The 72,089-nt window shown below is 38.4% G+C and overlaps 1 protein-coding gene across 9 annotated transcripts; it reads left to right on the forward strand.

The window, feature by feature from the left end:
• Positions 1-11,842: 11,842 nt before the first annotated feature.
• LOC106627087 (uncharacterized) lies at positions 11,843-53,625 on the forward strand. 9 transcript variants are annotated; one of them, XR_011396362.1, is made up of 4 exons: positions 11,843-12,205; positions 18,694-19,790; positions 53,073-53,339; positions 53,396-53,625. XR_011396362.1 is itself a non-coding variant. In XM_070109505.1 (4 exons), the coding sequence occupies exon 4, from the start codon at positions 22,065-22,067 to the stop codon at positions 23,346-23,348; it is 1,284 nt and encodes a 427-aa protein (XP_069965606.1). In that variant the 5' UTR covers positions 11,843-11,976; positions 12,035-12,205; positions 18,694-19,790; positions 19,874-22,064; the 3' UTR covers positions 23,349-24,025. The 9 variants fall into 9 exon arrangements, 3 of the variants coding, with proteins under 3 accessions (XP_069965606.1, XP_069965605.1, XP_069965607.1); XR_011396360.1 differs by having other exon boundaries at positions 53,414-53,625; XM_070109505.1 differs by lacking the exons at positions 53,073-53,339; positions 53,396-53,625 and adding an exon at positions 19,874-24,025 and having other exon boundaries at positions 11,843-11,976; positions 12,035-12,205.
• The last annotated feature ends 18,464 nt before the right edge of the window (positions 53,626-72,089 follow it).

Raw genomic sequence — 72,089 nt, forward strand, 5'->3', positions numbered from 1 at the left:
TACGCATAATGAGAGATTATTACCCTTTCGTCTAAAACTGAAAACCAAATGAAAATTGAATTTATATGATCGAATTCCACTAGTTAGTACTCAAAGACGACTTAACTATTTACTTCTCCAAAGTGTAATTTTTGTGAAGATTCTTACCACTGACACAACTGAGCCATCAGCAACACCATTAGCGTCACCACTTCATCCACTTCAGAGCCTCACGTCTGCTGAATGCCTCTTCTCTACGCCATAAAACCAAAGTCGCGATTATTCTTCCAACCGATTGCCCCAAATGTGTAATGAATTCATTATTGAATTGAATTTTTAATACCCGGCTGACTAGGGTGAATATATATGTGTACATTTTGTTTTCTCAGCGCTTTGCCTTTGGTGACCTCAATTTTCGTTCCCATTGTACACATTAAAAAGGGTAGAAATTCGGAAAAACTTAACAAGTTTTGGAGCTACTGAATGGGTTTCTCTAGCACATACCCTATGTTCTCTTGTAGTTTCCATAGGTTAGCGGTAAGTACGATTTTCTGCTTTGTTGCTGCTTTCTTAGGCATACGCAGTCTGTAAGGCATATTTGCAAATTTAATAAGCCAAGTCGGCGTATTTTGCATTTTCTTTTAATCTTCTGCCAGTATGTGTATCGTCTAGAAGGGCACCCCGCTCTATCATCATTAGTCATATTGAACTTGCATAACACTGCAGCTCTTAGTGGCTTAAAAAACCTCATTTTCGCTCTCCACTGCACATCCTTTTATTTCGGCCACTGAAAGCAGTTATATGCCAAAATGAATTAAGTTTGTGTGGCTTAAAAATTCGGCTGGGCTTGCTTACATAATAGACGGATTCATTTTCGGTTACTTAATGCCAGTTTTTTATGCAATATTCTTCCAAATATAGTGTCCACAGACTTCGCCACTCTGTGAAGTTGTAAAATATGGCAATATTTAAAAACACTTACAATGTAAACAATCAGAAAGCAGCGACTCTGAAAGATCATAATCAATATATCGAGACTGAAAGTGAAACCTGTTAGATTATATTAATGTAAATATGTACAGTGTCAAAGTATAAATCAATATTAATAGTATGCAACAAATATAATAAAGTAACACAACAGAAGCCTTGTTGGTTCCAAATGCCAGTTACTATATACCTAGATCCTATGTGTGTATACTTGTATACGTGTAGCTCAAAATTTTGGATAAAGATGGCAACAAATAATCACACGGAGAGTCATTTAGAAGGTACGGCTGAAGTGAACAATGCAAATGAATTAAGTAAGTCGTTGAAAGATAATTCTCCCTAGTATTATATCTAATCATAAACGAAAAAAATTATATAAAAGCATCTGACAATTTCACGACCACTTTTTTAAAGAATAAATATCATTGTATGCAGGAAATATTAGTATCTTTGTATCCACTGTGAAATCAAATGAACCGCCGTATATTTTTCTTTCCGCTCTCCACTCAAAACTACTCTACTATTCCTACAACACCAACACATGTGATATTTCACACCCGCAGCAACAACAGCAAAATCTTCCGTTGTGGTCAAAAACAAGTTGTTGGGTGGCATTGACGCAAGAGTGAAGAAAATTTGTTGAAAGCGATGACTGCAGTGCAAATAGAAAAATGCGGCAACATCTATAATTCACAGTACACTCAGACACATACACGCAGAGGTGACTGAATAGTGCGGTAAAACGTGAAATAAAAACCGGAATCATTTGATGACCAGATAACTAGGCCTTGAGGAATAAATTGCCGGAAATGAAAGCACGTTTACAAAAATTTTATTAAGCTATAGTTCACATTATGTTTACACTCTATGTTTGTAGCCTTAAAGGTACTATTATATTGTTGTTATTTACAGCGAATTCGAAAAGAATTGAAGCAAGCTTGTGGGGAACAATCTTTTCCGTCTATTTTACATATACATACATATGTAAGAATATTTATATATTTTCTTTAATATGCCAATTGAGTTTGTTGACTTCTTCACAACTACGCCAAAGATGTTGTGATAAACAACGGAATTCCGTGCCAACCGACGGACAACAGCCAGGTCAAATGAAGCACGAGCAGCCACAGAACTTAATGCCATAATGGTTCATGGCACACCGGTGTCCTATATGAGTGTATTACAATTAACAACAACATTTGCTGTTGTTGTTTCTGTTTTTGAAATTTGCAGCAGGAGCTATTGGCAGGGATTCTTCGTATCAACAACTTAATGCCTTCCTTCGAATACATAATTTTTTGGTCATTTTGAATCACTTCTTTGATTCCTGAATCGAAATAGTTTAACCCGGAGGATGTAAATTGAATGCTCGCAAATCAGTGAAATTGACAAAAACTAATAAAATAGGCAAAACAAAAAAAAAAAAACTTTTGAGTTGATAAGAGGAATAAAATTTTCTTAAGTAAAGTAAACTGGGGAAATAGACAGTTTTCTGAATAAGAAAATCCTTTATGCCATTTAACAAAATATGTGAGGTTAATTCGAATACACTTGCACACATATTGAGAGTAAGTAAAACTATGTAACCCTAAATTGATACTATCTACTGAATGAAAGCCCTTTGAAGTTTCTGCGTTTTCTCGTGTATATTTTTTTGCATTTTGGTCCTTTTATTCTGAAAATTGCTATGCCAGCGTTTGGCCCATTGATGAACATTTTAGACGCGTTAGCTGCGTATTGCAAAATGCAAGCTGACTTTATGAATGGATTAAGGTTAAATGCTTATTTGGCACTTTTCTTTCGTACATTTTGCTTTTTAACACACTTTTTCGTTGGGAATGAAAATGGAAAATTTTTGTTTGAAATATTTAAAGTGAACTTATCTGATAATCATGAACAATAATTGTATATTTCAGGAAAGAAATCAGCTAGTTCTCTTTTGCTATCAGTTTCAGTTGTTATCATTTAGACTTAATTGCAAATGATATTAAAATTAATTTTTCAGTTGAGTTCGTCTCTTTCCATATTTCTCAACTGTCCAGTTTTTTATAATAATATACTTATGTTTTCAAAGAAAAAAAAAAACGTTACCGCAGTTCCGACCTGAAGCCATTTTTGCTTTATCGTTGGTAGGAAATTTGCTGTATTCTGCTATGAGAAACTATGCCCAACTTTGTTTCGTTGAAAAGTCTATGGACACTTTTGCTTAGACATTATTTTATATAAATACTTCCTGTTACTTTTTCGTGCTATCGTTTAAGTGACATTTTTTCAATCCATCAATTTGTATTAATATAATCAAATTTGAAACAAGAATAACATATAATTTAATAGATGGTTGGTATAAATGGTTTGTGGCTGTTAAGGTGGTGGGTAGCATCTGTGATGCCAATCAGATTTGTTTTATTATGATACTTTTGCTTTTCACACATTTTAGTTGATATGCCACAATACGCCTCGCAATCTGACCTGTTGCCTCCACATATGTTTACTTATAACGGTATATTGTTGACACGCACCTCTCTAAGTAATGCTAAAAGTATGTGGTGGATATTTCAAGGTCTCTCAAAGTAACAAAGATCAAATTAATTAAATTTCCGCTTCCTAGTCGATGTGCATGTACCCCTAAAGTACGTGATTGTGTATGTGTTGAAATAACCGAAATTTGAAAAGATATTTTTTTTTTTGGCTTTTTATAGAAATTAAATATAAAAGAAAATGTTGGGGCAAAATGCACTGAATATCTAATCACCGTTCATCCGCAGTTATAGCGCAAACGTACTCTTTGATCTTTTATCTGCTTATTATTGCAACGTTGACAAATTTATAGAAAAACTAAAAGTGTTTATGAGCAAATTTATTTTGAAACAATATCTCACTGTTATATTACTTCGTTAATCATAGGAGTAAAAAATTTCTAGAGCACTACTCCTTCAATGTCATTTCGGTATGAAAATTATTAAATAAACACCCGCTTTTAAGTAAGACTATAGTTTCACAATTATAATCTGATATCATCGCAATTTTTAATAACTCTAGATTCAGCCAACCAAAATTGAATTTCCATTGATTAACTAGTTTTAAGCAGATCATAAAAGCCACATTCCGTCGGTCAGTTGCACTAGATACCATCCATTATCCCTTCCTAGTTGCACAAACCTTTCTTCAAGTGTAACTTTAACAATTTTTAGAAGTGTACCTGGCTATACTGATGCCTGCGGTAAAATGTCAGTGAAAAATTGAAAGCGAAGGGGAAGTGACGGTGTCAAGAGCATTTAATACTGCATTGGCGGCGATGGAGAAATGTCAATCTATCAAAGCTTTGCCATTTTCTGCCTGCCACGCTGCTTCTGCTTTTCTAAAGTGCCAATTATTATTGCCTTGTTGGTGAAGAAAATAACTCAAAGCTTTGGCACTTCCTCGATAGTTTAATGAAGCTCGTGCTTCTTTTCAAAACGCTAAGTTGCAAGTGCTGTACAAGAAAATTTTTGAAGAGATTTCAATGCAGAAATTTGGAATGAATTTCTTAGTTATTTCATACTTGTTTCTCAAGGGAGAGTTGTACTGTTATTGAAGCACAGCTTAATTTAAGCTTAGGGACTAATAAGAGGAAATGTAAATATACTTATTTTCACATTTGTCTCAGAAGTACAAAAAGTTTATTTCTATAAAATGTTGCAAAGTAGAATGCTGTTATAACTACTTTTTTTGATATGCACACTAATTGTGCCGCACCAAACGGATTCAGGCTGGTCATAATTGCATTACGTTGTCACTTCTTGATTATATGCTTCGCTGGTTCACTTGCTCGCTATAAAATACATAATTTCAATAAAAATACTGTAGATAATAAAGTAAATTATGTTTGGTGTGGTAGTTTTACAGCAAGTGTTGTAGTGCAGTGCCTCTACTACTCATTCATTGCATTCCCTGGCAGAACAAAGCAATTTAATTAAAAAAATTCTTTGATTTACGCAACCATTCCTGAATTTACACCTCAATTGGAGATTGCATGCAAATGCTTGCAAACACAATAAGTTACGCATACGCAGTAGCACACATGTTTCTGTGGTACAGAATGGTAAGCCAAATGTCAGGGCTTACCCGTGCAACATAATCAGTTCCAAACAGTGCGTATGAACGTGTCGACATATTTTCGTCAAGAGTGATTACCAATGCGCAAATAATAAACTTTCGACTGATTGGCATAGTTTTAAGCGCATCATCAACTCAGCAAGCAATTACAATATGATTTGTGGCAATTGGCGTTGTCAGCAACAGGCAACTGATTGCATGCAATGATCCATTTTAGTGGCCAGAATGTGTGCATGGTTAATTAGCGATAGCGGCATCATATCAACTCAGCTATATTCAGATAATGGAAATGTCAAGAGAGACAGTACAGTGTTACTATGCTATCTGCAGCAGAACTCAGTGTTTCGGGAGAACCTGAACCCTGAACAGGGTATATTAAGTTTGCCACGTAGTTTATAAAACCCAAAAGGAAACGTCGGAGATCTTATAAAATAAATATATAAATGATGAGCATGTCGAGGTGGGTTGATTTGACCATGTCCGTCTGCCTGTCAGTATATACACGAACTAGTCCCATAGTTTTTGAGATATCGATCTGATATTTTGCACCTGTCCTTTTCTCACTAAGAAGCTGCTGATTTGTCGGAACCACCTTTATCGGACTACTATAGCATATAGCTGTCATACAAACTGAACAATGGGACTCAAGTTTTTATTTGACAAGATATCTTCACGAAATCCAAATTATTCTGCTTCTAAAAGAGAGCGTATTTTACATGGATCCTCTGCTTTTTGGTGATTGAGTGTCTCTTATCACATGATTTATACCTACACAACATGTGAAATTCTAACAAAACTCCGGAAAATGAGGTATAAATTATGCTTCTAAAAGAACGTTAGCATAAAACTTTCAAAAAAGGCTTAAATTACGTTGAGTGACTGCTGCAAAAGCATTGAATTTCATATCTAATTTCTGACAACAGTGATTCTGTTGAAGTTTTTCAGAATTAAGCGTAAAGTTTTGACAGAAAGCCGTCATGGCGACGAAGGCGAGAATAACCTTGGAAACTAGTAATCTTATTAAATCACTATATACTAACACTCCTAAAGGATTAAAATCTTAATATGTGTACCAAAATCCCACATAGACAAAGAGAAGACAAAAACTCTTTTCAATTTAGTTCGGGTAAATTGGACCAATTACATTCAAACAAAAAAGCGTCAACACTCATTATGCCTCATAAGCGCCTTAAAAGCTTTCCGAATTAATGTAAAAAGGTAAAGCAGAAGCCTGCATTGCTTGCTTGGTACATATGTAGGAGTGCACTTGAAAAAAGAAAGAACGCTAACAGCAGTATCGTTGCATTTGGTTGCATGGCTGTAATCTCTTTTACATTGCACATATGCTTTTAATGCACTGCAGAGCCTAAATTATTCAGGGCCATGAATGACACCGACACATAATACTTTTGAATACCCACATGAGGCAAGTATAGAGGTGAACAAGTGAAGGCAGACGAGTGAAAGAACAAAAAAATACAGGCAAGAACAGCAAATAAATTCATATCAAAGAACACCACAACATAAATTATGTAAAATTCTCGACTACATTGAAAATCACTCTAAAAAATACTACTATTTCAGTTATGCAATGCGTGGGTGGTGACACTTGGTGTGAGGCGGTTGTGCCTGCGTTGACACATTGAATAAGCCGCACCGATGAGAGACAAGTGGTAGTTACGAAATCACTGCCGTTGCAACTCGTGTTGCTTGTAATCATAAGGGTTCATATTGTAAGCTAGCAGCGTGCTAGCTTTCTAAATATACTTTTCCTTTAAAATTCATCGTGGAGATGTGTTTGAAAGGATATATGCCCAGGAAGGTGGCGCGCTATGTGGGAATCAGCTTTAGAAAAAATCCAACAGAAGGGCACTAAATTGTATCAGTTCAAATAAAACAACCAACTTATCAGTTTGTAAAATTTATCGAAAATTCACTTTTCTGTACCCCGTTTTGTATTTCCAGTAGTTCCGCTACTTATTGCCGTTTGTTTACTGTGCGCTTTACTACTCCATAGATTAAATAAATTACGCAGTAACTGTGTTGGAATTAACAATTTTTCAACTTTAGGTAGTATTGTCAATATTTACCACTAACCAATTGGTAGTTTATTAAGCTTGTACGCAAAATTATTAATATTAGAAGAGACAACTCTTCTTTGAACACTTACTTGTAAGAGTTGAATATGTAAACAGTAAAAGGTCACTGTAAAACAGCGAATATATGAAGCCACGTGACTGCAATGAAATAAAATATTGACTAGTGTTGCAAAGTAAGAACACAAAATGAGCAAAAATCGAATAAATTCAGTGAATATTGCATTGCTAAGCTGAGAAAAAGTCGTAGGCATTAGGTAGACTAATTATTTGTATAATGAAATATTTTTCTTGGTACACGCAAATGTTTAAAGGTGCTTTTTTCGAGCGTTGAAATTTTGAAAATTCATAACTCCAAAATTTTTCATTTTGAAATGAAATAAAAAAATAAGTCCAATATTTTGCCTCAAAGAACGCAATTAAATGTTTCGCACGAAAGAAAATTGGTGGGCAAAGGATATATATTATATTATTCAAAATTATATCTCTGGGCGGTAACGTCGTGTCAATTAATGTCAAATACAATTTTGAACAAAATTATAATACTCTGTAGCAACTTCTTGCGAAAGTATAAAAATAAGGAAGCAGGAAAAAACGGAGCAAGGTTCAACAGAGAATGAGAAAGTAGTGAAATAAAATGCATTCCATTTAATCTATAATTTAAATTATTTTTCGTTTTGGTGCACAAAAATGCAATGCAATCAAATGCTAATCCAAATATAATGGAAATCACGGTCAAAGGAATAAACTGCATACAAAATAACAAAACCAATGAAACAGATCAATGCTGGCTGCGTGTTGGTGACATTCGTCAAATCTGCAGTTACAAATGGAAATCTCTGGCGGATGGCGGCAGCAGGGAAGCGGTTATATGTTTTAATACCGGCATTAGTTTCAGTTATAATGACATTGTTATTAATGTGAATTTTGTTGCTGTTGTAATAATAATTATGTCAAAATTAAATGAAAATGTCCGCTTTTAAATCGCTATACTAATATATTTATTTGCTATTTCTAACAACATTCAGATAATAATGTTTGTTGATTACTGGCACAGATGAAGCAGAACCGATTCCCGATCACAGGAAATATTTATAATTTCGCGTAATGCTAAAATACACCGAATATTACTATTGTGATGCATATTTAGCATAATTCACATATCAGAATAAATATTTTGAAGGTTTATTAGGAGTGAACAATTTCTGCAATTTTTGTATATGTGAGCACGACTTTTACGTTTTTGTTTCACACAAATTATATATACACTGGTCTACAATTGTTTTTGATATTCTGACATTGCTATTCATGGATCAATGAGTTTAATGGAATTTGCCCACCGGCTGATGGCTTTAGATAACTTTGATGACCCGAGCTTTTTCCTCGATGTCAATTATAAACGTACTTTTGTCCGAAGCGGTGCTGTGATACATCTTCAGTTTGACAATGAGCAGTTTGCAAACTGGGCATTTCATTATTAGTGTTTTACTTCACATTTATTTGTGGTCAATTCAGTTTTTAAAATATAAACTTTAGAATATTTTTTCATTGTGTTTTAAAGAAATCGCTTTTAGACATTCTCTACACCCCCCACTTTACTGCCTGCCCTACAGTACTGGCTTTAAATACATGCTTTAGGATTAATACACCGCCTTCTAACTAAGTTGACCACAACTTTGCTAACTTATTATAGGCGTTCGTTTCACTAGTTACTCAGAGTTTGCCACAAAGTTGTGCTTGTAAACTTGAATACAGAGCCAGTCGAAAAGGAGCTTTAAATGCGAAGGCATTGGAGGTCAAAAGGAACAAGAAATAGTCAGTTACGCAGCGTCTTCGTTCTGCCAACGTCTCCTAGCGTAGCATTATGAAAGCATAGCAAAAGTTGCTTAATACAGGTTTTTGTTTATAAAAGAGTTTATTCTTTGGCAAGGAATGAAGTTCAAACATCAACCATATTTTAACACAAAGTTGAAAATATTTTGTTCTAAATCTTCAGGGTATTTTGCTACGTCAAATGACGCACAAGTTGAGGCATTGAAAATATCTTAGCAATAAATGAGCGAAGCTAGTATCTACAAACACATATAAAATATCTATTGACTTACTCTAGACTTCTCAAGCTTTCGAGAGGAGCTCAGCAAAGGCAATAAAACCATGCACGGCAAAAGCAAATACGAAATACAATCACAAACACAATAGCTGTTTCTCAAGTTTCTTACTCTGATTCCTATACAATCGGCGCTGTGCATGAGCTGCCATTTTCCTTGGTTTGTTTATTAGCTTTTCTTTCTTCAACAAGTATCTGAATAGTGAGTCTTGTGGTGAGCTTAGCTGAGCTCAGTGTAGTGTTGTTTTGTTTTCTTAGTGCATATACTAGAAAACTAACAAAAATACGAAGATATTGCGGTAAAATGTGTTTTTTTTTATTTTATTTTATACTCATTGTTATAGGAATTAAATGCTTAAAAGATTGAAGGGTGATTTAATTGTAATAATGTAAGAATTGTAATACGGTTTCGATAAATTTTTCTATAAAAAAAAGCGTCGAAAAAGTATTAAAACACTTTGCTAGTTTTACTTATAAATTTTCAGTATTTATATTACTAAAGTGATTTAAGCTTCGGATCTGTGATATATAATGATATACAAGTATCAACTTAATAGACGTTAATTAAAAATTATTATTTTTGAAAGATTGACAATTATGTTCCACCGTGTTTGTAAATATTTTAGTACTTAATTAAATTGCATAAAATGTCATTATGATTTAAGAAATCATCTAATTCAAAAAGTTTGTTAAAACTAAAATGTGATTGTCCTTGACAATTAGCATTTACTTTTACGTTAACAGCGTAGAAAGTGTATTATACTAACTAACTGGGGAGAATAATGTATTAAAAAAAAAAAACCAAACAAAGGAGCTAATTAAGTCCGCTGAATGCAAAGCTAATTAAGATAAAGGCAGCCGACTGAAACATTACACTCACAGAAGTACTACAGTATACATAAACTTATGCCCATGTAGTTGTTTAGATAAGCGTGTAGGCATGAATCTTTGCATTTAAATTTGTTTTATTTGATGAAAATAGTTGCAACTCAAATTCTCTGGAAAGGGAGAACAGAAGCGGGGATAAAAAGTGCAATTTGTGTTCAAAATTAATTACATAATATATATATACACACATCCTCAAGCATAAATAAATATTCCCACATGTACGAGTATATTATGTTACGTTGCATTTGATTGTTACTGTTTTTGTGGGCCCCACTGCTATTTCTTATCTCTCTTAAAACTCTTTGCTTTCTCTGCAAATACAGAAAAATGAAATGAAAGTGAAATTCCAAGTTATATGTGTTTGTATGGGGACAACATTTCCGCAATATTCTTTTGCTTATTTCACTTTTGTGACTTTTGCTACAAGTTTTTGCTAAACAATGAATTTAGCTTTGCCGATTTAATTAAATTTTGATATTCATATACGAAGATGAGAGGAGTAAGTGCCCCTCTTGTATTCTTTTGCTATGTCATTGAAAGTGATGAGATTTGATTTAAAAAAATAGCTGGTATGGGTTGAAGTGTTTTTGAAAATATGCTCAAAATTTTAGTCCTTCGATTAAGTTAAGAGCAGGCAGCGATTATATATACAGAGATTATTATATATATTCGAAAGATTCATGTCGTACTTTCGCTTGCCTTGGTCATCTATGCGAGGTCATCCGATTAGAAGGTTATGGGTTTTACTTCAGGGAAGTTAAGTTTACATTTTTTATTGAAAGTCGTGATTTGATTCGTGAGGAAAAAGAGAGGCCGTACTACATATTATACAATATGTACATACTTTTAACGAATCCGAAATATTTTATATAACTTCAGAATTTGTCTCGGCGAGGTTTCTGAAACATGATTCCTTAACGGCTTCCTCGTTACATCCGTATACTAATTCGCTAAGAATTTGCATAAAATTGTTTTCAGCGACGTCAACTGAATGGCATTGCACGAGCTAAAAAAAGTTTCTCACCTTACACTCAGCGTTTTGCTAAGACACGTGATTACCGGCTCTCTGTTTGTTTGTTTACACTTGACGAGTTTGGGAAAGAACCCGTAACCAGTGTGTTACATCACGCTCTAAAATTTTAAATTTAACCAAAAAGAGAAAAAGAGATAAAATAGAGAGTATGAAAGGAACAGTACTGTTAGGGTTACCGCAGTGGTATATAATGCGAATGCATTTGATACTCTCTCTGTTATTTGATTTTGATATTCTCCTAACCATACCCACCATATTTCACAGAATAAAATGTAATTCTTCATTTGCATGACATGAACTCTTGTCCAGCTAAAAGTCTGTAATGGGTCCGCTGACTAAGAAACAGAGTATACTCCCTGCAAATACCTCTGTGAACGTTAACAGCTACAAAGTAACAGTAAAGCAAAGCGCATACAGAGAACGCCGAAAACGACAGCCCTGACAAATGTTACGGCAGCAGCGTCGCTGGCAGCGAGAGGGACCACGTGAATACCAATGCTCAAGGATGCAGTAATAGCAGCGCCAGCATCATAAGCCAGAAACATAAGCAGCGCTGCCCCTTCCGCCTTCCGCCTACGCTCAACTACTCGATTACTCGGCTGGCACTTGGCGTTTTAGCAGTCGCAGCGGAAATTCAGTTTAGTTTAGAATGTGGGCTTGAATAAGCCGGTTCTCTCCTTGTCGACAGCAACGAGCAATGTGGAAATAGAAAAAGATATTAAAGAATTAAAGCAAAAGCCAAGTTGAAGTTGGAAATTTAAAAATAATTATTATAAATAAATACATTTTAGGTGAAGTATTACTATTTGTAGTGAAATAATAAAGTCGAACTAAATTGCGCTTCACCAGAACAATAAGCAGCGAGTTGGCCGCTCTGTCAGTAAATACTCGTATAGTAGACGCGCCGTTAGAAATATGGTAAAAAACTAGTGAAGCAACGAAACTGATGGGAAAGTGGTGGCTAAGTGCAAATAAGCGATAAGTGGAGGACGTGACGCGCCGAGCCAAAATAGCGCCAGTGTAAGTCTGAGTGAAAATCGTGATACTGTTTGGTGTGCAGTGTGTACGACGTGCTTGTGTGTGTTTCTGCAGTTATCAGACCGGCGCGTTTTTATCGCTTTTCGTCTAGACAAAAAATTCCAAACAGCAGGGGCACATAAATTTTAATTAACAACTCTTCGTTCTTTCCGCGCCTAAGCTCAAGGTTTTCGTTTTTGTGAAAAACGGAACAAAGATCTGCCTCTGGGAAAACAGCGAAAGCAACGTTTCCATAAATTTCGAAATGTACGCACCAAAAGTCATTAGTTCTAAAGTATTTAACGCTTATTAAAAATGTAAATGTGCTTACATTTTATTTCACTGCTACTTTTGGTGTTTTGTGAGATTGTGCTTGCTTTTAATTTTTGCGCTTTTGCTTATTAATATTTACTTAAGTTGCGATTGCATTTTGAACTTTACCGTTACATTCCTTTTTACTAAAAATTTAAAGAAAATATAAATTTTCGCTTTACTTGTGTGCGTTTCCTCGGCACGTGCGGGCGCAAATCTTTACTTGTTTATTCTTTCCTCTGCGGCTGCTCATAACAATCGAACTTGTGACCGTGAAAGGGAACAATGTGCAATGTAGCTTTTGAATGTTTTCCTTTCTGCTTCTGATTCACCGGCTCTGTAAGTGCTGATGCTACCGGCATATTCGCTACGGTTTGTTGCATTCCTTTTTCGGCTTTCTTTTCCATTTCTGTGCTAAGCCGCAAGCTGAATGGCTTTTGACGACATGCTCTCATCTCCTCACTTTTGATAGACTTGTCTTTATTGTGTCAGAAGTTTTCTTTAAAACATACTTAAAATTTCAAAAATTTAATTTCTTGTATTTATTGTGCAGTGTCTCCCTCTCAACTGTGTCAAGAAGTTACTCATACGAGGTGTTGATTATTGACAACTTGCTTACTAGGTAAAATGGAGTTCCGATGTTGGTGAAATTTAAAGTCACTTCCGCGCAAATGAACACTTTTTTTAATGATTTGAGATTGTGTTCAAATTTCTTGAAAAAATTTGAAATGGTCACAATCTAATAAAGGTTTTGATTAATTATAAAAGAGTGGTAATTTTGTGTCAAACATTGTAAGTGGAAGATAATTCAACTAAAAAATTATATAATCACAATTAAGTTTATATCGGTGTACTAAACGAAGTTTTGTCAAATTCTTTGTCAAAAAGTGATTTATGTTGTTAATGTAAAATATTAGAATGGATAAATTAATTAGCAACCGGAGTAGTAGGATTTTGAATATCAATTTTAATTTTTAAAATTAAATATTTTAAACTTTTTATTGAGCATTTACAATTATGGAAAACATGACTTCCTTAACCAATCAAATTTAATGTAAAAGCAATAATAACCTTGCAACAATATGGAAAATTTTGCAGAGGTTTTAGCGCGAAAGATTATAACATTGTAGACACGTCACGTCGGTTGGAGCGCAGTAAATCAAAACCATTACTGTAAATGTAACATAAATAACATAACAACAACAACAATTTTCATGTTTACAGAAACAAAAGTAATTTTCTTTCCAAACTGAAATGAGCTCTAAAGTGGAGCGAGATTTTTATCTTAGTCAAAGAACCGGAGGCCGCAGCAAGCAGTTCTGAGTCATAGAAGCAAGCCTGCACCAAAAACGGAGGCAAAACAACAACAAATCATGACAAAATTACAAATTTTTCCCCGTAGTAGAACAAATATGTCATTGCAAATGAAAGAGGAGTGAAAACAACAAACTACAAGCGACAAAGTCTCTGCATTGAGGCCACAAGCGGCTTGTGAGATTTGGCATACATAAGCAACAGAAACAACTGCAGTGATTGCAATTAGAACAGCGACCGAAAGTAAAACAACGGCATAAACATGAAATTCCATTGGCAGTGACTTCAAAATAAAAACCCACTTTACTCATACACACACACAATGAGCGTTGACTTACATACATTCACATACGGACCTTTTTTGGCACACCCAAAACTGTGTGTGCCAAATGTCGCGACATCGCATGTACTCGCGTAAAACCGTTTTTGATGTACGATTACATGCGTAGAGTTTGTTGTTGTGTGGCATTGCGGCAGTAACAAGCAACCAATTGTAGGAGGAAAATAAGACTAAAAGAAAGCAAGGCAAGCAAACGGAAATGCGTACAAATGAACAACAACAACTACGAAAGAACCAAACTCAGCCAAATACACACAGACGTACAGATACTCTGCATCTTCGCAAAAGATGACCAAAGGCCCACAGCCCCAGGATCTTCATTTTCCATTCAATTTCGAACTCTATGTCAGCGGCAGTAGCTCCCGCATCGTTGCGCCCCTCCACACTCTTTTACTTGGACAGGCTAGCAAAGGCTTAAAACTGCGTTGTAATCCCTCTCTACTTAGCAGGTGCTCGGGAAATATTGTCTACAGCAAATATTTTCTTATGTCCTTGACATTTTCCAATTCATTTTGGGAACGTGCAACTTATGAGTCTACATGTTTGTGTGAGTGTTTCATTCTTTTTGTATGGTAAGAGTGTGTGTGATCGAGAAACATTAAAGCGAAAATGCTCATATTTATTAGAGGGTATGTGAGTTTCCCCTCTGGCTTATTTACTTATGTACCCTGTCAGAATCTTACGGTTTATGAACATGTGCATATAAAATTTGTGTAGGTGGAGATTTAGTGCCCACATGCAAGCAATACTCGGATGGTGGTCTGTAGCTTTATTTGGTGACTGCAAACCTCTAAAACGGAAGTAGCACATTGACTTCGCTCGGATCAGCAAAGAACAAAGTAGCAACAGATGATCTGGAAAATTTAGCTAATGTGCAAAGACGTTGTATTGGACAGAGATGAGAACATTTTATTTTTTTTCTTCTACTGAGACTTTTTGAAAATGGCTTGATGCTCAAGCACAATACGTTGCTATGAAAAATTCCTTGAAGAAAATTCTAAAATTTATCAAAACATTATAAAGTCAAGACTCTATATTTTATAATCATATCTGTCCCATCTGAATTTTCTTTTGGTAAGTAGCTGAGGTGACACATGATTACTTACTATTAAAATATTAACTCTGAAATGCAATTTTCTATCAATTTGTTTCAAAACTTTAACATCGTTTATATATTTCGCAAACTCTACTAATATGTAATAATATCCACTACATATGTCTCATTTTTGTTGCTATTGTTGACCAACGTTCATGCGTCAGTAACAATATGTTCACCATCCGCTCTTCCAACCACAGTTAAGTCAAAGGGTTAGGCGTCCCACCTGACAAATTTGTTTGTTATATCCACTCGACTGGAAAAAGGTCATTGCACAGAATTGCCCAACAGAATTTTGAAGGAATAATCAGCAACAAAAAAAAAAAAAATTGCGATGGCCACTAAAAGCAAAGCGTCAAAAGGGCCCAGAAACCTTCCGAAATAAGCTCACCTAACGAACAGACACACATACACAGCCACATAAATATAAATTCTAGAAATAGTAAGGCTAATTTCATCCTAAAAGTAAAAAATTTTTCTAAGATTATGCAGCAACGAGACGCAATAAGGAAATTGTAGTAAAGAAGAAATTGGTAGCAAAGAAAACAGTATGAATTCGCGGTAAACACTGTGCAGCTAATGTGCCATTGTTGTAACGTCGGCATTACAGTGATTGTACTTTTCACCTTTTCTCATTTCCATGCTAATGCTTCTGTGGCACGCGTAACTGTTGTCAGCTCAAAATATCCCACCTTTTTTAGCATGTATTCGCTTGTGTGCCATGTATTCGCTTGTGTTCGTTTTATTCTTCAAACTTCTGCCGAAGCTTTTGTTATTATTGCTACTGGCTATTGCCGCACTTACTAGCCGAGTGCCACAGTTCGCGTTGTCTCTGCTGCAATAATTGGTGCACTTCGTGGTTATTTATGTTGCATTTTAAAATAACGCCACATTTTCTGTGAGTTATTTTCTTTTTATTGTTACCGTTACACTGGAGTGGCATTGGTGTCACAGCCGCAACGGTGGCATAACCGCAAATGGAGCTGCAATAATGGAGGTGTTGAAACAATAAATGTGCTGCCGCAGCACTGCTCCGAAAGTCCATGCCCCAATTTTGAAGAATGGAAGTCAAAACATTTTGCCGGTTTCCTCACTAGTTTAAGTGGCCTGCTCATATACAGCTTTGAACAGATGGTTGTATGTACATATTTCCTGCATTTATTCAAACTCGGACGGCTGAGGCGCCAACATGTTTCCAAAAATTCGAGATTTGGCATAAAATGCAAGAATAGAACCAAATAATTGGGTAACTTTACTGACAATACCCAAGGTAGCGGTAGCGGATTTTAACAAGTGCTCTCGAGTATGCTGCATGGCACCTAGGAGAACACTCTCTCTTGTATGGACGACAACTAAGGTTTACTCAGGTAAGCACCGGTGTTTGGTTTTGCTGTTATTTTTGCTAAGTCAGCACTTGATAGCCAAAGAATTTAATTTTTCGTGCTGCCCGCCTATAGGGAATACTGTTGCCTGAATTAAATTTTGCTTATTTCAATTATTAAATCTGTCATGCTAAATTTTTTGATTTTCCAAAAATTACAAATAAGCTTGAAAGCTGTTCTTCAACCTTTTCGTAAATGCAGATATTAAACTTGTAGTTTTGTGTGTTGGGAAATTATCATTGGACTATGTTTATTGTGGCAGTTTTTAAACTTGGTCTATTTGCTATGTCTGAGCAAAGTTTTAAGTAAAATAAAAACATCATTAAAAGTATTGTGCAACATTTTTTTAAATTAACAGTAACCATTCAAGTGGCAAAACTTCTTATCTTATCTTAACAGAAGGTCTATTTACTTCATACACTGTTTCTGCACATTTTCTTGACAAAAAACTCCGCTTCGTTATGCGACTAAGCGGTATTGTGAATATACTTTGATATATTGAGTTATTTATTGCACAACAAAAATAAAATAATAATAAAAATAGTTGCCTTCATGTCGCCTACTCAGGCATAGCATTGTGATAGATATACAGAATAGTCTTTTTCATCCTCATATTGAAGTGCCAAATCAAAAGCGATAAATTGTTTCCGGCTAAAGGAAATCGCTTGTTTGACTGTAGATAAGACAATCATTTGCCGTGAAAAGTTAGAGGGAAGTGAAGAGCATTTTTTGCATATTTGCTTTTGATATATTTAGTTTTATTGTTTACAAGAGTAATAAGTAGGAATTTGATTTCGCTGATTTTTAGGCGAGAATTAAGTGTTTATTCGCCTTTAAGCTGGTTAATCAATTGATTTGAACTACATTTAAACAGAAAATTAAACAATTTTAGTAATTAAGTCAAATGTAATGAATAATGAAGAAAATGTATTCGCACATAATCGAAATCATAAAAAACGAGATTTTTAACCATCTGATATTCACTTCGCAATACTTACTACCAAGCTTTTATACAAAAGCTTTACTACTTTGAATACCTTCGCTAATTTACTTTTTTTTATATATCATTCCATGTATCATTTCCATGTATCATTTCAACTTATTTTAATAGTTCATATATCCAAATAAAAATTAAAAGGAGCAGACGATGATCCGCCAGGGTTATACTTGTATGTAGAAGGCCAAGCATTTATTGTTTTTATAGCAGCTTTTATTTTTATTAATTTACATATATATATATATTATATATACGTTTAATATATATAGATTCCTGTATATTCAAATCGGCAACAGTCAGAATTCAGTGCTCTTCGGTAACAAACGCCAAATAGTGTAAATATTTAATACCAAATATTCCTATATATGTTTCTTGATACTTTTTATGAGTTCCCATGTTCTTCGGTGACAAAATAAACAAAATATAATAAAGCAACTCAGTTGTTTGTCATCCTTCCACCCACTGTCTAATTTCAGTTTATTTCCTTGTTTCTTACTTAGTTTTACGAAGAAGACTGCCGACTAGTTGCACTTGGCACCATACTTGAACCAATTCATAACTACTTGATTTCACAATAGAGTAGCGGATATGCGCAGACGACTGTTATACTTTTAACTCACCTCTTAGATAAAAGCTCGCCACAACAAAAGCTTACACAAATGCGCATGTGTATGTGCTGAAAGTAATATCTATGTAACATAGCAAAATCTACTTATGCTATAGCTTCATATAGACGCAAAATCTGAATGTAAATTTGTGAAGCAAAAATAAGTCTGAACATGTGTAAATGTTTCAAGTTGTGTTAGTCGTTAACATGTAATTACGCCAATTAAAATATTTTATACAGTAGTTTGACTTTCTTATGAGAGTTGAGATTATTGAGCCAAAGGCTTTTAGATTATTTTATAAACAATGCATTTTCGCTGTTAAACATATTTATCTGCCAATGCGCATTAAGGTGTCTGTCATATACTGTTTAGTAAAGCAAATCAAACAACAAATTGGTAAGGGATTAAGCTCAATAATATTAAATTCCTATTTCCTTTACAGCTATATGAGATGAGTCACAGCGAAATACCCCGACGGTCGCGCTGCTGCCTTCGCCCACATGTAGTTACTACAAGGACGCAGTAATACTTACACGCAAAACGAACAAATACAACAATGGCAACGAAAAACAACAAATATGTTTTTTGATCTCAGGAAGTAAAAGAGTTGTCCGCGTTTAGAAGCAGTTTAGTAAGTAACCACGCACCTGAAAGCCGGCAACACTACGAAGTTTATTGGCACAAAAAATCAAAACAGCAGAAAAACCACAAACACCGTTAAGCGAGGTAAATGCCAAGGAAAAGAGAGTTTAAAAGTGCGAAACCGAAGTGTTAAACAGTCAAAACAGTTGAAAAAGGTTGTAAAAAGACAGAAGCGAAATGTGAACGACCGCAGGCGAAAAGCAAGCATTTGAGAAAAAGCAGACGAAAACACTCCAACCGACGCTTAAGTGCAATAACCGACAAAAGTAACAAAAACACGCCATTGCACGGCAACTAAACTGTAACAGCGCAACTGTAACATCAATAACACAATCAACAACAAAAATAATTGCACGAAGTAATATCGAGCTACAAACAATTCGTCGACTTCTATTCATACATACTAAAACTTATAAACTCCATGATAATCCAAAGCAGAGGGTCCAAACAAGTACAAAAATTGTTTTTAATATCTGAGGACTTTACGGACAATAAAAGCGCATAACATCGAAATAGTTTCAAATGATATAGAATAAATGGTTTTCTGGAAGAAAGATGCAATTGTCGGAGAGAAAAGAAAACAACTGCAACGGTAATTGAAGGATAAACGTCATGCAAGGAAAGCATCTCAGTCTACATTCAAAGTCATCACCACAAAACTTTCTAAATAGACGGGAATCTTCACGACCAACAACGCGTTTTAAAAATAACAAATTAAATAAATCAGCTTATAAAGAGAAGGTGTGTGCCGAGTCGTATAGAAATTAAATTTAAGAAGCAGCAAATGAACTTGTTTGTGGTCACAATGAATTTCCTGAAAGCAAGTAGCAACTACAACAACTCTCTCCGCTGTCAGCTGGTTGCTGCTGGGGCTTGAGTTTATAATTTCGTTAGCAGGTGAGACTTGAGTTTGATAACCGCATTCACCAACGTTATTAAATATATTCAACGAATTTGTTTATACTATTAATTATATACAGTTATTCTAGATATATGTGTGTAGTTGAAGAAGTGATGAGTAAAGTGCATAGTGTGTGTTGGATTATAAAAGTGAGGAATTTATTTCGGTATTCCCGACACTAGTGCCGTGTTGGAAACCCCTTAAGAATCACGAAAAGACCAAGAGGGAAACTAAGCACTTAGTTGCATATGCAACTAATATCTGAACGAGTGTGTAGCAAAATGTTTTGGAAGACCGACAATAGTGTTAATAAACATAATTCACAACTAGGCAGATATATTTACGGAACGTTAAGATATATTCATTATGACTGCGTCTTTCGTGGCCGCTGAGTAGTCTCCTACGGATTCATATATTCTTTACTTGGTAACCAGGGATCGCTTAAGGAAACCGAAACATCCCAAGAAAAATTTAAAGGCAAATTTCATAACAGAACCAACTAAAGATAATGAGGAAAGGTGAAAGCAAAAATATCTTAACAAAATTATGTGGTCTGGGGACAAATTTATTTTCTCTCTTCATCGAATAATTAAATATAAATAATATTATCTACCAAGGACAGCAACGAGGTACTGTTTAAAACTTTTAATTATCTTTTTAATGAAACAAATTAACATGTGACAAAGAATAATTATTATATGTATGTCCGTATTCCTGAGGGCTTACAAGATGTTGGTCTGCACACTGTTTCAAAACTCACAAGTGAGCTAAACATATTAAGTTTTACTCTGCACAGATGTCCAACAACAGTTTGCACTTACAATGAGTTGTGAGAACTAAATGTCCAGAGGGAATTTAGCCCACACAACACATGAAGACGCACCCTGTTAAATAAAATCAACGCAACGAGTATTGGGCTGCAACGGGAAAATCACGCCACTTTTAGCAACACACGCCATCCTAAAGCAACATGTTGCGACACAACAGTTACATCACGCCACTTCTAGCAACACACGCCATCCTAAGGCAACATGTTGCCACACAACAGTTAAATCACGCCACGCAAGCGACACAGCGAGTATTGGTCTGCAACGGGAAAATCACGCCACTTCTAGCAACACACGCCATCCTAAGCATCATGTTGCGAACGGGCGAGCAAGCAACACACGGCTTGGTGGAAAGCAAGCAGGCCGATCAGCAGGCATTCAGGATCGGACTGCGAAGGCGAGCACAACGTTGGCCGGATGATCGACTCAGGACCGTGAAGACGAGCACAACGCTGGACGGATGATTGAGGACAGGACCGTGAAGGCGAGCACAACGATTGGCGGGCTTTGAGGACAGGACTGCGAAGGCGAGCACAACGGAACTGGACACGGAAGGTAAGTCACCCCGAGACGCGTAGCACACTGGCAGGGTAGTATACGCGATAGTATACCAATTATCCAACGGGAGCGCGGAAAGGTAAGTGACGTTTCGTGCGGTAAGGAGTGAATGTCTCGCAGTGAGTCGATCCTCTGGCAGGCATTTCACTCCTTAACGTGGGAAGGCCGGAAGTCACGCGTGAAGTGGGTAGTGAGTCGATCCTCTGACCTGCTCCACGCTTGGCATCGCGGTCGCTGTCACTGCCCTCCGTAATTCCGCGTGATAGTGACGCGCTAACAAGTTACGAGAACCACTACCCTGTCGGGACGCCAGCAACGGGTGACGCTCCTATAACGCAGTTCCAGAGATCGTGAAGGGAAACTGTCGGAACGCCAGCAACGGGCGGCGCTCCTAAAACGCAGTCCCAGAGAGTGTGGAAGTGGAAACTGTCGGAACGCCAGCAACGGGCGGCGCTCCTAAAACGCAGCTCCAGAGAGTGTGAAGAAGGGGAAACTGTCGGAACGCCAGCAACGGGCGGCGCTCCTAAAACGCAGTTCCAGAGATTGTGGAAGTGGAAACTGTCGGAACGCCAGCAACGGGCGGCGCTCCTACAACGCAGTTCCAGAGATCGTGAAGGGAAACTGTCGGAACGCCAGCAACGGGCGGCGCTCCTAAAACGCAGTTCCAGAGAGTGTAGTAATAATATACAATAAAGTACGTGTGGTAGTGTGCAATTCTAAATAAAGAGCGATTTGTAAAGAGCCCCATAGTTTACAAATTTATTGTAACGAACCCTGGACACGGCGAGTATACCTCAGCAAATCAGAAGAAGCAGGGGCAGAAGAAAAGCTTCGTTACAATTGGCGCCCGAGCAGGGACTCGGCAAATCGTATAACATCAGGAAAATGACAGATCTTATGTGGTTGGACAACGTATCTAAGGAGCAACTAATCTCCTTCGCAGAGAATTTGGGCGTTGACCACATAGGCACCACGCGGGAAATTCGGAAGCGCATAACTGCACTGGCAGCCAAGGCGCACGAGGACTCCGAAATACAAGAGAAATTGTTAAAAATGGAAGCTGCATACAAAGGAAATGACTTCGCTTCACGAGACGAAGGCGATCAGAAGACACCACTTCCACCAGATCAAGGCAGAGGAACTGCGGACATTTTCGCAGAATCATCACGACGACTACCGCCACCAATAAGCATGCCGAATAGCGGCATGTCGATGCAACGGAGCCAGACGCTTACATTCGCACCTATCATCGACCAGGTGAGGAAGTGGTCCGTAAAGTACGACGGCGGGAGAGACCCATTAGCGTTCATCGAACGATTGGAAGAGCTTTCCGAAGTATACGTAATAGACACAGACCTTCTTCCAAGAACCATGCCCGAGTTACTGTGCGGTACCGCTCTCCAATGGTATCGCAACAACAACGAACATTGGAGGAGTTGGAGTACCTTCAAAAGGGATTTTTTGCGATTCTTCTTACCAGCACGCTACTTCGAACGCCTCGAAGACGACATACGGCAACGAAGACAACACGTGCGAGAAAAGTACAAAGACTACGTCCTCGCTATGCAGAACCTAATGAGACACGCTGGATATAATCAGGAGCAGCGGTTGGAAAGGATCTTCCGAAACAGCCACACCGATTACCTACTCTACATTCGGCGTCGAGATTTCGAGACACTAGCCGAACTTATCACGCTTGCAGAAGAATACGAGAGCATCCATGAAGGACATCGGAGAACTGTAGAGACGGCACGCCGCGAGATGACGAGACACATCATAGGTGGCCACGAGGTAAGAAATACATCACGGCCAGACCATCCACCCGTCCAGTCCGCATCAGCACGTTCGCAACAGCAGCACACGGTTTCTCAACACGATACTACGGTAAACGCGCATCACCAACAACCATCCACGAACCCAACCTTTATGCCTGGAAACACATGCAGGAGATGTGGCCAGGAAGGACACTACGCTAGGAGGTGCCGTAATCCCAGAAAGATATTTTGCTGGGAGTGTGGTCGAGCGGATGTGCTAACCAAAGAATGCTGCGGCCAACGACAGGGAAACGGCCGAGGGTTCCGCCAGGAGAAAGGCGCGGCGGACCCACAGAACTCAGCGCCGACACGCCAACAATTATGCATCAGGAACGCGGCCGGTTGTACGCCTTAATCAAGCTTGGCGGAGAACCGGCGGAAGCCGTCATCGACACCGGCGCCTCAAAAAGTTTCGTATCGTCACGACTTGCAGAACGTATGGACACGACCGGGAGTGGTAAGAAGGTTACCGTAGCCATGCAAATACAAATGGCCGACGGTACCACCAGCAAGATTTACGACGCCGTTGAAACCAACATCCAACTCGGACAGTCATCACTCCAAGCAGTGTTGCATGTTATGCCCGGTGCGATTGATGACGTCATACTCGGGTTAGATACACTGGGGAGTATGGGAGCTAAGATATCCTGCGGAGGTCATCAGGTAGTGCTGACAGCACCAGATGCGCAGCATACAGCGGCCTTCTACACCATGCCACCAGAAAAGGTAGGCAACGCAACGGCAACTACACCAAAGAGCCGACTACAAAAATCCAGTAGAACGAAGTGCAACAAAAGACGTAAACTAAAGTGCAGGAGGATTAATAGAGTCGAGCCTAGATCGACCATCAACGAGAGAAACGAAGCGGCCCGCATACGCGACTTCTTAGCAGAAGAGCTTCAAAAATTTGAAACCATGAGTGGAGTGACGACAGTGGCGGAGCATAAAATCACTATGACCGACAACCGCCCCATCAAGCAACGATATTTCCCACGAAATCCAGCGATGCAAGCGGTTATCAACAATGAAATCGATGAGCTGCTATCAAAGGGATGCATCGAGCCGTCTCACAGCCCACACAGCGCGCCGATTGTATTGGCCCGGAAGAAAAACGGTAAGTGGCGTCTATGCGTGGATTATCGGCAACTCAACGCCCGATCAGTACCCGACGCATACCCCTTACCTAGAATACAACACATATTGGACAAGTTACGACGAGCAAGGTATATTAGTAGTCTGGACCTCAAGAACGGCTACTGGCAGATACCTTTGGAGCAAGGCAGCCGCACATACACAGCCTTCACCGTTCCTGGGCGTGGCCTATTCCAATGGCGCGTCATGCCATTTGGCTTACACTCGGCACCTGCGACGTTCCAGAGGGTCCTCGACCAGGTCATAGGCCCAGAGATGGAACCACACGCCTTTGCCTACCTCGACGACATAATCGTGATAGGCTCTACATTCGAGGAACATATACAGAATCTACGCAAGGTACTGCAGAGACTACAGCAGGCCAACCTTCGTATCAACCCTGAGAAATGCGAGTTTTTTAAGAAGGAACTTCGGTATTTAGGTCACGTGATCAGTGACAAAGGCATCCACACCGACCCCGAGAAAGTAGCAGCAATCCAGGAGCTAAAGCCGCCAACTAACGTAAAAGAAGTACGCCAATATCTTGGGATAGCCTCCTGGTATCGCCGCTTTGTACCCGACTTCGCGACGATGAGCCAACCGCTCACCGCTTTATTAAAGAAAGGGAGACACTGGAGATGGGGAGCTGAACAACAAGAAGCGTTTGAAAGCATCAAGTGTAAGCTAACGGAGGCTCCGGTTCTCGCATGTCCGGATTTCAGCCAGACATTTACCTTGCAGACGGACGCTAGCAACATTGGCCTTGGTGCAGTGCTAACACAGAAACCAGAAGGAGGTGAACGCGTAATAGCTTACGCTAGCCGCAAACTGGATAAGGCGGAGACCAACTATTCGGCAACCGAAAAGGAGTGCCTCGCCATAGTCTGGGGTATCCGGAAAATGAGACCCTACCTAGAGGGATATAAATTCAAGGTGATAACGGATCACATGTCACTGAAGTGGCTGAATTCCATACAAAGTCCTTCTGGTCGTATAGCACGATGGGCTTTAGAATTACAGCAACATACTTTCGACATCGAGTATCGCAAAGGGAAACTCAACTTAGTAGCGGACGCACTGTCTCGTCAGCCGCTAGAGACCATACGACAAGCGACGACGGTGGCGCCACAATGCAACTGGTTGCGAAAACGAGCAGAGGAAGTACGCGCGAACCCCGAGAAGTACGCGGACTACATGGAAAAGGATGGCCAACTCTATCGCCACATTCCGTGTCGATCCCAGGATGAAGAGGCTGTACCCTGGAAGCTATGTGTGCCTAAACCCCTCCGCTTAAGAGTCCTGCAAGAGAACCACGATATACCTAGCGCCGGACATATGGGTATACGCCGGACAGTAGCCCGGGTGGCTAGCCGATATTACTGGCCAGGGATGTTTCGCGACATTAGCCGTTACGTACGCCAGTGTGAGTCTTGCCAGAAATACAAGGAAGGTCAGCAGAAACCAGCAGGAAAGATGCTTTCACAGGTGGCACAAGAACCGTTTGCCACAGTTTGCACTGACTTCATTGGACCCTTACCGCGATCCACGCATGGAAATACTATGAGAATAGTATTCTTCGACCGCTTCAGCAAGTGGGTAGAATTAGTACCCATGAGGCGCATTTAGAGAACGAATCCTCGCAAGATTTGGCGTCCCGAAGATTCTTATTTCGGACAACGGCGTGCAATTTACTAGTACGCTGTGGCAACACTACCTTAAGGAATTAGGGGTACGCCAGCAATTCACCGCACCCTACACCCCTCAAGAGAATCCCACGGAGCGAGCCAATCGGACAATTAAGCGAATTATTGCACAACTCAGTAAGGCCCGACACCAGCGATGGGATGATTTTCTCCCAGAGATCGAGCTCGCAGTGAATTCCAGCATTTCGGCATCCACGGGATATAGCCCAGCATTCCTCGTACAAGGACGAGAGCCGCGACTGCCAAAGGCACTCTTCGACGAAGTTAATATCGGCACCGGCATGACATCCACGACAGCTGAGGAAAAGTCCAATAGGATGCAGGAGACCTTCAAAATTGTTCGACAAAATATGGAGAGGGCGGCAACGGATCAAGCCCGGCATTATAACCTGAGACGCAGAAAATGGACCCCCGTGATCGGAGAACTAGTTCTCGCGAAAGAGCATCACCTCTCTAAAGCCACTGAGGGCTTCGCCGCAAAGTTAGCCCCGAAGTATGATGGGCCTTATCAAATTCTCAGGTATGCCTCACCAGTGATCGTAGAACTTCGAAAAGTTGACGGCGGAAAGGAGAAAACGGTGAACATCAGCGAATTGAAACCGTACCACATGGCTGTAACCGTTTAAAAAAAAAAAAAAAAATAATAATAATAATAATAATAAAAAAATTAAATAATAATAGAAAATATTTCAAGGAGTAAATTTGGTGACCAATCGAGACAGTTCATTCATTCAACCGCGAGCTGTCAGCAAGGCAAGACGTACCGGACACTTTTAAAGAAAGTAAATTTAAAATAAAGAAAATATGAATAACGACGAGAAGTGGCAGAACAGTTTGAAGCGGTTCCGTGAACGGATGGAGGAGGAGAAGGTGAAGATCCCCAGGACACAGGCACTGGAAGCAGCCAGCACCACAGGTACTAGAAGTGCTTGCTCAGCGCGTGCAGACGCTATGCACGCGGCGTCGCGACACCTAAAGCTGATACATGTGACAGCGACATTCGAGGCCAACGCTAACACCGCCAACGTATCCAAGGCCGTCAACACCACTACGCAGCTAACCGACCACAAACCCACTACAAGTGAAATGGATGCACGAACAACACAAGCCGCCATGAGACGCACTATCGCGGCCCACGTAGCCACAACGCCATGCATCGTCGGCCGAGTAGTTGTTCAGGAAATAGATGAACCAAATCAAGAAGAAGTCCACGGGAGTCCGACGAGTGGAAGAACACCAAGCGACAGCAGCAAGGCTAGTAGCGATACGTCTAGCTCAGATGATGCCACGGTACCGCGACAACCACCAGTGATCGAACTCTCCTCGGACCAGGAGAATACCGAACCTGAGAGGGATAGGGTGGAACTGACCTTCCCACCGGGACAAGGTGGAGTCTCCCTGTACCGAGCGGACTTACTCTCCCTAGAAGATGGATCCTGGCTAACGGACACCGTGATCGACGCCTGGGCAAAGTACCTGGAGACCGAATTTGGACCGAAAGGCACGATACTCAGCCCCTTTGTTGTCTGGCAGTTGAACCAACCAGGGGGACGAGAAGAAAATTTCCGCCGCATTCACCGCTGGATCCGAAACATAGACATCTTCGGACAGCGTGTAGTCCTAGCACCACACAACGTCGCTCATCACTGGTATGTGCTCGCCCTATCGAATCGCGAGCTTACGCACCACATGACCGACACAGTGTGTTGTCAACCACACCAGTTATGGACGGTAGATTCCTGGACGAGGGGTAAGGTCACCCATGCAACCACGGCCTGGCGCGAATTCCTCCAGTGGGAATATAAGGAGAGGTACGGCCAGGAAAAACTCGATTTCCGGGAACTCCTGTTAGAGGTGCCACAACAGGAAAATACGGACGATTGCGGCATTTACGTGCTGGAGACAATGGAACGAGTCATGCGCTATATAGGACAAGGTGAAGGAGCGCCCGGATGCATCTCCGAGCCTTTCACAGCGGAGATGGCAGCGAAGAAGCGGGCTCACATGTTAGCTACCTTCAGACATCATCAAGACGCAAAGACGACCAATGACGCAGAGGTAACAAGCACACCAACTTTAGCACCACCACCCGCGGAACAGCTTCCCCCAGAAGGTATAAAAGTACCCATCAACGACGCACTCGGAACAGGACTTGAGGCCTTCCCAGAAATCGCCGAAAGAGTCAGGAGGAGTCTCATAGACCTCACGACCGGCACAGGAAAGCACCGGCTGAAGTTTAGTACCACCAGATATCAAGTGGCTATGTATCGGTGGGGCGTACACATACGGAGGAAGCCAACATCAATAAAAACAGCTGCAAAACCCAACTAAAGAAGGAAGATACCCAGGAAAGATTACAAGTTATAACGTGAATTAATTGAATTTTAGTCTGTACTTAAAGTAAGAAAAAAAAAAAAAAAAAAAAAAAAAAAACTAGTTTATAAGTCTATGGAATTGAAAAAAAAATAATTGTATTAGAACGTAAAGATTATACAAGAATTAAAAGCAAGTTAAAGCAGAAAAAAAAAAAAAGGGGAAAAAAAAAAAAAAAAGAAAACAAAAGATATATATAAAAGAAAAATTTGTAATATAATTTAAGACTTGAATTTAAGAAATATTGTAACTTAGATTAACTTTTGCATCTAACCTGATGCAAAACTCACCGAAGTGGGGGGGGAGTGTGAGAACTAAATGTCCAGAGGGAATTTAGCCCACACAACACATGAAGACGCACCCTGTTAAATAAAATCAACGCAACGAGTGTTGGGCTGCAACGGGAAAATCACGCCACTTTTAGCAACACACGCCATCCTAAAGCAACATGTTGCGACACAACAGTTACATCACGCCACTTCTAGCAACACACGCCATCCTAAGGCAACATGTTGCCACACAACAGTTAAATCACGCCACGCAAGCGACACAGCGAGTATTGGTCTGCAACGGGAAAATCACGCCACTTCTAGCAACACACGCCATCCTAAGCATCATGTTGCGAACGGGCGAGCAAGCAACACACGGCTTGGTGGAAAGCAAGCAGGCCGATCAGCAGGCATTCAGGATCGGACTGCGAAGGCGAGCACAACGTTGGCCGGATGATCGACTCAGGACCGTGAAGACGAGCACAACGCTGGACGGATGATTGAGGACAGGACCGTGAAGGCGAGCACAACGATTGGCGGGCTTTGAGGACAGGACTGCGAAGGCGAGCACAACGGAACTGGACACGGAAGGTAAGTCACCCCGAGACGCGTAGCACACTGGCAGGGTAGTATACGCGATAGTATACCAATTATCCAACGGGAGCGCGGAAAGGTAAGTGACGTTTCGTGCGGTAAGGAGTGAATGTCTCGCAGTGAGTCGATCCTCTGGCAGGCATTTCACTCCTTAACGTGGGAAGGCCGGAAGTCACGCGTGAAGTGGGTAGTGAGTCGATCCTCTGACCTGCTCCACGCTTGGCATCGCGGTCGCTGTCACTGCCCTCCGTAATTCCGCGTGATAGTGACGCGCTAACAAGTTACGAGAACCACTACCCTGTCGGGACGCCAGCAACGGGTGACGCTCCTATAACGCAGTTCCAGAGATCGTGAAGGGAAACTGTCGGAACGCCAGCAACGGGCGGCGCTCCTAAAACGCAGTCCCAGAGAGTGTGGAAGTGGAAACTGTCGGAACGCCAGCAACGGGCGGCGCTCCTAAAACGCAGCTCCAGAGAGTGTGAAGAAGGGGAAACTGTCGGAACGCCAGCAACGGGCGGCGCTCCTAAAACGCAGTTCCAGAGATTGTGGAAGTGGAAACTGTCGGAACGCCAGCAACGGGCGGCGCTCCTACAACGCAGTTCCAGAGATCGTGAAGGGAAACTGTCGGAACGCCAGCAACGGGCGGCGCTCCTAAAACGCAGTTCCAGAGAGTGTAGTAATAATATACAATAAAGTACGTGTGGTAGTGTGCAATTCTAAATAAAGAGCGATTTGTAAAGAGCCCCATAGTTTACAAATTTATTGTAACGAACCCTGGACACGGCGAGTATACCTCAGCAAATCAGAAGAAGCAGGGGCAGAAGAAAAGCTTCGTTACAGAGTTTGTAGCTTTTTTTAATGCAGCCATACACCTATACTACATTTAGTTGTGTGTGTTCGTGTTTTGTTGAAATTACGAAAAGCTTTGCTACTGCTGTTGTCCAGGTATGCTCAAGATTTTATGGCGGATAGTAACATTTCCTAAATTATGGATACTTATGTGGTTTAACAGGCAGAGCGTTAAGCTCAAGTGTTGCAATTCCATACGATTGCCTCAAGAGAAAGATGATATGATGTCCTTTCATGTCAACAAGTAACGGAATGGTCTGTGTGTCACATAAAATGCAAAGAGAACACATACTTAAAGCCGCAGCTATAACTGCTTATATCCAGAATTATATTAAAAATTTATTGACATAAAAAGAAAATTACACCAACATACAAGTGCAGCTTAAGTTATAGTTTCATGTTATATAAACCAGGAATGTGTATATGTTTATTTGGTTTGTATTTAAAGTTCTCATTCGCAAACTTAAGCAAGAATAATTTAGCGCAACAATTGAATTTAGATAACTCTCTACTCTCTTTAGGAGCTTCAATCAAAGACAAGATCATTGCAGCAGAATCGCCTTTGTTGATATATGTAGCTGTAAAAAACTCCTTTAGGTGGTTCAGTAATGTCGAGCATCCAAACCACCGAGTTGTTTGTTGTTTCTTCTCAAATCTCGTGAATTATATTCGCAAATATTCTTGAACATATGTATGAAGTAATTTAAATAGTTATTGCAAGGATTACATTTTCTGCGTAAAAAGTTCACAGAATAACAAATTCGCTCTTAATTGCGTGTTGTTGATATTGCTTTAAAGCTATAACTGCGTAAAATGCTCCCGATGTAGCCACCTGGTTACTTGCGTTATTTATATAAATTTGAGAAGTGTAAGTGCGTGTTTTGTTCGTAAAAGTTATAATTTCATATGTGCGACATTCTGTTATTACATGCGTTACTGCACTTCCGCATTTGCAACACGACGCCAACAACAGAAGAAGCACAGCAATAACAACATGAGCTAAGTAGACTTCTCTGCATGAGAGTTGTTATTATTCCGCTTGAGTGGCCTACAATGTCGCTACCACAAACCCACAAATTTTCTATTCTTCCAAATGAGTGTTCTGTGCGCTTCTGCCTACTTCATAAACATACATACATATGTATATCTCAATTGTCTAGGGGGAGTGAACTTCTTAGGCCACTTAACCACTTGTGCTTTCAAGGGTTGCCACTTGTCTCATTCAACGTAACGCTTCTTTCTTTTGAGTTGTCGCTCTCAAAAGTCTTTGTTGCTTTGTTGTGGCTTGTTTGTAGCTGCTTTAACACTGCTTGTAAAGACACAAATGTGTATTAGTAAAAGTCCATGAATATTAATTTTCAGCTTTAAAACGGCACTTAGGTCGTTATAATTAGCCTCTTTGGGCAGTCAGCTCTTTTACTTAAATTGCGGCTTTTCGTGTGATTTTTAATCTTATTTTAATTGCATTATTCCTAAGCTTCTGGCTTTAAATTTTGTTTTAATATGATTTTCAATTATTAGTGTACAAAATAAAAATTTAAATGAAAATTTATAGAAAATGTATATGTGTGGCTAATTAGCTCTTAAAAGAACAATAACATTAACATCAACAACAAAGTATAATTAACCAGTGGTCATAAGTAATCGGACAAAGTGTTATGCATGCCACATCCACATGTCTAATAAGAGAAATCACTCAAAGCGTAGTTTCTTTTACTGCTAAAAAGTATTTATGTAAAGATTATAATTTGCAAAAATTTAATAAAGGATAAAGTTGTAAGAAAAGTATTGATCATAATCGATAAATAAGCAGACGTGTTCATGAATCGAATGTGTAACGCATAGAACCGCTTCTGCATCGAAAGAGGCGTGGAAGCGATTATCCAATCCATTTTCAATAGTTGATGGAATGAAGTGTCATCGTGTGAGATCCTGTGTGGTATGGTCGTGTATGGTGTGATTGTGAGTGGTGTTCTCAGGCGTGGTGTATTTTATGAGGGCATCTAAATACTCACTACATATCCCAATAATTTGCTACCAGACTTTCTGTGAATATAAAAACCCAGATTTATGTGCATTTGAGATTTGCATTCTAAAGGCGCCATTCACTCGTGCGCAGGTACGCCATTCGCCATAGCTTGATCCAGCTAACCATTTCAATAGGGGAAATAAATACCATATATACATAACTGTATTCACCCACAACATATTTCCCAAGCGTATTGATGGCTCCTGCACAATGGCAAAAGCAAACGCAATCGCGGTCGATTTGAATCGGGTGATTTATTTGATAGCGGTGAACTGAGAGGGGCATTTTGCAAGGGGGCAAGTGTAGTCCGAACCACATGTGTGTAATCATAGACAAAAATAGCCCTCTTTCGACAGTTTAAGTGAGCAATAAAAGCTACAGAGGCAGCAACTATTGCAAATCACCGCTCTGATAGCGATGTGTGTGTGAGGCAGTGCGTCAGTTTATGGTGAAATTGGGCATGGCAAATATGTGTTTAAAATTTGAATTGCAAATGAAAAGAGCTTTGTCGTAGCTTATAAATGGCTACTGTGGTTCTTATTGTGGTTAAAACTCTTAAAGTTTTATTTCCACTACATTAACTAGAGTTAGTGCTTTAAGCACTTACGCATTTTCGAATTATTATTGAAAATGTTTCCATTAGCCATCCTGACCGCCTTTAGAGCAGCAACTATAATTTTAGCCATACAAATTTTTACATGAGACAGCGGCAAGGGCCTAAACCTTATGGGACGTGGTTAAATTTGAATTAATATTTATTCTCTGATTTTCCCTGATCCTTCCGGTTAAACAATTATATTTTTAACAAAATTATGAATCCTTCTTATCCATGGTATAAAGACTATGTGAATATATGTATTGGATGTAATAACGAAATTCCAATTTTAAATATGAAATTATACAGTTATTCATCATGGATGCATGATAATGCTCTATAAAATACAAAATAATGCTACATTATAGAACAATTAAATTTAAACTGCATATTGTTTTCTTGCATAGCATACATTTAAAATGTGCCGGCAGAAAATCGACGTCTAGCCTGATTAACAAGCTAAGTAGGAACAACAATAAAAATAATTACCCCTCAAATAGAAAGAACAAACAGAAGCAGCCGCAGTAACCGTTGCCTTGCTATGTTGACATAGCTTACGGAAGACAAGAATATAATTTGTGTACAAACAATGGATGGCGTGGAGAAGCCTCAGCGCAGTTAACTCTGTGGTCGTCTACAATATCGGCTACCGGCAAAGCGTTATCCTATTTTTTCAGGTATTATCCTCAATCTAAAGTTCTCTCTCCGAGCTTTTGCCTTTTTTGTTAACAACGTCCTCCTTTGGTCTTTTTAAGTTTGCTGAATAAAATATATACACATGTAAGCGCGGCAATGTGCACGATTCTATTTTTATACAAACTATAAATTTGTTGAAGAAAATGTTAATTTTTGGATTTTTTAGTTGGATTACAAGATACAATTATGTTAATACCAATATTAATTAGAATATGTTAGTTAATGTGAATCTATTAAAATTTTCTAATTACAAAATACCAACAACATGCAAGCACATACTAGCGTACGAGTTTAATAGAAGCGCTTCTGACATTCAACAAACTTTTGTCATTGTCCAAACAAAAACATACTATTCAACAACATTGCTGCTCGATAGGCTCATCGCAGCTACATTCATTCATACATATGATATATATTTATATAGTTTATATAAATATGGTTCAACTGTCTGTTTATTCCTTGTGGACATTGGTCGACTGTTCCCTGTCATTTTGACTTCGATTTTTAGTCATATTGCACGTTTTTGCCAATAACGGTCAATTTAACCGTTGGTCTATTCCCTCGAATATCTTCATTTCCATTGCGTTTAGCCCGAAATTGCCCATTTCTGTCACTAAGTTGAGCATTTGTTGGAAATTTCATTTAATTCCATTTCGTAATAACTGTTGTAGCCGCCTGTCCCACAGTGAAAATTCCATTTGCTCGAACGGCTGTCAATTAAAATGTCAATGTAGAGCAGATTGATGGCGCTGCAGTCGCAACACCGGCATTTCACCGATATCAAAACGATGGAATTGGTGCCCGAGGGAAGAAATAAATTCGAAAAACCAAAAAATATGTGTGGATGAGGGGATGGAAGGCAAAATAGTAGTCATAACTGGATTTACAAATATTCTCTGCTTCATTGTAGAGTTAAATAGCAGAACTCACATTTACACAATTTCTCTTTCGCCTGAGTTTTCTCATGTACTGTGAGTAGTTGTCAACTGTGTTGTAACAGCAACAAAAAATATTTTTTCTTTAATATCGTTGAATTTTGCAATATTTGCATGAACACATATGTTTCCAATTTGTTTTTATTTTTGATGAGTTTAAATTAATATGCCAAGTTCTTAGGCGCAATGTTACTCATACGCCTCCGCCCACAGTTTATAGTTTTAACAATTGAAAAATAGAAGACTTAATAGTTTGACACCAATTATTAAGCGAGCCGTGAGGGTAAATACGAATGTATGCCATTAATATATGATGTTATTTATACGTATGTACTAATTGTATATATTCATACCTGCCCAATGCGCCCATCGTCTACGAAGCGATATCACTTTCATTTATAATTCATATTTTCTTTCTTATATTATATAAGATGATATTACCTACCACCCCCACAATTACATTTATATCTTACAACTTTCTACATTTGTTGAATATTTTTTTCATATTCACCGAACAATTTCACATCACACATTCACATTTGTACAAAAGGTAACGTAAATAAACCAACAAACAAGCTATGATGTGCATATCCATTGTTAGGAAGGATTTCTGATAGGACTTTAAATATTATCAAAAGTTCGTTCGTTCGTGGTTGGCAGTTGGCAGAGTTCCATTTATATTTCAGCATGAATACTATGATTGGTTTAAATTCAACTTGCATTTAAGGAGTGGCAAGATTTCAATCTCTTTTTATGTGAACCAAATCGCACACAAGTATATCCAGTTTTAGCTAGATCTCTGGTCTATTTACTTTAACCATATATTGGGTAGCATTTGAGGCTAAGAGAAGAATCGAACCAAAAAATAGATTCACTACCGAAGCGAATGACATAAAAACTTATTGAAGCAAAGACCCTTAAAAACAGAAACCGCACTAAACAAAAAATTCCACAAAAAAATTATATTTAAAGTAGGAAAAATACCATAAATGCTCTAAAACAATACGACTCCATGACAACAACAAATTTTGAGTATTACAAAAAAGTAAAAACAGATGACACAGAAATGAAAACAATAAGTAAGTACAACACGAGAACAGCAATGCAGCTCCTTATGCCCCAAAAATAAACGTAACGACGAAGCAGGCGCAAATACGAAGTGAAGCAATTCACCAGAAAGGATTATGCAAACCAAACGTAAAAAAAAATAAGCGATACAAAAAGGACTGCGCACTAACAGACAGAGAATAAACATGATTTCCTGTTAGTTGACAAGGAAGATGTCACATAAGTAAGGTACATCCTTTGTATCTTTGCTAAAAACAAGCAAACTCACTTGAGCTTCACAGTTGGCGACAAGTTGGTTGAGGCAGTATGGGTCAACGCAATATATCGCATAATTTTTAAAAGTATTTCAACCATTTATGCTTTACATGCAAAATATTGTTGTATGTGTAATGCATGAGGAGTGAAGAGGGACAATCAAGGTAAGTACATAGGTTATACATGAAGAATAGTACTTCGGGCTTTGCCTGTGTTTGATTGCTGTTTTGCTCGGTGTAACCAGTTTAAATGTATACTTTTACTGACATTACTAATCCTATGTCAATTACATTTAAAGTTAAGTCTTCTGAATTTACAATTATAATAGACAAACCTACATAAAATTATATATACACGAGTATCTATGTACGAGTATAATTCATTTTATTAGCAGGCTGGCATTTGCAATTGCTGAGCTCGATATGGAAAGATTTATGTCTGTTGCTTAGTGGCGGGAAAAAAAGTGATTTTTGTAAAAGTTCGATTTCATTAAAAAGTTAGTATACGCAGTCCCCCATAGGAGGAAAAATGAAGTAGGAACAGTAATCAAAAAAGAAGGGCTTTATTTATTATCAAATAAAATTTAACTTTGTATTTATTTACATAACAATTCTTAGTAGTACTTGTATTAACATCGTCGCTTGTCGGCATCATACTGGCTATTAATCACATCGTAGACGAAAAGGAAATTCCTCAACCATTGTGTGCTTCCTCACTAACAGCACGCTTAGAAAAAAGACGAAACAAATTACTTCAACACACCTCGGCATCAAACAGCTACGTGTAATTTATTTTTTCGTATTCATATACGCCTCTTGACCTTTCGTGGTTGTAATTCGCCGGAATTCGCTCTCTAAACGCCAAGCAATGAAGATGAATATCTAAAATTAAAGTCACTATGAGCAAAGCTTCCGAGACTAATGACAGACACTAGGTTCGCCCAAGACAGAAAAATCAACAAAGTACCACAAGTAGAGGGAGCGTGTGTGTGAGTCAACGAAGCAGAAGTTAAAAACATGTTTTTATAGAAGTTATTTTTGAGGGTGGTTGTGTGCGAAACAAATTTATTTGTCGTACATTTATTTCCACTAAAGTGAACTTATCGCTGGAACTAATTAGCTGTGCAGTCTAAAGATTGTGTGATGGGATATGGCTACATTTAGTGTGCTATATTCTCTCAACCATCTACGGGCGCCGGAGGAGAGGGTATTTATTTTTAAAAATTTCACTACGCTTTGCCGTTTTCTTTTTTAAAATACTTCGCTGTCTTTTTTGTATGTCCTGTGCGCACTAGAATGTGTATTGGTTGTTGTACTAATGTAAGTCCCGCTTGGGATTTACTTTTAGTTTGGTCTGAAAATCGAAATGTAATTAACTTTCATTTCTTTCACTCCTTTGTTAAATAATGTTGGTCGATGCAATCGATGGGTCTAATTATGGCTTCCTGCAGACTCATACCCAAATTTCTTGAGCAGAGATATTTTCAATCTGGCTAAATGAGTTGTGGCGCGTAAGTTATTTCATGCCAACATATTTCTAATATTGCAAAAAAAATGCTCAAATATTTCAGATAAAGTTACATTACATACATCTGCTACACCAGCTGCTCTTTCCTCATCTAGTTAAAAACCTTTATTAAACTAATTCACAGCATGTTTTATCTCATTTAGCTAATTTCTTTAAAAGTGAACGACATTCACGCACACGGTTGTCAGACATTCACCGACAGTTACACCAGCAATGTTGAATTTAATTAGGCGATTAATAGTTTTCTCTACTAATGTTTCCCCATTTTCGCAATGTGCGTGGGTATAATTCATATAGAAGTATCTGCAGCGCGAGAACCCCAGCCACCGACAACGTGATTATATTCAAATGCGTCCCCATTAACCAGTTCGCCAAAGCTTCCATCTTCGCAACGCTTCGGTAGCTCTGCTTTAATTCATCACCTTCTGGACGTGCTCATATATTCATTTGTGTGGTGTCTCTGCGCTTGTCTATTCTTCTTTTTTTTTGTTGCCACCGCATGATCTGAGCACTTACATATGTTCAAATGCCACTTGCTTTTCGCTTTAACTAATTCCTTTTCAGTGGAACCTTTTGACATAAGAGCTTTTAACACTCAATAAATTACCCCGTATGAAGAACAAGTCTTACTTTCAGTGTTCGATAAGGGACATTTTGTAGCCTTCAAATAATTTAGATTAAAGAACGTGCGAGTTCTGGCACTGACACAGTTCATTTAACGCATTTTACAATTAAAATCGTGTATTAGTTTAATGATAGAGACAAATACTACATCATAACCACGAAAATAAAATTTCATCAAACGTGTGTTAAGTAAACACAGCCCTTTTAACTTTATTTTAAGTGCTCCTTGGTTCTTCGAGGCGTGAGTAAGTAAGTGTTCGCCAATCGCAGATCGAGTTGCTCATCATATTTTGCTGATTCTACCTTTCACTGTTGCTTTCGCTGCTGTCATTTTTTCCTACCTTCCCTTACCTTTCCCGTGCCTCAACTACTTTTGCTGATGGTTTCAGGTTTTGAATTTCGACAATCATGCATACGCCATGGTGGCCGAAAGGTTAAGGTGGTTGCTGTGAGCACCACGCGCCGAACACCTTTCCCGAGTAACACTCAAAATAAACTCTTAACACAACCGAAACCAAACAATCACTTCTGTAAATCAGAGTATCTGCCCGGAGTGTAACCTTAAATCGTTTCGTTGAAGTAATTTTATGTTTTTTTGGTGGTTTCACCCTTCCACCACACCTAGTACAAAGAACTGATTCTATTTAATCTCTTTTCGTGTCTTTTTCTAAAATTTAATTTTGGTTTTCACTTTCTATTATTTTCTCGTTTTGCAGTTTGCACAGCTGGGCCGCATGAGAACCGCCTTCTTCACGCCCACACACATCGCATGTCTCCGTGTTATGCAAAAGCTTTACTACATGAATTTAACTATTATGCGTTTTATAGAATGAAAATATTAAAATAATGAAAAATAAGACTACACTTTTTTATTATTCAATCAATCTATAGTTTTATGTCATATTTCAAATCTTCGATACAAAAGCGAAAAATTCAAAAGTTTGTCTTAAAAGTAGAAAAGTTTTTTTTTATCTCAGCAGATTAACTAAACTGGAGTCCTTCAAGAGTTTCCAACATTTTTAATTTCGGCTATGGACCGCGCTGTGTCCTTGACTTTTCATGATCCGTGCAGCTTTTTACGCTTCTTTGCTTTACCTGCGATTACCTTGGAAGCCCAAACAACCCAAAAGGTATATATGTTTGCAACAACGCTCATCTGTAATAAAAACGCTAATTAAAAGAACACAAAAGCAAATTTTTTAAAAAGAAAATGTAAGAAAACAGAAAGAGAAAACATTAAAAAATTTACTAACGTGAGGCATTTGAATATGCAAGCTTCCATGAGCACTGTACCGGAAATAAAGGAGAAAGGGAAAATGTTCTTAGTAAATTTGCACACGCAGAGCAATAGCAAGCAAGGTTGGCGGAATAAAACAAAACAAACCATATCGCAGTAGTGAAGGTGCATGCTTTCATTAGCCAAACCATGCTAGTGTTTATCCCACGTTTGGCTTCTTATTCATTTATGCGCCCTGATTGCTTTGTAGTACTATCAACACATTCACATGTGCACTTACATACTCCTTAGCACCTACACTGACGTTAGTCATTTAATTACCACTTGAGTTGAGTAGCAGGCGCCACGACACTACGAGCATAATCAGAAAGCAATGCTACTTCGCTTTCTCGCTATACAAATTTTAAAGTTGACTGCTCAGCCGCTAGCTAATTCACAGCATACCGAGAGACAAGCTCGAACCATTGCTTAAACACTCCCCAACGAACACAGTAAGTACACATGCAAACTCTGGCAATATTTGTCATTTCATTCAAGAACTTAATGCTTTCTGTCTCCACACACAAGAACACGCTCCAATTTTGTTTCTTCTTCCCCTTTTCCCTTATTAGCCTTCTATTGTCTTTAACTAGTTCATCCTTTCGCCGCAAACTTCATGCCCTTTCTCTCTTAATCACCAAGAGTAAGCCCACATATATACATAAACAAACACTCATATCGCTTCTCATTTACCTTAACGGTCATTTACAAATCGAAAAAATTTTTCCCAAGCTAATTTCGAAGTGAAAGTGTTTTCCAGGAAAATAGCCTTTTTGTATTGTAGTTTATAGTTGACTATAGGGCGGCACATATAACGGTAAACAACCTCTTTCAACTTTTCTTTACTGTTATATACTTCACTTTGTTTTCCTCGAATTTCGATTATTTTAATGGCATATTTTATCTACTTTCACTTTTTTCTTCATATTTCATTTGTTATTTTTTTTGTTGTTGTGTATATTTAGTTACTTATCATTGTAGAGTGAGTGCTGTTAAAATAGAAAAATGGTGCTCAAACCATAGAGCTAACTCCGTGTGGGCAAACAAATAATACGACCCTGTTCATTTTTCAAAATTTTCTAGCAAGTAAATTGACGAACTTTCATAACTGCCGTGGAACTAGGTGCAAATTAAACAATATTAACTTAGAGTAACTAAAAATGTATGGAATTCGCAATTGAAAGCAGAAATTGCAAATAGTATGAGGTAATAAAAAAAGTTCAACTTTTTCGAAGGAAACCAATAAAACAGTTATATTTATATTATAAGAGGAGGTATCACGTAGTTTTCTTGTACTTAATGGCATGTGATCAAGGGTGTTTATATTTTTTACTTCACACAGCATGAGGATGATGTACAAGTTTTCTACGTGCTTCATATGTGTGTAGACATTTGCGTGCATCATAATAACAAAGTTAACTGGGAAAACACTATAAATCCGGACGTTACGCATACGCCCCATTGCAGCGACTTTAACTGCTATCTAAGCGATCATTTGTGTTGTTGTTGTTGAAGGTGGTGTTGTGCTATGTATTGCAATCGTCCGTGCAAAGTAAGCCATTTCTCATGTGGGAAAATGCTAACTAAGTAGTATGACCGCGCTAACAAAAACCAAAGATGAAGCCAGATAAAACGAAATACCATGAAAATGCGTCGAATAAGAAAAAAATCTATACAGGATGCGATTGTGCAATTTTTCGTTGCCACTTCCACTCCCTTTCGCTAATTAAATGCATGAAAATTGGCGCGAAGACTTTGTACTTGGCATTCGATGCGATGAGTTTTGCCAGCGGTAATTGCTTTCCTAAATAAAAATCTCATTTGAATTGTGGTGGCTGAGGCTGTAAATTAAATTAAATTCTACTATTTGCATATTTATTTTTTTCGTTTTCCTTTCACTCATTGCTCTGTTGTCGTTTCTCGGTTTGCAATGTGGAGCGAGTAATGAGTTGAGTTGCATAACAAGAGTAATGAGCAAGTCGTTACAACAACAACAATAACAAAAGAAGCTCTAAAGAAACGGACAGGCGGCGACACAGCAAACCAAAATCCCATAATTGTGTTATGCGAAAATAAAGGCAAAACAAGGTCAATAAGTAAATTAAAAAATGAGGAAAATATACAAAAACATTTTTTAAACCCTTTTGACTAATTGTTAACTAACTTTCTGCAAACAAAAGTAGAGCCTTTTGATTTCCTCAACTGTTTACTGTGCGAAGGGAGACTCACCAGCTTAGATAATTAATTTTATCTGTCCACAATAAACTCTTTTAAATTAAAAACAACAGCATCATTGAAATGCCATCTTAAACAAACTCGAGTTGTAAGAAGCACAAAAACATTGTACATCAATGAATCTCAAATTATCTTATCTTTCTTCTATATCTTTTACTTCTTTGCATCAGCAGATAATATATTTTGGTAAAATTGTATTTTAAATGCGAAACAAATTTGTATGCGCTTCAAGGCAGTTCGAGTGTTTTTGGTAAAAAGGTTTTAACTTGTTGTTCTCAGTTTTGAAGAATTTTTGACAATTAAGACAAATTTTAAAGTTAAAAATCACAGATTTACGTGAGTATATGCCATAAAAACATACTAGATGAGATAACAAAAGGAAACCACAGAATTGTACTACAAAGTCAAGCAGAATTACAACAAAATCAAATTAAAGCATTTCAAAAAGCATAATACATTTTTTTCGACACTTGGCATTTTGAAATTAAAAGAATCGCAGACGTTTTTATGCACGAAATCGAAGTTTCTATAGTGTACTGTAGCAATCATATTAAACTCTTTCTAAAGTTGTTACTCTTTACTTGAAAGGCAAGTGATGAATCAACTTGTAAGTTTTTCATAGAAGACCTGACCTATGATGTTTTATAAAAATGTGATGCAAGATTTTTGATATGTTTGGAGACAAACCATATAACTCTGTGCGACCTCTGTCCTTTTGAAAATTTTATTTTTTAACAGTGATATGATTTAAGTAATTAAATAATTAGTATGGACACTTTTAAATGGCCGAAGCCAACAATCCAATAAAAAGCCAAAGGAATAAATTGAATTAAGCAGATGTCAAATTAGTGAATCGAGAAAATTTATAAAAATTTGCAAACCTGATTAAATGGCTCAAACTGCAAATTCCCCAGAGCATGTTTTGTAATAAAATTGTCAACACCAAAGCAAGTGAGCATGTTGTTGTCATTGTCGTTTATTTATTTAACGGCACAGCAGCAGCTGCAATTTGGGAAAATGTTGCAACAGTGAAATTTGTTGACGTTAACGAACATTGGCAATTATTTGCCCTAATTAGCCACAAAGTCCGAGGTTTGACATTTTATTGTTAACACATGTTGCACGTTTCGTATGAATGTGTGCGAGTGCATATGTGTGATCTCGTGTTCTTCAGCATTCGACTTTCAGTCGTTTTTAATAATTGTTGACTAATTGCACAGTCACTTTGTGGTTCAAGTTTTTGAAAGTATTTTCACGATTTATAATAATATGAATTTTTATTTTTGTCGTTCGTTCAAATATGCACGACTTTTTGCATTAACATCTGTCAAAAGAAAATTCGCTTTTTGCGATTTATTTTCTCTCTCCAATTTCTGTTATTGCATTTCTCAACAATTGTATATTTAATTCCCGCATTTTTTAATACCTCATAGTAAAATTTAATTATTTTCGAACAAATGCCAGAGCAATAAAATCAGCTTATGTGCAAAAATTTGTTTTAAAAATAAAAGTAATTAATTTCAAATCAAAATTTAAATGTGAATAATTCCTGACAAAAATCGCATTTGGAAAGTTGCGTGAATTTCATGCTGACTCATAGCTTGTTAGTTTATTTTTTAAAGTTGAATCGGTGTTCATATTTAGGGGATATAATTTAATTTTATATTTTAATAGGAAATATAATATGATCATTGAATCATATAAATCATTGAATTATTTTATAATTAAACACTAAGCAAAAATTAATAAAACCAGGTAAAGAACTTATATATAGTAGACGTTAACAAATTTAGTTTCTGCCTAAAAAATATAATTACTCAGTAAACATCTTCTTAATAGTTTCCAAAATATTTGGGTATGCTTTTAAATTTGAAATTATAATTGCCCTTTTAGTTGACGCTCCTTTAGAGATATTTGAAAATCTCGCAACTTCACAAATATTCACATTAATAATGTGTAACCAGGTATCGACTTGCTATCCAAAGTCATTCCCGAACTTCAAATAATACATATACAAGTATGTGTGTACATATCTAGAAAAATATCAGATAAGCTTAATGCAATGAAATTTCTTGATTTACTAATAGCATTAGACTATGCAGCGCATTCCGAACAGTAATTAAACGATTTAATTACTCACATAATAAATAATTAATTGTATCTGCTTGCTTTTAACACCAGCTCATATCGATTTACGAGTAAAAGCATGTGTGAAGGCATAAACCATTATGTTTGTTTATCTTTGGCAAAAAGTTCTAAGTTAAGTTTAATCAAATGCGTCAATAAAGCGAAGGATTATCACAAATGACTTTATCGGATTGCGAATGTTTCTTTAGTGCAATCGATTGAAAGCCAATTGTCCGATTGTGGTTGACTGATATATTTCAAAAATAAGATATATTTTTATGCTTAGTTACCTCGAGCTAACTTCGTATGAAGTCTTGTGTTTTAACTGCTCACTAATCGATTAGGAAATGACAAACACTTGATTTGACATAAAATCACAGAAATTCTGATGGGAGATAATGTATGATGCAAATGTCTCTCTTCCTCCAGCTATAGATATTAGGCATCTGCCTACCCTCTACATAAGTGATGTCAAGTGCCTACAAAAAATTGTCATTAACTAACTCAATACTAATCGATATTTTATTTGTGCTCTTTCTCTTTGCAGCACAAGAATAATCAATTGTTTAGTGTAATAGTGTTGTAAAGAAATCTTCTTTTAAGTTAGGCACATTTTGTTTTCAACTAAATCGGAGCTTGCATTATTGAAGGAAAGGAGAAACATTTAAACTGTTAATTGGAACTGCAAGGCTGCAATTCACTTAGATCGCTAAGCAGCTTTTAGCGTAATTTGATGATGAAATTTGATTTAACGCACTCACACTCTCACACAGGCGCTTTGAAACGAAATTTACCTTTTTTTGATTCACTGTCATCCTTCCTCAGCCTACTCCTTTATCCTCCATATATGTAAATTTCTAATGAAAATGCAATTACTTTGTTATAACTCAACAGAGCAATTATTAATATGCGGTGTGTGAGCGGAAAGAGGAACTGACGGTGCGTATGAGTGACATTAATTGCTTGTCACTTACGTATGCTTGTAGCGGTAACTCTTGATGACTGATTGATGTAATTTTGTTTGTGTACTAAACGCTTCGCATTTGCGAACCATTTACTTCATTGCATTAAAAACAATAACAATTGCAATAACTACGATTCTTATATTCCTTTTCTTTCACATTTTTACTATTACAGATCATTCATTTAGGCATTATGGCGTGTAAATTGCACACAGGCAAATCGAAATGTGCAACATTTGCCAGAAAGGCATTTGTTTACCTGTTCGTATGTATAGAGCATTCTCGAAGCCACACCGTGCATAAAGATTTTTGAAAAATATGAAAATATAAATTCGACGAAATGAGTGATATCATTCGTTTGGGAAATTTGAGAAAATTCTTCTGCCTTGAAGCCTACTTTCGATATTCTGGTTTCATTTTTAACAATTCCACCTCAAAAAAAAACTCTCGAAGGAATGCGTTTAATTTTTTTTTTTTTTGTTTGGTTTTAGCGGTGGTTATTCGTCTCCGTTTTGACGTTCCCGAAAATATAAGTATGCACATATTTAACACAGATTAAAATAATCGCGTCTGTGTAGTGTTGGTCGCCATCTGCTCATTTCTCCACCATGTTCCTCTTTAACACTCGACGCAAGCCTTTCTCTTGCGCATATTCCATTAATGCTTTCATTGCGCCCGTACTACTGCATGCGCCGTATTGTGCTGCTTATAATTTGGCAGTTGCGCCAAATGCTCGCTGATTATTTCTGACAACACATGCACTTGGGAAATTATATTTTAAAACAGCAAACAATGCAACACTATTAATAACGGTTTGCCGAAATTAGGCCGTCATAATAGCTCTTAAAGAAAAGTGTGAGATTGCTGTTACCATTTTGAGGAATTTTCTGTGCAATGCATCAAGAGGCACTGTGACGGTCATAGTGAACAAAGACCATATTATTGCTGTTTGCATAATCACCACACTCGAGAGTTAGGAATCCTAATTTAAACGACACTGAAACAAGGTAATTGGAATACAATTAAGTTGCTAAAAACTCCACTAGATAACGTTGTAATAGTTTTTTTTTGTTAAATTTGTTAAATTAATGTTTTCATCTCAGAATATACCACGAGTCGGCGTTATATATAGTGTTTAAAATTTACTTAATTGTTAATTCTTTTAAATTCGAAAGGATTTCTAACTTTGAAACAATCTCAGAAGTTTTTGGAAAGCAATTTTAATTTATAGGACTTTTATCTATAACTATAATTCGCGGCTTTTGTTTTATCGTTTAGGAATGGAATGATATGAACATACGATGGAACTGAAGCGAGTATAGAGGCATACGGCATCTCCCGATTCCTCCACATAGGCTTTGGATTAGCACATCTCATGTGTAACAGGTGAGTATCTTCATATTAACAACAACAAAAATATTATGAAAAAGAGTTTGTATTTTTACGAGTAAGTCACGTGGAATAAATAGCAAAAAAGAATATTTTCGAAAAAGTATACAAATATATGTAAACATACATATTAACGTTTACAAGAACATTCTAGCAAGTTAGCAATATCTTCTCAGCCTGACCACAGTTCTGCCTGTGGTGCTAGTTACTGCACTCGCAAATGCTGGTTGCGGCACCAGCCGTACTGCCTTCAGCGATTCAGCAACTAGCCCTGCGGGTGCGACGATTATGCCACACAATATCTTATTTTTTTTTTTTTGAAGTTCGTTCAAGGCATTTAATGCAGGTCACTACAGTAATTTGACAGAAAACCACAAAAACTCCCTCCATTGCTTGGTTTGTCTCTAAGTTTTCTATGTTAAACAAACATACTAAAAATGTATGATCGTACATATATAATATAATCGTGGGGTTATTTGTATTTCCTAATTGTTATAAGTCAGGAAGTTAAGGAGGTGGATGGAAGAAAGTAAAGTTACATCAATAAGAAAAATAATTTAATCATTTCAGAATTTATTCTAATGGTGGAAAAGTATCGTTCGGAAGATGAAAAGATCGTGACATACACGTATGGAACATTTGGATAACAATTGACTTAAGATATCTCTAGAAGCTTTTTCTTCAATTTAATTGAGTCATCTTACAACTTGTTAGATAATGTTACCTGGAAACGCAATACTGGAGACCAGCATGTCAAGTGGAATCAAATTGTTCTCTTAACTAAAAGTTTTAACTGTTGATTTGAGCGAATGTATATGAGAGAATATTCTTGCAAACCAAAATTGCTTAATCATTGACAGCAGAGGTAATTATAACGATCGGAACGCTGAAATGAAGCTCAAAATACAATATCGCAATAGCCATATAGCTAATAGTAAATATGTTACACACTCGAACACACGAATTTTCGAGTAAAAACCCGCTATTTCTGTCATTTTAATTGCCAAAACCACTGAAATATTTACATGAAGCAGAACAGTCGACTGAATTTAAATACACAAACCCATATGAAATTACATACGTGCAAAATCGCCACAATATTTCATACGTGCGTGCATGTGGGTGAAATCAAGAACGCATCGTTATTAATATTTCATTGAATACTTTATTCCAATATCGGCATTAATTACTTTTATTCTTTCTCTCTTTGAGTTCACTTGAAAATGTACCACGTCTTTTCCACAATAAGCGGCCACAGGCTTTAAACGACAGTATCTGTATACGTTTGTAGTCAAGCATCAATATGGTGCCGTTTTAATCTTCTCTTTCAAAGAACTCGAAACAGAATATCTGAGAATGTGTTATATCACTGACGTGTTCGCATGAATAAAATTGTCATAATCCGTTACTCATACACCAACACATCCACGCGCCAGTATGAAGTCCCACTTCGCCATGCCAATTTAAGTGTTCTTTTAGCGCTCTTATTTTTCTGTCATTATTAGTTCTTCGCGCTCAATGACAAAAATATAATATAACTTCCAGCCCAGCAGGAAAATTAAGCAATCTTTGTAAAGAACATAGAGAGTGTAGATTAAATCTCAAAAATTTATACTTTATACTTTATATTTTTTATATAGGTATAGTATTTTCGACCAGAAATAGAACAATGCTTTCATATTTCCTACTGTGAACAAGTATAGGTATGTTTTACTTCGTGTAAGTACAATTGTGACAATGTGCTTCGCTTTCGATTGCTTCTCTGAGAAACATTTTATTGCCTTTCCCCTTCCCTTTTCCCCACATTGCGGGGGCATAACTATAGGACATTGATATTGCCTATATACTCGTATATTAAAGCATAAATCATCAATATTTCCATAGTCAAGTCAATATCAGCATTGCAACACTTCGAAAAGTAATATGAGCGCCACACATTGCGTGCGAAAAAAGTGTAAAGTGTTTTCATTTTGCTTTACTCTCATATATCACATAACATACCGTACATATAGCATAATTGTGAATACAATTCCATTTGGCTAGTTTTTAAGAAAGCCGCTTAAATATTGTAAAGAAATGACGTGTGTAAAAAAGTTTTAAGATAATAATAATCCAAGTTAAAATATTTCTTTCAATTTATGGAAAAAGCATTGCTGATTCTGCGAACGGGCGAACATCGCGTATATGAAAATAAAAGTTATCAGATGATGGACAAGTGAGCGTAAATTGCATACAGCAGCCTGTCTCTCTTTCGCTCATACTAGCAGATCGCCGCCATCAACTTTTTGGTTGAATTTTAATTTTTGCATCAATTTACAACTTCTCTGTCTTCTGGTTATTTTTTGTTCAGTTTTGTAAATCTTGACTTTCTTGCACAAATAACCTCTACACGACCATTCACCCACGTGAATTCCTGCATACACACGCATTAATTGTTCTTATTTTTCACTTACTCACTTTTTGACTTTCGTCGGTGCCATGAAATGAACTTTCCTCTTTCCGTCTCTTCCACACTTCGTAATCTTCTTTCTCTTGGCTTACCAATACATCCACATAACTCCGTATGAACATGCGAATTTGGTGAACATTATTTCACACTTTTATTTTCCGTCAAGTTTTTTACTTGTTTTATATTTTTTTCACGTTATTCTTTTTGTTCGTTGCACGCGTACTCATATGAGTAGTGTTCTTTGGCTGTTGTACGTCTCGTTAGTGGCTTTTATTGCTCTTTGATATTGTTGTTATTATTGTCTGTGGAAGAAGATAAACTTGCTGCAAGTGGTGGTTTTTTATTTATTTTATTTTTTTTCCACTCACAACTTCAGACAAGGAAACCAAACAAATACATGCTCATGGTTTAACTTTTTTATTCTGACTTTTAGAGAATTTTTAGAGTAAGATATATGAATGTTTTATTTTGTTGATCTTGCTGCTATTCTGGGGTCCTCCATGCAATTGTTTAGGTTATAATTAATATCCTGAATGTTCTTAACTAACCTCGGTAGATTAAAATAAAATATTTTTTGCTAAAAACTATTTCATGTTTGAAGAAGTGACCCCTGCACAAAGATTTAAAAGAACATAACACGTCTAAGAGACTTGTGAGAGCTTTGACAGCACTTACGCTACCAGTGTTGTTGTTGGAATAACGGCTCGTGTCTGCATAAACGACGTTACGTGGTTCCCATTCGACGAACAGCGCTGTGAAATTACACTCGTCTCTTGGCCATATGATGGCTTTTAGGTGAGCTTTCACACAATTTAGCGAAAATTATACTTACATTAACTAACTCATTTAATTAGCATCAAAGTTTAAAATAATAAAATTTCTCCCTTGACAAAAGTAAACAAACCGCAAACGATATGCAATAACAGACCCATCAAGCGAGTTTTACACGTTGCGAACAATTTCATCGATGTAATTTGGTGGAATTAATTTAATGGCTTTTTAATTTGCTCGTTGCAGTCTTCGATTCTCTCGTTTAGCAGTTGTTTTGCTTTTGTAATCCAATCTGTTTCCACTTTTATTTCAGTGTCAATTGTCATTGTAATTGCCGTTAATATTGTGTCGTCATTTTGAGCAGATGATATAGAATTTGGTTCTTTAAAATTATTTTCATCATGCCCATTTGAAGAGAAAAGTGCAAAGTGAAAATATAGTTTTTATCTCAATTTTATTTGTTGTTTAGCTAACTTATCTATAACTACCTCAATTTAATATTTTTAAACAATTACATATATAGTCAACAAACTGAGGTGGATTTCTCTCCTCAATGTTTGAATTTTTCTAAAGTACTGATTTACAGAGAACTTTTTAAAGTAGAACAAGTTCTTCAAAGTAATTTTTTGGCGCTTGGAAAAGATAAAAGACGACAAAACTATATATCTTTATATATAATATATAATATATGCCTTCGCCGATTTGCTCTTGCTCGTGAGTTTGAAACAATCTAAATAAGTTGCAACAGCAAGCGCACGAATTGGCTGCGCCCAAGTTGATGTTGTGGCTGCTCCTGAAAACTTTCGGTTGCTTTGCGGCTGCTAAGAGTTGCTTTAAGAAAGTGACGTTGCACACTCACAAATTGCACTTCACTTCACTAACTCGAGATTTACTATGCCACTAAAAGTGTTCACAACGGCGCGCGGTGACCGGAAGATTGACAAATGTCGACGGGGCAAGTCAAAAACGCGGATGTTGGCAAATATTATATATTCGCAGGCCGATCGCATTCAAATGGCTTGAAGTGGTGGAGCGAAGCGCTGATTTATGGATTGAGCTTACATACTCGAACAAAGACATGCGTGAAGACGGTGTGCGTAAACGTGTCGTAAATATTTAATTTCGGCTGTTCGGTGCAGCCGCGAAACAAATGCGGTTGAAGTCGAAGTTCCTGAAGTTAAAATTGCGATATGTTGCGGTTGTCTCTCACACAGCTTCTTGCCACAATTATTAATTTATATTTTGGCATCAGCATTATTTCCGACGCAAATATTTTCATTGTAATAGTTCACGTGAAAACTTTTTATGGTAGAAAACGAAATTGTGGCAATTTGGCCCATTAAAGTGACCTTGTTGGTTTGCGAAAGAAATTGGAAATATGGTTTGACGAACTTTGAGTTGAGAATTAATTAGATTCCCAGTTATGTGATTTCAGAAACGGCGAAATTTCACAAACTGAGTAACTGTTCAGATTAGTCGTTTGATTTAAAATTTATGATCAATTCTAGTTCTACATAATCAAATATAAAACTATTGAAGACAACTTCAGTTCACGATCAACAAGAGAGACAGCGAAATATTCAACATCTAATGAACTGTAGTAGACCGCTATAGTCATTAGGGTGCACTTCTCTTAATATACATATGAGTGCATTGAATATTTCCATTTCCAATATTTGCATTGCACTGACTTTTGATTATTGCCTTTCAGCGCCCGATGTCAAATAACTCTACTGGGAGAATATCCTAGTTGCAATACTGAATAAAGCAGATCAACACATTGGTGTGCTGCCTTTTAGTGAGTGTTTCTCACTTGGCTAAATCCATGATTTCGCCGCTTTTTCATCTCAAATAAATATACTTGCACGTCTTTTGAAATTAGAAGGTTTTTTATAGTATATATACTTGTATACATACGTACACACATATATTAGTATTTTTGAATAGCCGTGGGGGTAGGCCCGCACAAGCGTGAGTTGTCTAATTTTCTGGAGGCCGGGTGCTCCTGTGAGGGGCATGTAAGGAAAAATTTCAGTTTTAGTAGGCAACCGAAGTGTAAACACAATCTCATTTTATATTTAAAAATTTAAAAATTTTAAACGACCATAGTTTGGTTTATATTTTTTATATACGAAATGCTGCATTAATTTTACACTGCACTGCGGTATGCGCTTCCTAATTCTATTTCTAATTGAAAAAAAATTAGGTCTCTATTGTAGGGTGGTTACTGCAGCCAGCCTCTCTCACAAACAATTCAAGCCGAGTAGCAAACAAATAAAATTGAAATAACTGCTAAAAACTTTCAGAAGATTTACTACTTTTTTTCGATGGCAGCACTCTTAACTGCGGAGTTAACAGTTCGGTTGAAGACTTCTCGCTTTGTTCGGATGGCAGCAATGCACCTTTTTTTGGGCTTAAATAGAAACTTCAAGATGCAATCAGGCGTTATCAATGCAGCGAGAAGCATTTTATTCACAAAGCAAAGCACTCCAGAAGCTTATAAGCACACTAAGGCACACGCAAACATACTTTTTTATGGAGCTGATCGTTGAAATAAGTTCTAAAGCTGCAGTGATTGCAATCGAAGCCAATTTCATTTTACCAACTCAGACAGCTGCAGATGAAGAATTACATTGAAAATAAGAAATTCCACAGCGACCACAAGCAATTCATGAGAATAAAGATAAACTTAGAGCTTTGCACTCAGCGATGCTGCTTGCGCTGTACGAGCAGATAAGCTGGAAAACCTCTGTTAGCTACGACCCTTTGACTGACGGCAGTAGTTTCGTACTATTTCATTTGTTAAATCTATAGCTTCGCCAAAGAAAGGCGTGGCGTTGCATTATTGAAAGCACATTTATATCAGGAAATTAAGGCATAAAACGAAGTCTAAAATGGAACGCTGCAAACACGTTTCTTCTAAGTGAAACTGCCACATTTCAATTTTTCATTTACTTAAAGACAGGAAGAAAACTATTAAACAGGTCACAGCCGTTGCAGCTGGAAAGATTGAATTCTGGAAAAAATTATAATTTACTCGAAAATAATTTTAAGTTCTTCGCGCAGTTGTAGGCAGAGGATCGGAACGCGAAGAGGCGGAGGATTATGATAAATGTAACATTTAATGAAATTTTAGAACCTGAAGTGAAATACGAAATGGGAACGCCATAAAATCACTATTAGCAATAACTTCTATAGCAAACCACTCGCTGGTGGTATGGCCTATTGGTAAAACGACAAAATGTTTCGAAATTTTTCGGTGGCAGTAGACAAGCTTTGAAATAACTCACCAGCATATGCGTAAGGCCAACACTTACGCTGCGTGGACGCAATAACCTTGACTCAAAGAAAAGTTACAGGATCAAAGCAAACAATAGTTCATTGCAAATATTTAAACGCGAAAGAGGAAATGAACTCGAATGAATGCGCTAGTAAAGCCTCAAGGGAGTTGATGAATACTGCAATATGGCGACAGCTTCTGAAGCACATACCACCACTTGCCATCGAATGAAAGTGCTTTTAATGAGTACAGCCAAAAGGTAAAGCAAACAAAGCCACCTACTAATATCTGCCGGAAGTTCCAGGCGGTTGATGTTCCAGTAATAGTATATTGATACTTTTATAAAAGTGTGAGGTTTAAATCAAAGACAAATTCCCAGCTTCGCATTAAATACAAGTTGCCTAAAACCAGCGGTCATAAAATATTCATCTTTTTCGACATAAAATTTAAAAAATATTTAACATTTAGTAATTTGCACAATTAATGCAACACGCAAGTTTGTGTAAATATTTGTTTATCTGCAAATCATGTTTATCAACAAATATTTACATTCCACAGGAAAGTAAACAAGACACAATGTTTCCAACTTATATCAACGAATCAGACTCAAACAGACACAAATGTAAATACGTGCCACCAAAAAATGTAAATAGAGAATACAGCAATGGTATGAATAAATCCCAACACACAAACAGGCTCGTGATTGTGCAAATGTTGCTCATACGGCACGGCACACTGAAAATAAATTCTAAAAACAATAATAAAATCAAATAAATATAAAAAGTATAAATTAGAATTAATATGGTTGCCCAGAACAAACTACCTAAACTTAAACTAGATTATTTTTGGCAAACAAAGCGCTAGTAAATTTTATTATAAATAACCAGATAAAATCGTATGATTCCATACCTTTAAAGTAACTTAACTTTTATCACTCCGTAGGCAGATGAGAAAGCTAAACCTTCTTTATTTTGACAAAAGGGTAACTCCTTAATTTAGCTATGTGCCCCCATCACAGCTCAGCCTCATCGAGTAACCTCTGGAGACAACCACGAGACCTCAAAGGCTCAACTTAAAAGCATGCATATGCACTAATGTCAGCAAGTTGATTGACACTATGAGCTAAATAGCACCGAGTTGGGTAACAGTCATCAGATCATCGTTGAAGTAGGGCGAGTGAAAAAATGAGGCGTGCCTCAGAGCGGATGAGTAAGTCGAATCTCGTAACTTAAGCGAAGATTTTGAAGATTTTTCACTCATTTTAGATTTTTCACATATTTCAGCAATTTTTCTACTTCAGAGACCACTTCAGTGAAAACTTGCAGAGAATTTGTTATTGGCGAATAATTTACATTTTACTCCGGATTTGCTAGCGCTTGCAGATGAGAAACAAGAGACGACACCAATTCACGGATATGAAATTCATTGCATTACTTATTAATTAAGTCGACATGTAACTCAAATTTTAATAATAATTAAAGTGCAATGAGTAAAAGTTTACTTTCTTTCATAAAAATATAGTACACCAGGTAAGATTAAAATGAGGCATAGATTCTCGAAATTTGAAGGGAAACTTCAAGCAAAACGTTAAATTTAGAGTTTTTAGAGTTATTTATATGAATTGCTTCATTTTTATATTACTTTACGAGATAAGAATAAAATCTACGAACTGAGAATCATACTAATGAAACACCTTACGCGTTGATGGCGAACTATTCACATTTCTACTTTAGTTTCAAGCTGTGCGCCTTTCTATCAATTATCTTAATTACATGCCTTAATATAATCACACCTTATGCAATTAGGTGTTACCAATATTATTACATGATTTATATAACTTTTTAGCCGACGTATGTATGTAAATTGAACTCTCTTCGGAAGTTTTTACACAGAAAATTTGTTTAATTTCCGTTGGCAAGAGTTTGAGGTTCACTTAAAGCAGAGTCTTCGGTAAATATTATTTTGGATGCATCATTTTTTAAAAATGTTGAAATGTTTAAGCTACTTCAGAAAAATGCAGACCAGTTAGTAGTCATAATATAACAAAAATGGAAAAACTGAAATGAAAAGTCATGCGCAATTTCCCCAGAACTGATATCAGTTCAATGAATTTAGAAATGAAAACATTATAAGCCCAATTAATATATCCATTGCCAACCCATCGAGAAGTTTTACCATTTGTTTTATATTGCATCTAGCTTGGCTTTATTTCTCGCATTTGTATATATGTATTCTACCTGGAAGCGAGTGAGTTCATTTACATACCGTACATTTTTATACTCTCGCAACCTGTTGCTACAGAGTATAATAGTTTTGTTCACCTAACGGTTGTTTGTATCACCTAAAATTAATCGAGTTAGATATAGGGTTATATATATATAAATGATCAGGATGAAGAGACGAGTTGAAATCCGTCCGTCCGTCTGTCCGTCCGTCCGTTCGTGCAAGCTCTAACTTGAGTAAAAATTGAGATATCTTTATGAAACTTGGTAGACATGTTTCATGGTACCGTGAGACGGTTGGTATTGCAGATGGGCGTAATCGGACCACTGCCACGCCCACAAAACGCCATTAATCAAAAACAAATAACTTGCCATAACTAAGCTCCGCAATAAGATACAAGACTGTTATTTGGTACACAGGATCACATTAGGGAGGGGCATCTGCAGTTAAAATTTTTTTTAAAAAGTGGGCGTGGTCCCGCCTCTAATAGGTTTAATGTGCATATCTCCTAAACCGCTAATACTCCTGCGAATGGCAGGCACCTTGCCGTGGTGCAGGGGCTTAAGTCGCAAGGCATTCTCGGCATCTCCCAACCAATGCGAGAAGTGCTGCCCAGCACCTCTCACACGGGTTGTCAGAAGCCGCATGCGTGCGACAACCAAGAGCTGCCACCTCCTAATCCAGGGTGTTATGCGACTCCCGTGCCCATTGGATGATTTGCAGCCAGGAGGTAAATTCGGCTGTATTCTAACGGAGCCTTCCCAACACCGGGCCGCATTGGGAAGTAACGGTGGCCTTACCGCGTCATGGGGCTCTGGCGCGGTGGACTTTCGCGTTCCCCTTACAAAACGTAGACCGGACGGCTCGCCATGTCGAGCCTAAGGTCGTAAGAAACAGAATGGAGACAACAAAACAAACAACAAAAAACTTAACAACGGAAACAAACGGGCAACAACAACAGCAAACGGACAAGGACAAGACTAAAAAGACCAGCGCCAGTGCAGGTAAGGGAGCTTCAGGGGCTAAACAAAAGTTTAGCTTCCTGGACGCCCTTTCGCCAGAAGAGCGGGCGCTGTTCGAGGAGCATGCAAGGGAGGACGATGACGACATGCCCTCGTGCAGCGGCGCTCAGCAGGTGACATCGACTGCGGCCGGCGCTGAAAAAGCGAACCCCAAGGAGGCTCTCCCGAGCAGGATCACCTGCTCGGATTCGGGCGACACGGAACGGGCATCAACCGGGGAGGTTCGCAAACGAAAGCGGAAGAGGGGAGGCAGACTACCCCCTCTACCACCAAATGGGAGTCCTGGCGGACAGGACGATCCAAGGAGAAAAGGCATGAGCGGTGCCAGCCTTAAATGGTACCTCAGGCACCTCCAGGAGGGGAAGACTCCGGAGGAAGCCGAAAAGTTGGCGCGCAACAGGGTGAGAGGAAACAATGCCTCCCCTGTCTCGGAGAAGCGGAAGGGTGGCAATACCGCGACGAGCAGTAAAAAGAGCAGCGGTAATCGAAGCCAACGCCCGGTTAACGCAACTCAGGCCGCAAGGCGTGGTTGCGAAAGAGCAGCGCCTTCGACCACCCAAGCCGCAAAGCGCAAGAGTGGGCAACTAACGCCACAGGAGCCGCCAAACACCAAGCGACAGAAAGGAAGCAACGCAGAGGGGACCGGAGGCAACAACTCCGCCCCAAACCCCCCCCGAGTGGTGGAGGGACAGCGCAGATATGCGGATGCTCTCAAAGGCATTCGCATGGCTGTGCTGCCTCTAAACTACCCAGCGGAGACACTGGGGTCGGAGGAGCTCACTGTGCTCCAAGATCTGCTCATGGAGGAAATATACAGAGGATCCGGATATAAAGCCTCATTCCATGGAGTATATTTCAAAGGAGGCATGTTGCAGGTGGACTGCAAGGACGAGAGGTCTGCCGACTGGCTAAGGGAGATCGCTCCCAGGCTGGAAGGCTGGAAGGGCCCCGTCCTTTGCGCAAAAAAGGGGGAAGACATACCACCCATGCACAGCATGACAGTGTTTCTCCCCAGGTGCGCAGGTAAGCCATATGAGTTTGCTCTCGGGCTCATACAGAACCAGAACGAGGGCCTAAGTATATCGGCCTGGAAAGTAGTTACCAGCACGGTCGAGGATTCAGGGTGGAAGCTCAATCTCTGCATCGACGACGAGTCGTATAAATTCGTCAGGAGAGCGAGCTTCCGACTGAATTACAGATTCAGTTCGGTGGTCCTGAGGCCATTTAAGCCCAAGACGGTCACCAAAAATGAAGCGGCGGAAAAAATGCAGGTTGATGAGGGTGCGACTCATCCCGGCATCAGCACGGCGGAGCAGGCGGCAACTGCCGAAACCACGGTGAAGGTCCCTACGGAGAAGGCTGGCGAACAAGGGGGGGCGCTACCCTCCACGCAAGAGCTTCTCGAGGGACTCAGGGACCTAGCGGGTGGAAACGCGGAGGACATTGAAGATGAGGAGCTCCTCATGGAACCGATCCTCTAATGGATCCACATATCGAAATTGCCCAGGTGAACCTGCATCACGCGGCGTCGGCCTCGGCCGTCATCGCGAGCAGGTTCACAGCGGACGGTCTGGGCATTCTACTGATCCAGGAGCCATGGATCTACAAAGGAGAGGTCAGGGGCCTCAAACTGGTGAACAGCAAGGTAATCTGGGATCTCTCATGCGAGAGACCCAGAACTTGTATAGTAATTAGGAACGATATTGATTACTTCTGTATTTCAGAGTTCCTAACACAAGACCTGGTCGCTGTGCAGGCAAAAGGTAACGAAGGAGCGGACTTCGTCCTGGCAGCGGCCTACTTTCCGGGAGACACGATGACAGCACCCCCAGAGGCCGTCGGGAGCCTCGTGGACTACTGCAGGAGGAACAACCTGCCCCTTGTCATGGGATGTGATGCCAACGCCCATCACACCGAATGGGGCAGCACGGACTGCAATGCACGGGGTGAGTCTTTACTTGAATTTATAGTAAGTAGTAATCTAAGTATTGTAAACGTGGGGTGCGAACCCACCTTTATAACCAGCGTAAGAAGGGAGGTGCTTGACATCACCCTTGGTAACGAGCTCATGACAGGGCTGATCGGGCAGTGGAGAGTGTCATCGGAACCCTCCATGTCGGAGCACCGCATCATAAGGTTCGCACTAGGGGTAGAGGTTAGGCAACCCCCTCCTAGGCGTATCCCCAAAAACACGGACTGGGCCACCTTTAAGGATACGCTTGAAATAAACCTCAATAGGAGGGGGCAGCTTGACGGCAGTGCCACTGCTTCTGGACTGGAGAGCAGGTTGTCTGCGCTAAATCAGTCCATTATAGAAGCATACAACAGTAGCTGCCCCCTAAAGACGACCACCAAGAACCGCAGCTGTCCCTGGTGGTCAAGAAGCCTCTCAGATCTAAGGAAAACGGTACGCAAGCTATTTAACAGGGCTAAGCGTACCGGGGACTGGGATAACTATAGGTGCGGCCTAACTGCTTACAACAAGGAGATCAGGTCAGCAAAGCAGAAGAGCTTCAGAAATTTCTGTGAAAGTGTCTCCTCAACGCCAGAGGCTGCAAGGCTGCACAAGGCTCTGGCTAGGGGCAAGACCGGCACAGTTCTAGCAATTAAAAGACCGGATGGGACCTATACGTCCAGCGCGGAAGAAAGAGCCACGACCCTTCTACGTGCGCACTTCCCAGAAACAATTCGAGAGGACCTAATTCGACCAGGAGTCGAACGAAAGCCAACTCGCCTAGATTGGACAGCCGCAAAACAGCTCTTCACGGCGGACTCCATTAGGTGGGCTGTGGCCTCTTTCGAAAAATATAAGTCTCCGGGTGCGGATGGCATCCTTCCAGCCTTCATGCAACAGGGGGGGCAGGTCCTCCTGCCCCACCTTGTTCGGCTGATGAGGGATAGCCTGGCGCTGGCGTATATCCCGGAACCCTGGCGCACTGCAAAGGTGATCTTCATACCCAAAGTAGGAAGGAAAGACTACTCGTTGGCAAAATCCTTCAGACCAATAAGTCTAACTTCCTTCCTACTGAAAAGCATGGAAAAGATCATAGACCACGAAATTAGATCGAAGGTGCTAAAAGCTGCACCGCTACACGCGACGCAGCATGCTTACAGAGCAGGCAGATCAACCAATACTGCTCTGTATCAGCTGACATCAGAGATCCGAAGTTCGTTTGACGGGGGTGAGGTGCTGTTATGCGCCTTCCTTGACATCGAAGGTGCCTTTGACAATACGTCACACGAGAGCGTGTCAAAGGCCCTGGAGAAAAGAGGTGTGGCGATGCCGGTGCGCAGATGGATTGAAGCGGTACTGAGCACCAGGATTGCCGAAACCACAGTAGGCGACACGAAGATTCGCCTTGGCACAACAAGAGGCTGCCCACAGGGTGGAGTGCTATCCCCCCTACTTTGGAGCCTAGTTGTAGACGATCTTCTCGAGCTGCTAACGAGCAACGGAATCCGCTGTCAGGGATATGCGGATGACATTGTTATATTAGCTAGGGGTAAATTCGCAGACACCCTCTGCGATATTGTACAAAGGGGATTAAGGCTGGCAAAGGAATGGTGTAGTGGGGTTGGCCTAAACATCAACCCCTCCAAAACTACAATCATACCGTTTACCAGACGTAGGGTGCTGCCAGGCCTCAGAAACCTATCCCTAGGTGGAACGGAGCTGGAGATGGCCAGCACGGTAAAGTACCTGGGCCTCACGCTGGACTCCACTCTACGGTGGAACCAGCATGTGGACCTAACTGCAGCCAAAGCTACGAAAGCGCTCATGGTATGCAATCGACTTGCTGGGAAATCATGGGGCTGCAACCCAAAGATTATCAGATGGCTGTATACCATGATTGTTAGACCGATCATAACATATGGAGCGGTGGCCTGGGGTTCCAAAGCAGCGCAGACCTCGGTAGGACTTCGACTATCGAGGCTGCAACGACTTGCCTGTATCTGCGCGTCGGGCGCGATGCGTACGTGTCCGACTGCAGCACTGGAAGTAATGCTGGAGCTAACACCGCTACATATAGTGATCGAGCAGACGGCCAAACAGACCTTGCTTCAAATCTCAGCAGAAGGGTCTGGCAAAGGGAAGGTAATCTCGTCCCAGCAGATGAGGGCCTTAAGTGACGCAATGCCACTGGCCCTTCTTCCAAGGGACAGCATCACCAAAACAGTAAGCTTCACTAGGAAGTTCAGGGTCACCCTTGGTAGCAAGGCAGAATGGAACGATTCCACGCTGGACCTACTACTAAAGAACAGTACTATCAAGTGGTACACCGACGGCTCGAAAACGGCGGAGGGGCTTGGCGCAGGGGTCGCAGGACCACGCACCAAGCTCTCCATTCCCATGGGAAGTTTTCCTAGCATATTCCAGGCGGAGGTATATGCTATAAGTCGGTGTGTAGAAATAAACCTCCAACGCGACTACCGCAATAAGAGCATCGCCATACTCAGCGATAGTCAGGCGGCACTTAAAGCGATCTCGGCTTTTGAGGTCAAATCGCTGCTAGTGCAGGAGTGTATAGAACGGCTGAACAGTCTATCAAGTTTCAACAGAGTGCACCTCATCTGGGTGCCTGGTCACAGGGGTATAGCAGGAAATGAACTTGCTGACGAGTTGGCCCGCTCTGCAGCCTCTACAAACATGGTAGGACCAGAACCGTTCATAGCGGTGGGCCCACATACCATTAAGGAGTTGCTCCGTAGAGAGGAAAGAGCAGGCAGGGAGAGACATTGGCAACATCTTCATGGCATGCGGCATGCCAAGTTGCTAATGGGGGGCTATAACCTCAGACGGTTTAAAACCTTAATCAATCTCCCGAGGAACAAATTTCGACTTCTGGTCGCGTTCTACACCGGACATTGCAGGCTTAACAAGCATTTATTTAACATGGGCTTGGTCTCCTCCGCAAACTGCCGGTTCTGCGACTTGGAGTCGGAAACCCCAGAACACCTACTAATGGACTGCACAGCTGTCTGCAGACGTAGAGTCAAGGCCCTGGGATCCATGTTTCCAAACAGGGATCGCATCGCCTCATTGGCGCCTAGCAGTATATTGGAATTCATCAATACGCTAGGGCTAGATGAGTCGCTGTGACTTAGGGGAGGGCACAATAGACCATAGGTCGCGGTGCATACCTCAATCACTATCTATCTAAACCGCTAATGCTATAATAACAAAATTCACTGGAAGCAAATGTTTTTAGTACTTCTATTGACGGTGAGAAAATAGTTGAAATCGGGTGGCAACTCCGCCCACTCCCCATATAACGGTACTGTTAAAAACTACTAAAAGCGCGATAAATCAAGCACTAAACACGCCAGAGACATTAAAGTTTATCTCTGAGATGGTATAAGATGACTTTATAGGAACCGCGTTCAAAATTAGACAGTGGGCGTGGCACAGCCCACTTTTAGGTGAAAACCCATATCTTGAGATCTGCTTAACCGATTTCAACGAAATTCGGTGCGTAACGTTATTTTCATGTTTCTATGTCATAGTGCGAAAATGGGCGAAATCGGATTACAACCACGCCTATTTTCCATATGACACCATTTTAAATACCACTTGATTCTTTCACTTTCCACTATGCAAATCAAGCAACAATGATTATATCGGGGTAAAACTTTGCGTGAAAAATGCAATTAAAGTATGCCCCCTTGCGGCCAAAAATTGTCTAAATCGAACCAAAACTGTTCAAACCCCTAAGTAGTAAATATGTGGACCCCAGTGCCTATATTTGACCTTCTACCGCAAATATCAGTCAATCCACAAAGAAATCTCAAACGAGTATACCATTTGACTTTGCGAGAGTATAAAATGTTCGGTTACATCCGAACTTAGCGCTTCCTTACTTGTTTTGTATGAATTTATTTTTTTTGTGGTAAAAAAGCGAACCTTTGCAAGCCATTTTTCTTCTGCTCTGGAGCTCTGTCGTTATTGTCCAGTTCCTCCACAACTCAGCACTGAGTTCAACACAAAGCTTTCTGCTATGTTATTTTAACGTTCTCGCTCCATTTGCTATATCTGACTATGATTAGTGTTTTGTTCGGATATGGCAGACTGCAAACGGCCGAAGCTGCGCGATGATAAATGAAAGAGTAAATTGTTAGAGTATTGTGAGTATGTGATAACTGTGCATATGACACTGTATATCCTCCGTAGTGTACATTTAGAATGCTATGAATGACCCAAGTGAATGGGTAGTTTTGTTAACAAAATTTGCATTTGTAAAATATAAAATACAGTCTGTCCTAAAAGTATATATGTGTGAAATAACATTGTTTTAATATAATAAATATTTCAACCACGCTCCTCGATGAAGTCATTTTCTACAAAATTGCTCATTTTCTGAAGAACGCTCAGCAAGAAACTTCTATATCTTGGATCATTGCGAACACAAAATCAAGCTCTTTTCCATCTTATAACCAAGGGAGTTTCAGCCGCTCAACACCCCGCTCCGATGATGTGTAACAATGCCACAGACTTTTCAAAGCAAATAGTTCATGCGGCGCCTTTGAACACTTTTAGGGGACTCAGACCTGATTAGAATACTCAGAATGGTTGAATGATGGGTTGACTGGATAAAAAAAAATTTATATTAGAATTGGAATTGCAAATAATTAAAAGTCATGGCGAGACCTAGAAGAAAATAGTATTGCTAAGAGCTCACGGAAAATGAAGAGCAGAAGCTTGAAAAATATGTCTCAAATATGCATTTTAAATGAAAATAATATTTTGACTTTTTCCACTAGTATTCAGGGGCGTTTTCTGTACCTCTTTATGCTAGGAGGTTTATTATTTCGTTTAAGCTGAAAAATTTAGCACTCTTCAATGTATTTTTCCTAAAACTAATTAACGAATGGGAATCACCTTTCTACGTGTATATGTATACGATTACATATTAATACACACATTCACATGATAATGTTTAGATCAAATTTCATAAAATAAGTGTTAACAATATAAATCTATGTGATTATGCTTAATGAACACGAATTACAACGGCAGTGATTTCGGAAGTCTCTCACCAATGCGGCTTAACATTCATCAACGCATTTGTCTAAGCAGGGCCGCGAAGAGCCCATATTTCAATGCACTCACATAACATGACTGAAATCATATAATACAATATGTTTGAGTGAAAAGAGATAGTCAAGAACTTAACGTAACATAACTTTTCCTTATCCTTATTTTTGCCTGCAATTTGAGAGCTCTCACAGGCCGCGTTTGGTAAACAGCCAGATTCTAGCCAACTCTCTCGCGTCCGCTGTGTGTGTCTAAAAGTGTTGTCAGTTGGCTTCATTTATAGCAGTACAAGTATAATCAGCAGTGCAAACAGCGTTAGGAGCCGACGGCTGTTTGGTGTTGCATCACATATGAATAATTTAGGATCTGCAGTGTGTTGGAAGCATACAGATGTGCTACATGCAATGTACATGTTCAACGATACTGTTGTTAGTGTTTTTCTATTTCATGTGTTCTCCTTTGTACTGAGCAAGCAATGCGGGCTTTTGCTTTGCATTCACATTATTTCAGAAAGCTTTTAAGGCGCTTATGATGTATAATGAGTGTTGATCGTTTTTTGTTTGCCTCTAATTGGTCCAATTTGCCCGAGCTTAATTGAAAAGAATTTTTGTCTGCGCTTCAGCTACGTGGCATTTTGCTACATATTTTTAAGATGCATGCAACGTTAAGAGTGTTAAGTCTGTTATTATCTAATAAGTTTCCTTTTTTCCAAGGTTATTCTCGTCTTCGCCCTAATGTAGCCTTGAAAAAAAAGATGTTTTACACTGATTTATGAAAAAGTTCTACAAAATATCAAGCTAAAAGATTTTTACTTTAATTATTCAACGTTATCTAAATTTTTCTTGTTAGTGTCATTTTTATGTTTTACGTTTTAAGTAAAGGTTTAAAATACCGAATTGTTGCCAATCCATCCAAATGCCAATCAGTTCAAACTTTATTTGCTCAATGATAATGACTCATGACGACTGAATAGGTTAAACCAGTAAGTTTAATATTGTATGACACGGCGTATGCGTAACTTATTGCGTTTGCATGCATTTTTGGATTCCCATTTGAGTTTAAGGTGTAAACTCGTTTTATTTAAATTTTTCATTGGTTTGCATGGGGATAATAACGCTTTGTGGTTGCATAAATCAAAGATTACTTTTAATTAAAATGTTTTGTTCTGCCAGGGAATGCAAGGGTGGGGATAACAGAGACATCGTTAAGACATAGACACAGCACTAAAACACAGTAAATTACATTATTATCCAAAGTGATTTTTCTTTAAATGATGAACAACATTCCCAAACTCTTATTTTATGTCATACATTTATGCATTCCACATACAAGCAGGCGAACCGGCAGAACGACAAATACAACAGACGAATCTGTACAAGTGATGGCAACATAAAGCGATTATGAGCAACCTGAATGCGCTCGTATACAAACCAACACGATGCTATAAAATTACTGACTTTAAAAAGGAAGTTTTACGCAGCATTTTACTTTACAGCATTTTGTGGTCATAATCGTAAATAAGTGGAAAATTATAGGGTATTGTGATTTTGCTCTTTGTAGTGCGCACTCACGCGTCAGTATTGTCAACTTGTTTGCATATAGAACATGCTTAGCACTTATTGTTAATGGGTATGGCTTTATGGCAGGGCTACACATTACTTTTGTAAAAAAAGGTTTTTTATTTTTCAACCAGCAGTTTAAAGCCTGGCTTTAAACTTAGATTTCTATTTACGCAAGAATACTAGTTTTATTGGCATCAAATAATATTAAGGTAGTTTTATTATTTATATTTTTATGATACCAAGAAATTTTATAAAGTTTTTTCGAACATGTATATTCTTTGAATGAAAATACTAATTTTTGCCGTTTCTTTCATTCTGCTCTTCATACTTCTTCTTCATTTCTTGAAGCATCAACTTAACTGTTTTATGACAGTTCGAATACTATCTTAGTTCGGAAATTGGACCCAAGCTATCAATCTTAATAGTTAAAAGCTTTCGCAAATTCATTATTCACTTTATGTTTCGGTTTTAATATCTGTTTCAGTCAATAAAGTAATAATTGTAAGTTTTGTTCAGCAAAAGATATTCGGCAGATCAAGATGTGATCAAGATTATTTTGATGACATTCAACACGTATTAAGTTAACAACACATTAACTTGTGATTTTCAACTACTTTTTTGAAACAAATTAAAATTCGTACGTGCATTCCTTCACTCCCTGCTTCTAGCTCCTGAATCTCTGTGATAACATCGGCATTGTGATACCATGATGCGATGTGTTGAGGTGATCATAGTTAACTCACGCGCTTCTACACAACTCAAAATTCTGTGCAAACACAATGGCGACTCCAACTTTTTTTGTAAATTTTTATATATTATTTATAAAAATCAATATATTTGAAAAAAAAGCTAAGGCAAAAAGTCATCTAGTTTAAACACTCTCAAGAAAGGCACATGTTGGGATGTAGTCGAAGAACTGGGATGCTTGGATTTTTGACTCAATTTAATTACTTCATTAGATTAATAACATTGTGATAACGTGAATTTAATGACCGCATTCCCTAAATTCAATTCGTGTACTGATTTTCAATATTATTTTATAACAGTTAAATACTGTGAACAATGTCCTTTCTTCCACCGTCACAATTAGTAATTACATGTACACATAGGTATCTCTAAAATTTTTAAAATTAGAACTGACACAAGTTATATAACTATTTATTCGTGTGGCTCAAGAGAGTGTGCGGTAAATGATCTGTTGTGTGTTAGTTTACAACTTTTACGAGGCTGCTTCTTTGTTTTCTCTTTTCCCCCTCATTCTGCACTTATGACTATCTTTGTGGTGTGGCTTTTGCTACTTATGCACACTATGGCACTTGGAAGGTTGTTTGAATGTTGACACTTCGCCGTTGGCATCGCGTTGTTCGTGTGTTTTACTCGACGTCTGTTGTTGTTGTCGGTTGTTACGCGAACTAAAATTAGCAAAATTATGGCTGCATATATGGTTAAACACAAATGTTGAGAGCTCTGCTGGCTTGCAAATGGCCTTAAGTATAATTATGTGACTAAGTGAGAAGGCAAAAGTGTTTTCTAGTTAAAATTGCTGAATAAAATTTGGTGGTTAACGATTGTGAGTTTAGTACAAACAACTTTTAGGAAATTTAGAATACAAAAATCATACAATAGATTGAGAAAAATGTTGTTTAAATATTTTCTAAATTTTTTGGTGGAGTTTGTATTATAAGAGAACAACTACTGATTACATAGGTAGGTAGAGTGGCTGTCTTGCGACACACCTAAGCCTTTAGGGGGCCCATTGTGATACCACCGGGACTAAGGCCTCGTCACTGCTGCTGCTGCTCATTAATATTTTACAAATTTAATTTCCAATTTCCAAGTGATTCCTTTTTCTTAGCTAAACATGTTCTTCAACTGGTTAAAGACTGTTTGCGTATAAATATTCAAAAAGTGTAACTTGGCGTATGAGCAACTTGAAATGAGACTAAATTGTTACCGATCAACTCAAAGTTTCGTACTACCGTTTTTTTGGCCCAATAAGAAGTGACTGCTGGGTAATCCTTTCAACCTGTGCAATACAGTTATTTCCAACAAGTTTATTGCTGCTAATTTTTACTGAAGTTGAATAATCTAAACTACGACTATGTGCTCTGCTATGACCAATCGTTATTCTGTTTGAACTAACGGAAATTTGCTGAACTCACTTTTACAAGTGTTCGACAACTATTCTTAAGCCAATAAATTATCGTGATAGAAATTTACAAAACGGCAAATTTTACTAAGAAAGTTGGGTGCATACCTTGTATTTATAATTATATGTGAGGTTGCATCAAGAAGTTCGTAAGTACTGGTATCGAATTACCTCCGGGTCCAGGAGAAACTTGTGCACAATTAAACTTTTGTGGAAATTCTTCCAAGAGTTATTGCAGAATAATTTGATTTTGCTTCAACTAACTTTGTTATGTATGCGTGTAGGTGATTGTTTGATTAATAAAAGAATTGGCGAGAATATGTTTCATGGCACTTGTATAAATGTGAATTATTTAATTTGTAATGAAATGCATGTGGCATAATTTCCTTAGTTAAAAGGCTAAATTTGGGTTGCGCTTTTTTTGCTAGAAACATGAGTATGGCAAGCAGAAAATAATATCAGTTTCGAGCAAATAAAACCTGACTGATATTACACAAAATATTATTCTAGTTGGCTGAAATAATAATTTAAGTAAACATGCCCAATTTTTAAATGAAAAACTATTTGGTTTTTAATATTTAAAAGCTAAAATTAACAATTAAAATAGTTTTTATATCAATTGTTCAAAATGGTTTCTGCCCGCATATGCCTTAGTGGATGTTCCCTTACTTACACACATTGTTTCTGCAACTAAGACTCAGCCTAGCATTTGCAGATATCTGTGTTTAATACTGACGATCTGCTGTAGATGGTGAAAGTTATGCAGCTCGCAATCAAAACGGCAATTTGGAATGGGTTTATGTATCAAAGTGCATCTGCATAGTAAAAGGAATCACAACAGCAGTGCATGCTGCTTTTAGTTTATTTTTAGCCGTGTCTGTTGACTCCCATAATCGCTGCCCATGCAAATTATGTGTTCACGCACAGCCGTGTCGGACCGAAACTGAATGCCCCACAGAGGATGAATATGTGGTGTAGGTATGGCCATGAAAAGGGCCTATGCAAGGACTCGAGCCTTATGCATAATTTATGCTGTGGTGTTTTTTCATCTGAAACTCACTCGCTCTTTACTGCTTCGCTTTTGCTCTGCCGCTTTTCTGTTGCTAGCTCTTTTTATGCCTCTTGTGTGGGTCTAAATGTGTTATCGCCGCCGTTCATCGCATTATAAACAGTAATGTCAACACCATTAAGAACCGACGGCTGTTTTTGTTGCTTGAACGAGGTAGGCACACCACCGGCTTTACATATACGAATAGATGCAAGAATACTTCTGCGTGTGCTCTTCTCTATTCATGAGCAGTTATAAAAGTACTGGTGTGGTACAAGTGGCGGCTTCTTTGCTTCAAAGTTTTCATATCGACTAGAAGCTTTTAAAACACTACTCAGCCATAATGGGTGCTTTGTTGCTCCTAATTTGTCTTTGCAGATTGATTTTAAAAGTCCATTAGTTCCGGAATTATTTACGTGAAGTCAGGATTATATATGTTTAAGATTTGTACCGGGTTTAGGTGTTGGCAGCAAAGGCACTTTAAGTTTAACATTTACAAGCTACATAAGCTTTAGCCCAACTCATAGTGTTTGTACCTGCGTATGAGTAACATATTGCTGTTTTGTATTTCCGTTTAAGTTTAAAGCATACAAGTAAACTCCCTCATTTTAAATTTATCCATTTGCATGGAAATGTTTTATTCCTTTCCTTAATGACTTCATAAATAAAAACTGACTTTTAATTAAAATACTTTACAGATACACTATAAATTGAAGTGGCTGAGTAAAAAATAAGGCTTCAACAGTAGAAGCAGTAATGGCTGCACACGTCCGCCAGGAGCAAATATAAAAAAAATAAAACATTTTCCTCAACGCTTTCGACGCACTCCACACAAAAGCGGGCGAAGTAATTGCGTGACCCTTGGAGTAATTTATATTTTTATTTTATTTAAAAATTGTCGGATAATGTGGTCGACAGTGGTAATGTTATCAGCAATTAAAACAACAATAAATAAAATATTATATTAATTATATCCTCAACTTATTGTCTTGCTGTGTTTAACACATTTTAATTGCAGTTGAAGCCTACAAAGCGGATGGTAAGTTTAAGAAAGTATTGCTCGGAATTGTTGCGAATAATCCAAATGTCAACCTAAAAAACTATGGTGGTGGTACAAGAGTGAGAGGAGCTTCTTTTGAGTCGATTGATTTTCGGCGGCTGTAATCTTTGCAAACTTTAATTTAATTTGATTACATAAAAAGCCTTCCTGATATCCTGATATTCCCATTAATGTAGATGTTTATTGTAAAAAAATTGCTATATATTAGGTTGTATCGCACTTTCGGAGATCGACATAATGTAATCAAATTTGGTTAACGTCGACCATTACAACGCTAAATACGAAGGCTCGAAGCTACAAGAATATTATATAAATGGAGTTGTAATTGGCAAAATATGCTAAATTAAGCCGCTGCTAAAGTCAGGATACTTCATCGTGTTGATACAGACATAATTCAAACAATCTTACTGTTTATGTATCGTATAAAGTGGTACTATTCATTTACCACGGTCAAAATTATTTCCACGTTTTATTTAATGAAAACTTGACTACAAATTTTGTTACATTACATAATTACATGTTCCATGGCAGTTGATTTTATCCACCAGCACTGCCTTCGGAAGAAAAGCCAGTCTGGGTGGGTATGAATGAAAAAACAACTGAGAAATTCTACCATTCATAGTTTATCGAACCGTTTGCTTAACTCAGACACTACCATGTCTCACTCCATTTGCATTTTCAATATTTGGAAAAGTGGGCGAACATTTCGGCCAATTCGTGCAATCCTACTAGACTTCGATTGCAGCATTCATTTCATTTTACATAAGTCAGCCTGTCCAAATAGTCGACTGGGAATTCTCGCAATTTTCACTATTAAATTGCGCATTGTTGAAAATTTTATTTTGCTTTTTTTGCCTTTGCCACCTCTGACGGACGACTTATGAAATGTCTTGCAATGAAATCGTAAATTGCAACAATTCCAAACTCAAATTGATTAAATTGCCCATTGATTCAAAAGTCAATGCAATATGGTTGAGGACATCGGTAATGTGAGGATGCAAGGTGGGTGGTATGTTCCCCAAGGTATCAAAGTGAATTCAGATGATTGCACCATTGCTCGTAGAACAAAGCAGACAAGATGTGCAAACAGAAATAGAACTGTGATTATACTTCTGTCAGTGCACCAGGCTCCAGTGGTCACAGATGATCGAATACATTTGCGATTTGTAAGTGAAACTTATGATTGCCATTGGATTAAACTGCAATATTGAAAAGTGCTAGAATCCATTTGCGCAAAGTTTTAATTGTTTACTGTAGATGTTGCATAAAGTGCTCAAATTCAACTTCGAGCTGGTATGATTGCCTGTGAATTTATTTTAAGCAAAAGTGTTGCTCATACGCATAGGTGTGCCGCATTTGAATTTCATTGATGTCCTGAAGTATATGTTATATTTGGACTTATTTTCATTACAACCAATTTCTTTGAAACGATGCTGGGAACAGGAACAACTCTTCTAAAGACATTTCCTATCACTTCATTGCAATTCCGCTTACTTCTGCTGCTGCTGCGGTTCGCTGCTTTTGACTGACATGAAAATACAAAAGAAATTTTCCTGTACAAATGACCATGTCAAAATGCGTGATGAAACTTCCGGCAGGCGTCCATTAAAACTGCAAGGGTTGTTTTAACGGTAATATGATAAGAGTTTGTTGAAGACGGTATAACTAAACGAATTTGTGAATAAAAATTGAAATTGAATTAAAAAGGCGATATGGTGAATTAATAATTAACGAGTCAAACTGGCTTCACAAAGGAGCAAAAAACTTAATCACAAGGTAATTATTGTGGAAAACTAACAAAAAGTGAGAGCAATGAAATTTTGATAATAGCCATAACAGATGTTCTAATTATGCAGCGTGGTTCCTCCTCTACTTTTAAGAATCGGTGTAATGGGTGGAATGAGCAGTCAACTGTTTATCATAATCTACTTTCATACTTTTGATGGGGAAAAAACAAGAAACTATAAATAATAAACTGTAAATCTGTATTAATGAAAATATTTACAAGGACCAGTAAACTCACTCGGTTACTGAAGTAAACTAATAAAAATTGCAACACGGACAGTTAGCTGGAGTTATGGAGGAGAGCAGGTGACAAACGGGATAGCTGTTCCAAGAGTAAAGTAGTCCGAGTTGCTGATGAAAACGAGATTGTGAAAAATGTAAATATTTATAAAGTTTGCGCGGTCAACCGACCGATCGAAGCGCTGGCGCCGTTGTATTTGCCTAACAATGGGGCGCAAGTGCAAAATATGGAACGGAGTCCGGCGCATTGACCGCCTGTCATAAGTGCTGGTTAACACCCTTTCTCGATTGCCGTGCTGGCGGTTGTGATGAATTGTGGCAAAAACTGTACTGTTGAAAGTAGATTATGTTACCTTTTTTATTATATCAACTCGTCTCTACTTTCAGTTTGCTTTTATAATTAGTTACAGCAAACTTTTCAAAATGAACGTTTTTCGTTGCTTTTCTGCGTTTCATTTTTCGCTAACAAGCTGAGTAAATAAGCGACCGTATTATTGCCGCCGCTTGTCTTGAGTTTCGCGCTAAAAACTACTACAAAAACAAGTTAGTGTGAGTTTTTGTTCCCTTGAGTGATGTTCAAATTTAAGTTGTTATATCGCCGAGTGGAGCAAAGTGGTTTTTGTGCACTTCGCTGAGCTGCAGTGGAAATAGCAAAAGAGCATTTAATTGCCACGCTTGTAGTTTTCGTGATTCAAGGAAGAAAGGAATATATTAAAAAGCGAAAAGAGAGATGTTTTGAAATGCTTAGAGTTTATGTAGATTGCATCAAGCATTCGTTGTTAGAATGTAGTTAATCCAGATGCTTAAGAAAGCAATAATAATAATAAAAATCGTTGTTAAAAAATGTTTTGAGTTTTGTAAATTATTTTTTTATATATTCGTTTTTATTTTAAAATGTCCCGATTAGGATTATCATTCTGCATTCATTTCCATTCTCCATTTTTACAATATAGTGAAATCACTAAAAGCAGAAGGCGTTATGCAACGCTGGCGGTAAAAATATATTCTGAGTATTTAAGTCTGTTGAACACAAGTAGTTTAAACCAGTTTGTGCTTGGTGTTAGCTATTAATTATGATAGATGTGGTTATTCTTGTTTTAAAATAACCTAAAACACCTGCAGGTTAAATCCTAAGACAGACGAGTCGCCAGTTAGTAACCTATATATTGTATAGTTGTATATTGTAGAAATGTTATTCTAATGTTTATCTAAGCATTTCACCATTAGGTTATTGAGCTCTTAGAGTGGACGTCTAGTTTATATTACAAAGTTCCCACTCGGTTCTTTAATGTATACAAATTCAGTGAATTATTTCACTAACGATTGCTGATTGCTTTCGCGACTTACGAAAGACAAGCTTAAGGCATTTCTAACTCGGGGTTAGTACGCTCATTGTTTATTTTATTGCAAAGCTAGATATTAGCATTTTAATTGCGGTTCGGTTTCATCAATCTTAACTGTTGGCCAATTGTCAAAGTACCCGTCACCGAAATTAGCATCATAAACACCAACCGATGCTGTCACTTTCTTCACGCTGAATTTTTATCGCTAATGACTGCTGATAATGAAAGTTTTAATGTCTGCCCTTTATAGGGTCAGAAGAAGCGGTTTGACGTCATCGTTAATACGCCGATTAGTGTTTGTGTACGTTGCACATTCCTTTCATCAAACATATGTACAGAAAGTGACTTTAATTGAACAAAAGAAAATAAGTGAAAGCAAAAGCAAAAGGAAAGCAACTTAAATTTTAATTATATCTAAATATAAAAAACAGCTTTAGACGTGAAGAATTTCAGGCAAAAGTATTTTATATTTATTGATTTCCACTATTTGCCAT

This window comes from Bactrocera oleae, chromosome 5, assembly GCF_042242935.1.
Source record: "Bactrocera oleae isolate idBacOlea1 chromosome 5, idBacOlea1, whole genome shotgun sequence".
In the NCBI taxonomy this organism is placed as follows: Eukaryota; Metazoa; Arthropoda; class Insecta; order Diptera; family Tephritidae; genus Bactrocera; species Bactrocera oleae.

What these genes read in the sequence shown, in the direction of transcription:
- LOC106627087 (XM_070109504.1), top strand. Translation starts at nt 22,065, where the DNA reads ATGACAGATCTTATGTGGTTGGACAACGTATCTAAGGAGCAACTAATC.